The following is a 71,002-nucleotide window of genomic DNA, read 5'->3' as shown; positions in this document are numbered from 1 at the left end:
GCCATAAGTAGTTCAGCTTCTTCCTTTATGGAAAAATGTGATCAAATTATTTCAATTTGGGGCTTTTTTTTTTGGTTGTTTGTTACCTGAAATAAACAGTAAAGGATTGTCCTATATGTGTTTATGCAAGCATGTCAAATCAAGCTGCAAGAGAGAAGCCGCTGCTGTGCTCCGTTCTCTGCTTTACCTTGCGACGTTTATTTCTAATCATTGCCTTGCTGCTTTTATACAGGATATAGATGAGCAGTGGGTACTAATATAATTAAACCTGATAAGAGGGTGTCCTGAATATCATGCATGTGCGTGCACAGCCTGCGTAATAGGGCTAGTACATGTCACACATCAACTTTCTATGATTTTTACATTACCTTTATTACACTGGCTGACACACATGTTCTCTGCTTTTATGACAGTACCTTTTCATTAATACTGTACCTAAAATATTATTTTAAGTGGGGTGAAGTCAGGTTAAAAAAATAAAAGTTCCTCTGATCTCTGCAAACCTCAGATTTTATTTCCTGTGTGTGCAGACTCTTAAGTCTTGGAAGCAGACAACAGTATGTGATGGTTTTTAGCAGATAGTCTCGTACAGCAGATTCCCATATTCAGATGAACAGGCAGGTGTGTGTAGCTTGCATTGCAATTGTATGCAGCCATCAGAAAACTGTGGCTTGGTTTGGTTTGGACTGTGAAGAGAGTGAACTGGGTGCCTCAACCCAGCACGGCCTCATGCACGGTCTCCTTTTCAAACCCTGGACAATAACCTATTCCTCATAATCAAAGTTCAGTGAAGGGAAATGGCTTCCAGGAGAGCTCAGTAGCCTGGCCAGCCCCAGAGCAATTGCACTACGTGACAGAAGGCAAAGCAGGAGCTATCAGAATAATTGCCTCTGGAAATGACCACGAGGGAGGGCCTGATCCAAAACCCCCACCGGTCAATAAGAGGCTACTGCTGACGTGGGCTCTCATCATCAGTTGTTGTATCGGAAAGATTTTTTTCTAGGACATTGGCTCTGATTTGAATGGTTTTTGCACAGAGCAACAAACACAGATACCCAGCCACCGGACAGCGCAGGGGCTGATTTAAGGCAGTGATGAGGCTGGCATGTGACTGATATATTCACCAGCACTTCACTAGGGCCTGAACCATCTCTCTGTGACCCCACAGGTCTCTCCATACTTACCTTAGTCATAGTAATATTCACACTATTGATACACAAAGAAGGCAGTAAGACAAAAAGATGTGGACATTTTCCCACATGGCCGTTCTGCTGCATCGCACAGCACTGTGTGTGAGTAGCACTGTACTCTATTGTGGTAAGGGGAAGATACAGTCTGTGTGCTGTCCTTGCAGGCAATACAAAGCCCACCGCATCGAGACCACCATCCCCACAGAGCAGATGCAGGGTTATGGATGCTGGGCCTGTTGGGTGTTCCCCATGACACCTCCTACCACTGCAGCACCCTAAACAGAGTGCAGCCCTGAGCCCCAAAATGCCCTCGGCACATGTCAGTCACATCCCCATTGTGTTCAGCCCATTACAGGTTTTACGTTTTCCAGCAAGGGCAATGTACAGCCTAGCTGAGGCCAATCAATACGCTCCAGGACCATTATCCTATAAAATGCCCACTTATTTAAAAAGGGGGTGGGGGGTACAGACCTTCAGATCTGATCCAGCTCTGTTAAAGTCAACAGCCAAACCTCCATTGATTTTCAGACGCAAAGAGTTGGCATGTGCTTTAAAATATTCACAACCCAGGAATAATAGCAACAAGCAGATACAGATGCGGTGTCTTCAATCTATATACTATGGTCTGCATGATACTTCTATCATTAAAAATAAACAATCAACTGTTTGGGAGAAAATAAGAGTGCATAAGCAGATGTGCACTGCAGAACTCCTCAAAGCATAGGCAGCGATTATAAGGGCAAGTCATAAAACCTGGTAGGTGTTTTATTTGCATGTTCTCACACTGGTTTCTGAACTACTTTTTCCTTCCCCCTAGCTAGCACTCTGCTCGTCCCTGCTGTTGTGCTCATTAGTTTGGTTAAGCTACGCTGCAGGATTCAGCTTGTTATTTTAAGTAAAATTATTGAATTAATCTGGGATTCCATAATTATTCCTTTTTGGGAGATAAACATATTTAATCTGAGTATAACAGTGTTTGTTCCTTAACCTGGAAGCCCTAGATTTTAAGCGGAGCCAACAGATGATTTTCAGAGAGGTATTAGCACAGCACTTCTATCTGCAGTGGTGTCTGTGTCATGCCCCTAATCCTGCACTGCCACTGTGCAGAAACAACAGGGAGTGCCGAACTTGTAAAGACCTTTAGGAATTAGGTAACTTCCTCCAGGGTACGAAGCTCTTCTGTCAAAGGTTCGTGGCATCTGTGGGGTTAGTGCTGATTTGTGAGGATTGCATTAACTGATTTTCACTGTCACGGTGCCACTGGTGAAAAGGGAGATGATAAAAGACTTTCCTGATGAAAAAGTGCAGCCATTTTCATTTCAAACAAGGAGCTGGAGTGGTTGTTTTAGCCTTATGTTCACTGAGACAGCATGGATGAAAAGGAAGCATAAGTATTCTGTTTTGTAGCTGTAGAGGTGATGGCTGGTAGCTCCTGGCAAGCCTGTCCTTGGATGCTGGATCCATGGGGATGGCTGCAGGGGGGCTTCCTCCCATGTGGGTCACATAGCTGGGCTGCTGGGCATTTCCTTGGGAGCTGCTCACATGCAGTGGCGATGGGGGCAGGCTCTAGACAGAGGAAAAAAAAATCACTCTTGTCCTCTGGAAAAGTTTCTGAAGATTTTTCTCAGTGTGGAGCCATGGGCGCTCAGCTGCTCACTCCCTGGAGCTGCACTCCGGGGCTGTCCTTACTCTGCAGCAGGGTTTGCGTGTTTTAACTCCATTCAGAAGCACATCTGCTCCCTTTTGTTATTTCTCCTGTAGATGCAGTGGTGCTACAGCTTCATGGAGCCCCACTATGCAGGAAACATTTTTGTCTTAACAGCCCGTGACCCAGGAGGTTTATATATATGAGAGGACACTAACCTTTGGTCTAAATATTTCATCCTTGTTCTCAGCTCAGAGAGGGATTTTTATTTTCCTCTAAACATCTGTGATATACTTCTTGGCCATTCCAGAGTCCTTCGCGTGTGGGGCTTGAAGGGACACTTCCTTCTCTGTCAGTAGTATTTCAGACACTTTTATACAAGAAGTAACATCAGATGACTATTCGCTTGTGTCTTGTCTAATTACATCAGTCCTTGAACGAAGTGCACAGCCAGCGGGGCCCATCCTGCCTCCTAGGTGAGTGCCTTACTCTCTCAGCGAGGTGGTCGGGTTCGTGACTGCTCCTGCTGCCTCCGGGGACCCTTCCAAATTGCATTTCTCAACGGGAGGGGTGAAGAGCGATTTCTCTCCTGGCCTCCCCACAAGCTTTTCCTATAGAAGAGGAATACAGTTCAGTAGCCATGACACCCCTGTACACAAGCTTCTCAGGCAGAAGAGAAACCCAGGTCTCCCTCTGCCTTAACCACAGGGTTTCCCTGGAAAAGAGGCATCACCTCTTCCCCCAGCTGTGAGAAAGGAAAGGAGATACCAGATAGCACAGGAGAGGCTGAGGGTTATGAAGGAAAGCACAGCAAATTGAAGAGCATCCTCTTCTTGGACCTCAAGAGGTGCCAACCTATTGAGCCTGGTCATACCAGAGGAGTTTCTGGCAGTATGCAGCTGTGGCCACTCAAACTTCAATTTTGAAAATGAAGCTTAAGCACCTCAGAAATCAAAATACAGCCAGATAGTAATTCTGAGGATGGTATTTCTGAAGGAATACAAATTTCACCTAAATCTCTTTTTGGATTAAACCTTCGACGGTTTCTGCAAGACATTACATAAAAATTCATTTTGTTGGATTTGACAGAATTTCCACATGATTTGAGAGTGCTGCTGTGCAGGAATGGACAGAAACACTTGCTTAAAGCTTAACCAAATGCACAGATGCTCCTTTGAGCTTGGGGGCCCAAAAATATATCTTGAAACTTTTCCTGGCCTGACTTGTGCAAGCTGGAACAGAATGAGGGTCATCTCTTAATCTGTACTTTATCCTACCCATTTCGCTTGTTGTTTTCCTTCTCTTTCAAAGTTGCATTGTAACCAATCGATTAGAACATTCCCAAGACATTAGTGTATCCTGAACAGGAAAGCCATGCCTACCCATTGCCAAAACAAAAGCAAGAGGACAGGGCACAACAGCAGCATGTAAGGGTCCTGGCCAATGGGCTGTCCCTCTGCCCACCACCACAGTCTCACCAAGAAAGAGAGGCACAGGCTGGAGCTGCAGGGTCCATCTCATGCCGCAGCCCAGGGTGGCAGGGCTGGCGGCTGCCAGGGCTGCCGATGGGTAGAATACTAATTTCATAAGGGATTTATTGGAAACAAGACTTCAGATTGAATTATGGTGTAATTATGAACTGTTTTTGTGTGTGCTACAAGACTGGGCAACTTGCCACTGGGCACAATCCACTGTGCATCTAGCAACCACAGGAGAACCTGACAGTGCTGCCAGCCCTCCCCTCTCCCTCAATTAAATACTCCTCCCGACTTCCAGTTACATGAATTAAACTGTTTTAGACTCATTTACAATATCATAAGAGAAGAGCGACAGGCTGAAACCGTCAAACACCCTCAGCTTTCAGCAGCCTTATTCCTGCAATGACCATATGCTTGTGCACAGTTGTCTTTCTCAGCTGATCTGATACAGAATTAATTGACACTCAGATTTTAGCTTTAACATACCAGCTGTCAGCTGTAAAACAACAATCAGGGCCACTCTTTAATCAGAAAATGTACTAGCTACCTTAAGGGTCTAATTTTTTTGACAGCTATGAGTGATTGCTTATGCTTATATGATCCAGGCATGATTTTAGATGAAGTTGAAACACTGCTAAATGTGCTGCTTAGAAAGGCACATCCCCCTCTTTTCCTTTTTGGCCGGATGATGTTTGGCAGTTGGCAGAGAGACAGACGTGGAGTGAAAAGATAAAGGATGAGTTGCTGTGATGGTGGTGCGAGGCAAAGGACTGGATTTTTAGCCAGGGAAATCCTGCCATGGTCCACACTGTTTCTGGCTCCTTCCAACAAGCACCCTGAGTCTATGAATATCTGGGAAACCTTGGACAGCTACTCAGCTGGTACGATAGAGCATGAATGATTTACCCCAGCTGGAAGAATGGGTTTGAATTTGGCAAATACATTTAACAAAGAGTGACTGCTCTTAAAAAGCAGTTGTGTCACAGGATGAACTAAGCTGCATGGGCATAAACTGGACAGGGAAGCCAGTTTTCACAGTACTTGGACATCTCACACGGGCAGCCAGCTTATATATTTGGGCACCTAAGTCTCACCACATTTGAAAATATGATATTTCTTCTGTTCTTTTGGTTTTGCTGATCTTTCATCCTTCTTAGAATTATATTTTTCCATGAGTTTTAATAAAATGAGTTAAATAATTAATGCCACAATCCAATAACTGATTATAGAATTTTTTTCAGAATTGCATGTAGCGCTGTTCACATACTAAATCTTTTTGATTAATGACTTTTAAAGAAGGCTTGTTACATCCATAATGTAAAAAAGTAGAGAGATGTAAGGCACTGAAGTAAAATTCTAAATACCTTTAACAAACAGTAATTTATTTTATTTGATAAGCTTGATTCCTCATGTGTGTGTAGGAAATACTAACACGGAAGAAATACGCAAAGGAAACTGCAGATAGAAGCCTCCTCTTCCATACCCCCCTGAAATCTAGTTTATGTCCATAGGTGAATTGCTGCTGTGAAGCCACTGCAATTTGACTTTGTACAAAAAGGGTCATTGAACAGAAGGTCAGGCAGCTGGCCATTTCCATTTCAAAGATGCTATCAAAAGGGCAAGAGGCAGTTCATCCAGCAGCCCTTTAGCAAACAAGATTTTCTCCTTTCTCATTTATGATATTTTTTATGCTAAAATAGTTTATAGGCTACTGAGAAAAGGGCCTTGATTCATTTCCTTCGGAAGGAAAGTGGACTAAGTGGAGCTTGGAAAGGACTTTGGTTCAAAAAACCAGAGGAGCTTTTGAGTAATGAGGAGCCATTTGGTGTCCACTTATCAAGAGCCTGGCAGTAAGGCAATAAATCATTATGGGGACTCTCCGCTTCAGCTGAAGACAATTGGAAAAGGTAGCTCTTTTATTACAAATTATGGCTTATCGCCTCCTTAATGGCAGGCTTCAGCTTTATGAATACTTGAGCTTATTAATCAAGATAAACCAAACAAGTTTGGAAAAGTTTGGGGCTCCTGCATGCCAACATGCCATCACGGAGGGAAGGCCACCGCCAGGTTCGCAGCGCTGCCTGACAGCTGGAGGCTGCCAGTTTCTGACAGCTCAAACGATACTGGTTCTTCTGGGGTTAGGGAATTGCCCCTCGCCAACAAGCAGCTAAAATTTTCCCATTACGGTGATTTAAAAATAGGCTGTTCCTCCTCCAGTACTTAGTGCATTTGTGCAGTGGGACAGACCCAGCCAGAGGTCCTCACCAGCATCTTGCCCAGGCTGGTGGCTCTTGTGAAAATGCCCCTGCTCAGTCGGTAGCTTAGTTGGTCATTTTAAGAAAAAGAAACGTATCTTGCTCTCAGGGAAAAAAAATGCTTAGAAAATGTAGGTCCCATATTTCACTCTACATACCATGCTGCTTGTTATCCCGGAGAGCTGTTACCCTGCCTCTTCACGGATTTTATTTCACAGATACAAGGAGGGAGGAGGCTATCTTAGCAGCGTGCTTTGGAGCTGAAACATCAGACTGCTCGTGTGTCCCTGGCTCCACCATGCAACCTTTGGGAGGAGCAAGATGCAAATACTAAAATTTCTGAAGGACAAATAAAACAACCTTTCTGTAGAAATCAGTGTGAGAATTTGGGGCTTCAGAAACCCATTTTTTATCAATGGATAGAATGGAGGATCATTTATGGGGCAAATTGTGAAAGTGAGTCCGCACTGCAAACAGACTCCTGGCCCATGTTTGGGCTTGTACATGCAAAACAACTGATAACAGCCCAAAGCTCTGGTGAATCTTTGGTCATCCTGCCAGCCATTGCTATGTCAGAGAGAACTGAGTGAGCTCACAGCTTCCCCACCAGCACAAATATTTTTGGAGCCATGTCAGTGTAAGTTCAAAATATATCATTGTAAAATGTTTATAAAACATTGAGTTGAAAATCTATTGATATATCTGTGCTGTACCAATACATCCTGATAATAAGAATGCTTCATCACAGCGGGTCAATATTTATTGGAGTAAATCAACCCCTTGCCAATGTGGAAGTGAAGGTGTCTGTTACCTGAAATTGGAAGAGTTGTATATTCAATTATAAAAACTAACAAGTGAAAGCTTTAGCTACCATACAACAACATCACTCCATTGACTTGATGGAGCTGCATCAGTTTGAATCAGTAAGTCCAGTCTTAAGAGCCTTACCAGAATATCTGGGGAGGACTCGAATGGCCTTTATGCAGCATAGGTACACAGGGTGGCACAGGCAAGTATGCAGTGGGCAGAGCAGTCTCCTGGCACATGGCAGAGGAGGTGTGACCCACCACCAGTCCATTGAGCTGCCCTTAACCATTTGGGAGCCCCTGCCCTCCGCCTGCCACCCACAGCAGTGCCCCCCAGCACCCTGGGGCACAGTGGTGTGGTTTGGCAAACCCTCCTGTAATGTGCAGGGAACTCCATGGCCAGGGGCAGCATGCGAGGGGAAGATCCTGGTCCTTTGAGCACACCTCTCCCAGTGCTCTGTGAGTGCTGCTGCCAGTGCATCCTGCTGCTGCTGGGGTCCAAAACACTGCGCACATCCAGCAATGAGGTGCATCCCTTGGTGGAGGGTGGCTGAGAGCAGGGATGTGGTAATGGAGGGCTGGCTATGGCTGCACAGAGAGAAATGAATAAATATTTTCTATTATCCCTCCATAGCTTTATCCCTGTTAACAATATTGATTGTGGAAAGTGAAGGTGAAGTATATGATTTTAAATACAGCTGTTGCGAGTCATAATTCAAATAAGAACATTTCAAACATGTCTGAAGCATGGCAGCAGCAATCAGCAGCATGGGGCCATGTGGAAATATGGCCACTAACAGTCGTCTGAAAAGCATAAGGCAAATTGCCAGCTAAATAAGAGCTGAAAGAACACCACAGCCCACTGTGTGTTCCAGAGTGGCCAGTGATGAGGTTTTCAGTATTTCCTTTGGAGAAGGAAAAGCATTTCCCAGCGGCTTGTTTCTCCCATGCCTCTGCCCCGCAAGCCTGGCTGCCACTGCCTCCCAAAGCTGCGGAGAACGGACGCAGTGCCGGAGGCAGCACTGCTTCCCCGGAGGTACCCTGCCCTGCGCCACTAATGACGCTGCCCCTCTCCTGGCAGCAGCAGCAGCTGATGCTGCTATTGTTTCTTCGACAATAATACAGATTTTAGACTTACTAGTCACGGAGACGTTTTTCTTCTTCTCTTCCTAGCGCAGAATAAGCTACTTTGACACCCCAGGGACAGGCTTAGGCACAGCTCTGCAGTAGGTTTGGTGCCATGGCAGTGAACCTGTGACCCGTAGCTCTGCTGTAGACATGCAAGTAAATTCACAGGGACCAAAGGTAGCTCTGGGGCTCTGCATTTTCTGCTCATTGTCTCTGCTTCAGCATCACAGCTACATGTTGTGCCTTCAGACTTAGCTCAGTTTCCACTTGCCAGGAATGAGGAAAAATGTCAAGATCTGCGGATGTAGCTAGACCTCAGAGTGCTGCTTCCCCCACCGGGGTGAAGAGCAGGGCTTCTCTGGGATTGTTCACAGCAATTATAAAATGAACCATAAGAAAATCTTCTGGAGTAACTCAGCAGCTCTGCATTTGCTTTGTAAGTGCTGGAAATTATGCTCAGGTGTTTCAGAGGGGCTTCCAGGCAGCCCTAAATTGTGACTTGGTATGCTGAGGGTCATGTTTGGTATTTAGGTAAACCACCAGCTCTACCAGATTTGAAGGTATTGAGAACGTCAGACTGTCACATTTAAGGCATAATTAATGTTTCGTCTTTAGAGTTCAACCATGGGTTTTATACCCGTCAAAGTCTATGGGAGTTTTGTTGACGGTGCCGTGCTTATGTAAAAATACTACTGAAGAGGGAATCATTTTGAGGTTTTGTATTTTAAAAGTGTAAAACACAAAGACCTTCCTTTATACAGAGCAATAACGTGTCAGAGATCCATGGGCTTATAACCAAGGATCTATACCAAAAACCTGTAAAGGGAAAAGCTAACAAGAAGTTGCGAGAAAAGGTCAATGAAGCTGTACAAAAGGGTAAATATTCTGATGGTTTCCTCTCAAATTCATTGATATTAGGTTCAGGAAGAATTCTCCAGGTATGTCTGGTGCTCAGTTTTCCAAGTAAATACTGGTTATGTCTGCTTTTAATCCAATGTAAGACAACTGGCTGAAGGTCTGAGCAGTTTGTGAAATTTCACCTGAAATTTTCCACCCCTTTCAGTGTGAATTCATCCAGGCTGCAAAGCTGGAACAATTGCTATTTCATTGTATAAAACAAGAACATTAAACTTGACAGCAATTCCAGGGCATAAAATTTCAGCAAAGCTGTGGAAGTGGTAGAGCAGCTATCTTTGACCTTTGGTCCATCATAAATGGCGAAAGAGATGTTTGTCTGAAAGGGAGAAAGTATCGTGCTTCTGGAGGCTGCTGCTGCTTTTACTGACACGGCCGTGCTCCTCCAGCACTGCCCTGTGGGGCTCACACATCCAACAAGGGAGTATAATGAGTGGTGTTAAGGGTGGAACGCACAATTTGAGGCAGAGATACCAAAATAGGTCTGCACCAAACCCTCTTGGGGGAGACAGGTGGGAAGGGCACTCTGATTAGGCATGGTAGGTATATAAGCTATACTGAGGAATCAGTACGAGATGCCAGAAAGCGGTCACCAAACAGGGCTGATGAGTGATTTGTGCTAAGCGAGCACTGGTACTGAGCCAAAGGTCTAAGTGCTACTTGAGTCCTACTACAAAGACATGGTTTTAGGAGCCCTGAAGTGCTGGGCACAGAAAGTGTTGAAGCAATACAAAGTACCAGAGACTTCTGATTGAGCTGGGGGTTGAGGCAGGTCCAGATTTCAGGGCAGGAGTAACAAAGGAATACCTAAATCTGTGATATCCTCTGCAATCCGTTCTTTCGCCCCTCAGAGCAGAATAAGCCACTGAATATGTTTTGCTTGTGCCCATCAAAACTTCACCACATTCCATCCTGGTCCTCTCCTTTTTTGTTCTCCAAAGGGCACTCATTTTCCTGTTTGACTCCGAAGCATGTAAGCAGTTTTTCTCACGGACTGTTCTCAGGAAAGTGATGAAGCTAGGTTCGCATTCACAGCTTTGGAGCATCCCCCTGGTAGAAATACCTTTTTCTCGTGTACTGCATGAGTGTCCCCTCAGTACACTGTGATCTCCAGTTGCTGTCAGAGGGATGGCAAACCTATCACTGATGTTCTATGGGTATGTGATATAAGGGGTTTTTTAAAACCCCACAGCTAGAGCCAGGCAGCCTAACTGGAAAAGACTAACTGCAACAGTTTTGTTGCCTTTGCAAGCAGAGAGTGAGGAGGGACATGGGTTATCTTATGGAACCTGTGGCCAAGACAGACAATATGAAGCTATAGCCTCAAAGAATCAGCAGGGTTTGATACTGGTAGAATCGCCTGACCTGCAGCCCACGATCATGAGAGGTGTGTGCTGACAGGGGGGATGCTGCAGGGCAGCCAGACACTTCCATGGTCTTTGAAGAAGTACTCAGCCATGGCCAAGCCTCCCGCCATGTTCCCTGCCCACACGCAACCGTGGTACTAAAAATGACAGTTCACAAGCCCAATGCCCGGGGAGGAGGTCCGTGACACCTTTGGGCTCAGAGCACCAACACACAGCAGCAACACCCAGGGAAACTGCTGCTCTGCAGGTCCTGGAGAGGCCATGATGCACCCATGCGATGGGAGCCCCTTGGCCAGCTCCACTGCTGCCTTGGGGGCTGAGAGCACCCTCCTCCTGCACCTCCCAGCCCCTCTCCTGGCTGGCTGCTGGCAGGATGCAGTGATGATTCCAGCTCTTCATCTGCTAAGCCTGCAAAGCAAAGATAATCTTCCCTCTTACACAGTGTTTGACCTGCCCAGTGCCCCAAGGGAATAAAGCAAAGGATGTGGGGCGGTGCGGGGCAGGGGGGGGATGGCTTTGTCACCTGAAGGGGGAAGGCAAGAGAACCTAGATAGCGGAGTTAAGGCTGATTTTTGCCACTAGGCCTGCTTCAGAGGAGCCATAACCTGGTACCTCTTGTTTCTGCAATTTGTGTGAGCACTGAAACTGGTGAATTTGAAACTGTCCTAATGACACATCAAATATTTCACATGGTGCTAATGACAGATGTAATATCACAGTTAAATAATTGGCACTTTTAAAAGCACTGTGTTATTTCAGCTATGTTCTTATGGTTCAGATATTCCTATGGAATAGTCATATTTTCTTCTGACACCTTTACAAGTTGGGTTCAAAATGTATCATTTCGAAATATGGTCAGATGCATTAAAATTATAATTAAAAAATTGCTTTTCACCCTGACATGAAAAATTTAAAGCTGGTACCAAGGAACAAAGTACTTTAACCTACTGGATAAAAGGAAAGCAATGTTTTATTTTAAAAGTGAATTATTTTTCAGGAGTTTATTTTATAATGGTATAATGACATTTGTGGACCCTAAACCAGAAATATTAGTCCTCACAGTTAATTAGCTCTTAAAGGGAATTTTGCACTCCCACATTATGAGTTATAATTGCCTGCTTCTGGGTTCACAGTGAGGACACCTGAGGGGAAGCAACACCCCCAAAACCTGTGTGAAGGTCTTAGCAACAGCACTGAGGGACCCACCCCATTCTGCTGCTGCCAGAGGCCACTATGTCCCTCGAACCACCACAAGCTGCAGCAGTTCCTGCTCCTGGTGCAGGATCCCTCCCTCTGATTTCATGGTTTCATGGTAACCCTTTCTGTAGAGGTACAGTCAGAATCGTATAAAATGTGCAAAGTCAGGGGTTTTTTATCACCAACTAAAAAAATAAGAAAGGGGATTTTGCTCTAAAATGGTTGAACAAAAAGGTTAATTTGAAGGAACTCAGTGTGCAAAATATGAGCTTCAGGAGTGGTTCTCCTACAAAGCCACGAAGTTACAGAAAGTGGGAGAGGATCAGGACTGACACAGTTCCAAAACCGTAACTATCAAACCTGTGTGAGCCAAACGGTCTTGAAGGGGAGAGATGGTCACAACTCAGGGCGTGCAGGAAGCCAGAAGAGGGTGCTACGATATCTAATTATCAGAGAACTTATTTAAATTACTATTTAAATACCTCTGTGAAGCCCTCCGTCTGTCGTGCACACAACCCAGCCCCAACTGGTCCCAACTGGACACCAGTCTAAATTCAGTTACCTCAGGGGTCAGTGTGACCGCAGTGGTGTGCACGTTACTGGGCTGATGTGGTTTGGGTTGGAGACTGTGTCCAAGGAGAAGAAAATGCCAGATACAGATACCATGCTGAGAGCTGCGCCCTGTGTGGAAAACACCTCCCTGGGCCCCATCACTTCCCTTGTCACCACTGCCTGCTTTACATGAGTTGTGCCCTTGACTGCACCCATGGTTTCATCACTTGGAGGCAAGGTTTAGGGGACTGTTGCTTTGTTGCTTGATTTTTCGCTGTCATGTAGTGTTATCTCCAGGTAGTCACCCCTCATACAAACAGTGCAGTTGCAGGGACGCTTTGGTGTACCGGCCATAGTCCAGATGATATCAGAGATGGCAGCTTTGCATCTCATCCATTTCACCTTTCCTAAGTTGAACTTTCACCTGCCCAAGAGTGACATAAAATATAAGATTTACATTGTTCATTACTTCAGAAAGTGCCAAATACAGGAGGGTGGGACAAGCCCCATTGCAGATAGTGAATTATCTTTCCCTAATGCCAACTAGGAGGGTGCAGGAAAGGACAAACAGCCCTGATCCCAATGGTAACATGACACAAAAGCGAAAGTCAGTATAAGTAGTTTCTGCAGGTGCAGGTTCCATATTTATTCTCCTTGGGACACCGCAGAAGTTCTATTGTATTGAGCATCTTGCGCTGGGCATCTTGACTCGACAGTCTATAAACAGGAATTCTGGAAATGAAAATAAGCACTGAATTAGCCCAGTTGCTACCGCTGTTAGTAAGTAGCTGTAAACTGCTAAGAGAGCAACTAGTGTTTTTAGAAGTGTGAGGAGAAGCTATGACTTCATGTCCTCAGGAGCTTTGCCACACAGGCAGATAAAGCAAGTCAGGCGCAAGATGTGCCCTGATACTGTCTGCATACCAGAAGCCCCTGTATAGTAATTACCAAGATGTCTAGAAGAGTCATAATTATTAAGAGCTGTCAGCATTTCCATTACAATCCCCTCTGTGCGTGGAGTGAGCCTCAGATGCCTCAAGGCGGTGGGCTGGAGGCTGTGTGCAGACTGCGGGTGTGTGTCTCTGAGCTGCGTCAAATCACTGCCCGGGGTTCTCCCTGGCCACCCCCGTGTTCCTAATGCACCTGCGCTGGGCAAGGAGGGAATTAGCTGTTCACGAATTGTGTTTTAATGATGTGTTCAGCTCTTGCAGACATTGAAACGAATCATAGCAAGGAAAGGCATTTCTAGAGGACAAAAGTATAATGTTTAGGATGTCAAGCTAAATCTCAGGTGCTGGGTCTGCAAGCTCAAACTGCTTCCTTCACACAAGCCAAGTGGCACTGTGCACAGCTTTCAAACTGAACAGAACTCAAAGCAACAATGGAAGTTGCTGGGAAATACTTTTAAAACTTTTCCTTCTTTTCCTACTTTTTGCAAGGTTTTCCAGTTTAGGATTTGTAAGAGCAAATGGTAAAAACAAAAAATGTGCACAATTTTCCCTGCTTTTTGTCAGAAAGTTTGGTTATTGGCCACATTAATACTTCACAGGAAAAAGATGTTGCCTGGTTCAGTCTCCTCCACCCTCTGACCTGGCACAAGATTCACAGTCTTCTTCCAAAGATAGAAATCATATATTATCATTTTTTGGAGATAATTCTAGTGGTGCAAAGGGTTATTGGAATGTGGGAGACTATGCAGTGTTTTCTTGCCAATATTATATAATAAGAAGAATGGAGATACAGGGTGAAAATAGAGTGGTCTTTTTTTGTAAGGCATCATGTTTCTATTTCTATTCTGTTATAGCTCACACTTGGACAAATATGATTTGATACATACTACCTTGTGAGGGTGGTATTTTAAGCCATATGTTAAAATAGACTTAAAAAATACCTGAGTTCTTGTTCTTGTTCTGCTTGTTGCTCCTGTAAATCTAAATACAGCTTTCTCTCCATAGTAATTTACACTGATAGAAAAGATAGTCAGTGAAAGAAAAAGGCTCAAGATATTCTAGGTAAATATGTGGCAAATAAGATGCTAGTGAAGCTAAGAAGTATGTTAAGTGCCATGGAGGTATAAACAGAAACTGCAGGCCCTTTTTCTTTCTGGTCTGTAGGGTAGACACAAGTGTGGCAAGGATCAATGGAGTCTCTCTTCAGCGTTGCTCAGAGCATTGCATCATCAGCTCTCACATGCACCCCAGCAGGGATGCGCTGTCATCTAAGGAGATCTGCTTTCATTATTTCACTAAGTCAAAAATTACCAGGAAAATCAGGAGCTGATAACCAAAAGGCATTAGTCTGAAACTACAAGAATGCTAACTGGTTTAGAGAAGAAACAGGTATTAGAAATCCCTTTCGGACTGCCCAGAGAAAAAAGATAGGGGCAGCTGTTTGTGGATGGAAATGCCATGTTATTTTCGGGGGGAGATTGTATATTTGTCACTGGTGAATGACTGCCTCAGCAGAGTGACTTCACTTGTGAGCACTATTTGCTGCATCAGGATCTGACCCACAGTGCTTGCTGAGGCTGTTCCTAGGCCAGGGCTGTGACACAAGGGCACAGCCACCCTGCTGTGTTTCCCGGGCTGAAACACCAGCCCAGGTTTGATAGCCCTGGGTGCATGCAAGCAGATGTGAGGGCTATCTGTGCTTGTTCAGTGCCTGCTCTCTGCAGGCACTGCATGGGGAATTGAGAGGCAAAGACATCTTGCAAGTGTCCATTTCAGCTCAGCCTAATTGGCTGTGGCCTTTCAGTCAGGCACTTCATGAAGACACTTAGGAGTGTGCCTGCTGCTCTTCTACATGGGCAAACTGGAGATGATTTGAGCCACAGGTTAAGAAGGGATGGGCCACCCCACTGCCATAATCTGCCCTCATCAATCACCGTGTTCAGCGTGAATGCAGAAAGGCTGAAGCGCAGCTAACAAGACTTCGTCAGTTAAAAGCTGGAGCTGAGGGTATCACATGTGTTAAAACACTCTATTTACTACACGTGAAGGTAAAGCAATCTATATCCCAATTGCTGGAGTCATTTGAGGCGCAGGGGCTGCTGACAAATGTGGATGGACAGATATGTAAAGATGATGCGTCATGAGCTTTGCTGATGAGTTTACAGCAGAAGCCTCTGAATTCACATCAAATGTGTCAAAGGGTGACAGAACTACATCACACAAACTCTGGCAGTTTAATTTGGTGTCAGCTATTAGTGTTGACTTTCAGCGCTATTGCTGCTCAGTGTTTCTGCCAGCAAGGTGACATAGCCTCACAGATTGCTAAATTTCTTTGTTGTAAGAAATAGGGTTTGCTCACTGCAGAGTAGTCCTCTAATAGAGGAAATCCAGAAGGTCAGAAAACTATTTTACCAGGCTGCAGTACTCTATTTTGTGACCTAGACTTTTCATCACATTATTTTTAGTTAAGTACTTGATTGTGTCACTACATGGAGAAAATGTCTGTGTCTTGGGTTTTTTAATTATCTTTAGTTGCTTGGAAAGGTCTTATTCATGTTATGGGCTCCGCTCAGCAATGCTGGAATTTACCAGATGCATTGGAGGATTGTGGAAGTGTGGAAGGCTTTGAGAACTGAATTTTCCATTCAAAGTGTTTTTCATGGCAAAGTGGTATTTTTAATATGTGTTGCTCATCGAACGCTTCCTTTGGAGATGGTCTGAGAGGCTGGCAGTAGACCCAGAACAGAAACATTACAGATTCCCCTTCTTCTATCCCTTCTTAGCTATTGTTGCTGAGCTTTGCAAAGGATTGAAAGAAATGAATAAAGTGGAGTATAGTGGGACAAGTGGGAAAATGAAAGCTGCACTACTTGAGGACAGAAAACATTTTAGGGGAAATACATCCAAACCCAAAACATTTCAAAACATGTAAAATGGTTTCCTTCATCAGCAGAATAGGATGGGCAGAAAGAACGGTTGTGTCTTCTAGAAAGACTTAAAATGGTTGGTATCCACTTGCAGTTCTTTAATACTGCCCAGTGTGAACACCCAAACGTGAAGGCAGAGGTACCCAGACCCCCTGCTCCAGGAGCCCCTGCCGGTCTCACAGTGAGGCGCGTTGCTGCAGTGCTCCCAAAGCTAGAGATGAGAAAATACAGCTCCCGTTGCAATGAGATTGTTTAATACATACTCTCTATCATTCACCAGCCAAAGTTTAAGCAGCACATAAGCCACTTTGACACAGCAATATATCATTCAAAAACAAAACCTGTGCACTCTGCACGGGGCATGGGCGGATGGATAGCTCATCAGAGGGAGAGAGAGTCTTTCATCAGCTGCCTTTCACCGGGTGATGACAATAATCATTTCAACACAGAGTACACAACCTAGAGTGATGAAGGCAGCAGAACACATCTGGCCTGATCTCTTTAATACCGAATATTTTAAAAACCTGAGAACATTTGTCGGGGTGGTTCAACACAGTGCCTGAGCCATAGGAGAAAAGGTTACATTTATTAAAAGAGGAGCCAAGAAAAAGGAAGACAAACTGCCTGTGACAGAAAAGCGTTGCTTGTGCTGCATCCAGCTCTGACCGTGCTAGTAACTTCATACTGGAGATGTCAGAAGGCCAAAACAATTTTACAGCTTTTAGCATCTGATCCAAACCTGACCAAAGTCAGTGAAGAGCTCACATGTATTTCAATAAGCTTTGGCTTGGTACAAAGTAGTTACATCAACCAAGTGCCGTTCTACACAGCAATATTCAGTCCTTTCATTGTGTTTGCCCTCAGGGCGCAGCAAAATGCTGTATAAAGATGGTCAGCAGCATTCCCACAGGTTACCAAGGAAGAAATGGATGCAGAGCAGTGAACTTGCTTGACCAAGGTCACCCAGGAGATTCAAGGAAAAGCCATGTCTGCAAACAGCAAAACTCTGAGACTTTAGGTAATGCTCAAGTGTGTTTGGGTTGGTTTCAGCCACAATGCAAGCTGCCAGGTCTGGAGGAGGATTTTGCCAAGTGCCATGTTATTTGCTTGTCACTCACAGGTCCAATACATGTGCAATTCCATATGAGAGCTGCACATGGATACCTCCCAACACAGCCTTGATGGACGTTTTTTGGTCTAGAGCTCAAGGACAGTTTGTTGCTTGTCCCCTCCTCTCAAACAGCACACATGAGAAGGAGGTAAAGACGTTGCCCAGCTTCCGTGGTAGCCAGTAAAGGATTTGGAGTATGGCAGGGTAGGCTGCATGATAGAACACGGGGGCATGAGCTTTCTCTGCTGCTCAGAGACTGACGTGCAGGAGAAAACAGCCTGTCACAAGCAAGAGGTAGCTTCTTAGTGTCTGAAGAGAACTCAGTGGATGTGCACACATGCAGCTCCCAGGACACACTTTCTCTTTCATGTGGAGTACAAATAATGTCCCAAAGAAATCTGTTTGCATTCAAGCTAAATGGCAATGGGTATAATTTAGGTTCTTGATGACCTTCTGGAAAATAGGAGAACCTCAGCAAGTCTGGAGATAAAGCACTAAAATAGAGGAAAACATTGTCTTTGAGTTTCTCCAAGAATTTCTTCTCAGCGTCATCTATATACAAACCTGTTCTCTGATCTGCCCTAGGAGTTTTTCATTTTCTGTATTTGACATAGAGCTTTTACTAAAAGTCCTCTGTTAAAAAGGCATAAAATCGCTGCTACAAATGGATTAAAAATGAATTAGTGTATTAACATGCTAGTCAGAAAAAAAGGAGATGGAGAAGGGCATAATAAACAAGACAATATGAGGAAACAAAGCTAATTGCCAGCCTGGGAGAGCCGTGCAGCACATTCCTAGTAAGCTGTCTGTCTTAAACCCTCTGGATCAAAAAGTGATTAATCCTACAGACAAATGTAGCCTTGATGGTAGAGATACACAAAATCCCCTAAACAGAGCGGTGCAGTGTTGTACTTGCCATTCTGAAGGCCTCAATTACAGGGTCTTTAACTCCAGCCTTTCCCATTATGTTCCCTGGCGTACCAGGGAGCCCCCTCCTCACAGCAGCTCAGTCTGAGCCTCTAAAAAGATGCTCTTGGCAGTGCCTGATGCTGCTCAGCCAAGCTTTATCCCTCCCTCAGCAGTCCCCTTCCCTGCTCCAGCACTGAATGAACCAGCCAGCCAGAACAGGGAGGAGCAGGCATCTCAGCATCCCCATCACCCCACATCTCCTGCAGGCCCACAAAGCACAGCAGCTCCAGGGCAGCCCTGGGCACCGCTGGCACCGCTGCCAGGAGGTGCACGGGCAGGGCAGCAGCAGGAGCGTAACAGCACACAGGCTGCTGCAGATGCGCCGGTTGTGCCTGTGCAGGAGCAGGGACACGGGCTGGGGGGCAGAGCCTCATCAGCCACCGAGAAAACCTAACAGAGAGTGACAGGGACAAGGGAAGCAAAACAGGGGAGTTTCTATGGTGCTGTTTCAACCTCTAATCACAGAATTTTTACCATGTTTCTTGCCGTAAGGGCCATGTGTCCGTGGGATGGGACCAGGCAACACGTGCTGGCATGTGGGGATTTTGTCCCCTGGAAGGGACACAGGCTGGCCTCAGTCAGAGGCTGTGAGAAGGAGTCCCCAGCACTGTCCCAGCTAGGGCACCGGAGCGGCGCTTTGGAAGCCTGAACTGAGCAGGACTTCCTTTGCTGTGCTAGATCCTTTTTAGAGTCTCATGTTACCTTGTGCTCAGCTCTAACCATGCTAAGCAAAACTGTTTTCTAGAACACTCGTCTGATCTCTGCCTTTAATTTGATTATGTCCAAGGCTGCCCCTATAAACATTCTGGTTTTGTTTGTGGGTTTGCACACTCCTTGTTTATATGAGCCAGCCAGCTGCCTTGGGCAGCCCTGCAGAGCCCACCCTGCCATTCTCTGGGGTAGCATCTGCCCTGAGCTGCTCCCTGCCTGCACGCAGGCTCCACCGCCACTCTCCTGGCCAATAGGCCTCTGCCTGGGAACACAGCCCAAAGGCAAATTACATCAGGTTAGACACAGCTCACTGAGAGCACTTCCTCTACAAAACGTGGTTTTGAAGTGGAAACTATTTTAGATGCTTTTTAACTTTTTTTGCATTTTTGTAAAAGAATACCAACCCCCTGAAAATGACACTTGAAGAATCAAAAGATCTCAGGTTAAACGCAGGTGAACAAAAAACCTTCTCAAATTATTTACTCATTTAAATGAATATCTACATTTAGGAAAAAAGGAGGTATTTCTGTAAAAGATCTTTTTTAAGAAGTAAAAGATATTTCTCTCTTTAAAATGTAGAGAGAACTTTTTGACTGTATCTGCTAGATTTTATAACTCAGCACCTAGTAATAAACCTTTTTAGTTTATTACACATTGCGCGTTAAGTGAGTCCTTTTAGACTCATCAGTACATCACTGGTACAATGCACTAAAAGGCTTTAGAAAATGCATCACACTAAAAGTATGGGTGCTAGAGAATGCTTTGGGCATTATGTGGCAGAGCACAGGACTGAAAGTCTTTGTCAAAGCCAGACATCCATTAAACAGGTCGTTGCCTTGCCAAATGCCAGCCTCTTGGCTCTGACTCTGCCATTCAGCACCAGGTGGATGCTGCAGTGGCAGCTGCTGAGGAAGGTGTTTGCTGGTGGCTCCAGCCACCGCTCACAGTCAGTCTCAGTGTTAAAGAAGGGCTCGAAACAGACTTGCTAATACAGTGAACAAAAACACAGGAATGTGAAGTCTAAGCAAGCACCTTCAATGACTGAAAAATTGGGATGCAAGTTACATGGCCATGCTTCTGCCATTCAGAAACAAGGAGGTTTATACATCTGAATTCAGGGGGCTTCAGCAAACAGATCCAAAGTGAGCCCCATATATTGGCTGCTGAGGCAGGAGATAATTGGAGTAAAACAAATACACAGTTCAAATCTTTCACTCCGTTTACCAACCAAAACCATAGTTCCTATGCTTATAAATAAGATCCTTGCTCTGTTCAGTGTGAGACCCTGAACTTTACTGCAGCACTGCGCTGTTTTACATCCCAAACACTGCTCATCTCCTGAACCAACCGGAAAAGACAGTGGTTCCCAGGGGAGGAGGGCAGGGAGTGAATACCTTCCTGACCCCTACAGTTGCTCATTTTATGCCGTGAAACATGAAATTTGATTACTCTTATCATTAGCTTAGCTCACATAGCTACAAATGTTATTAGTAGCCATAAAATTATCAAGGCGCTTTTAAAATCCATTTTTAAAGAGTGTGTGACATGTATTAGCAGATCTGAAATCCTGATTTCAAATACCCTCACTTGAACATCAGAAACAAAATGTCGAGCTAAGCAACAGTGACAGGGTTTGAGAAGCACTAATGAAGAGTGGTGCCATTGCCTAAGAGAAACATTACAGATTATTAACACATTAGCCCGCTAAGGCACTGTGCCAGCTGTAATAAGCAACCAATTTGGCATGCTAACTTAGATACACAGGACCATTCAGAAAATCTTCCTCCATATTTTAACTCCCCGGTGGACAAACACATGGTGCAACCTGTTCCCATCTCTCTAATGCCCAGAAAATCACTGCTTAGCTGTGCCGTAATTCCTGCGCACGGTTGGCACCTCACTGTTAATACTTTGACACCGATCTTTCCGACGCAAGGTCCAGTTCACAAATTGGCTACATATATTATCTGTGCATGGGAGTGTGGGAGGGATAAATCATATTCATTATTCACATTCATGAAATTCCAAACACATGGGAAGTACTGATGGTGTCCTTGGGGAACTAGAAACAGCTTGTCAGAGATATCCAAGTAAAAGGGGTGCAAAATCAATTATGAAAGGAGGTGTTTCCTGCTCTAACAAGCTAATTACTGTACATCAAGTCACAAAGGGAAAACTGATGCTTTTTATTTTTTTAATGGAGGTGCTGTCAGATTAAATCAACTTGGGAGGATGACTGAGTTTAATGTATTCCCTCAGCTGATGCTCTCTTTAACACATTTGCATATGCAAACATGTTAATATTCCATCAGAACCCATGAAATAGGAGGGATAGGGCAGAACCTAACAAAACGGTTATGTGACCCTGCTCCTGCAGCTTATTTACGTCATTTACATAGGCTGGTAACTCCAGCTCATTGAGAGTGATTGGCTTGGGAGTCATTCCTGTGAAAGCAGGAGCATCTCAACAGGGAAATGACACATCCCCACTGCTGGAAGGATCCATTTTAGGAGGCGAACTAAATGTATAAATTGCTAATGAACTATCCCTTCCTATCCAGCACAGCTAGCAAACTGCAGATGGTTGATTCCCCCTGGGATAAGAAATAGGTGAAGCGGGGTGGCTTCCAGGTTATCTGAGAGGAGCAAACAGCTATTTCATGCTGCCTTTTCTGCAGCAGGAATCAGAGAGGGGTATTTGCTGCCTGCCTCTCCCAGCCCCTCTGCCAGGCTGCACCCAGCAGGGCTCCCTGGCTTTCCTCGAGGCTCCTGCCCCACTGCTTGCCTATGATGAATATGATGGTTCTCTGCTTCCTTATATCCATTTCTCCAGCCTTCTCTGCCTTTCCTTACAGCCACACAAGCCTCCAGAAGCTAGCAGTCAGCAAAGGGTCCCTGTGCACACAAGCCATTGCATTGGGCAGTGATGCTCACCTGTGTTAGGGCTCAAAACACTGATGTTTCCATTTGCTGCTCTCTGAAAGACTAATTGTTTTCATGCAACCATCTGCACCAGAGACCGGGTTACACCCTGCCTACAACAATCTCGTGCATGAGCATATACCCAGAGAGCATGTACAGATGAAGGCTTGCTCCTCTCAGGCATCCAGCTGCTTCCCCAGCATGATACTTTCCACAGCATCAGGGCTGGATGGCAGCAAAGGGATGCATTGCCTGACGGGCCCAAGAGCCGTTGCCTGCAGGCGCCAGCCTGCTGCCAGCTATCACTGCCCTCAGCACAGTGCCAGGGGCTGCAGAGACTGCTGGATGGAGAGAAGGTTATGTCACCCCACATGCCTACAGGACAGAATCAAACCCTGTCTTGGGTCTTGCTAACTCCTCAGAGCAGGCTCAGCAGAAAGCACCTTCAGTGCTCTGGCTGGGCCCTCCTAAGCTGGTGGCCAAACCCCCACAGCCAAACCACTTCCAAGAGAAAAGCGCAGGCTGTGCCCTGTGCCTGCTGCAGCTCTGCTGACCGGCATTTGCAGGCTCCAGCTTGATGGCTGCACCCAGCTGTGTCAATCTGTTTCCACCTCTGAGCTGTCTATAGCTGAAAGACAGATGACCTGTTATATATTTTCTTACCTTTTAACTATTCCCACATGATCGGAGTGTTTCTGGGATATAGATAATGGGTCCACTCTTGAAGTCTTTATCAGGGCCAGGTTGTCGCTGGTCCCTGCAGCTCCAGGTGTACAGCGGAAGATTAGGAGGAACAATCAGATTTCCATTTGTTCAGAGCAAAGGCAGGAAAAATTTCTATACTTAGAGGTGGCAACAGGCTGCTTTCCATTGTATTCAGTGGGCAAAACCTTGTTCTAAAAGAGCTGGAGCATCTCCCACTGCATATTTGCCACCTGCAGAGCAAGCCAGGTGAGAAGACTGCATTTTCCTGAAGGTGTTTCAGCTTGGATGATATCACACTGCTCCTTTGAAAGAGGAATGTAATCATGCTCCTTATTCAAGCAAAACTCCCAGCATAGCTCCATGTAAGTACAAAGGGAGTGAGGATTCAAAAACTGACCCAGGATCAGCCAAACATCTGTTTATTTGCCTGTTGTCTTCTCTCCTATTGAGTAAGCACGGGCAACACTAGGGAAACCATGTCATTCATAAGGTGGATTGATGTTCTGGAAGTTGTTCAACTCCTTCTTGAGGAAAATGCACAACCTGTGTCTTACACTCAGATGGATTCACTCACTTGTGGAATTTATCCCTTGATACTATTGCCTGACACAGGCTTTCCTTCACACACACTTCTGCAGACAGCAATTTCCTATTATAGATGCTGCCTATCACCTCCATGTTCCTTTCTTCCCCTCACAAGGAATTCAGATGTAGGCACTTGAGAGCAAACTGGAATGGCCAAGGGTGTCTGGCCCCAGCTTGCCTGTGGTTCAGCACAGAGAAAGGCCTTGTGGAGAGGGCAGATTCCAGCCAGCACACTGTGACCCAGGCCAAAGGCTGCTGCACGACAGAGCCCTTTTCTCCAGGCTCCATTTGCGGAATGCTCCCTGGCAGCCCTGGGAATGATGTTATTGATGAGGGGCAGTCCCTGTAGGGAGTGAGGTGGCTGAAACCTCCAGAAATTCATCCCAGAACAGCATGCGGGCTTCCAGGCAAATGGGAGCGGATGTTGCTGTGTGCACTGTGCAGCAGTAAGCAGGAAAACAGAAAATAAAGGGAGTGTGAGCTGCTGAGTGCTTCAAACCTGCCTTGCCAGGGAATGCCCACTTGCTTCTCCGTGGCTGGAGCAGATGAGTTGGGCGTCTGGGAGTTCTCTGAAGAGCTTGCATTGACCCCACACACTAAGGTGCACTCTGCAGTGAAGTCTGTCTCCTCAATAAAGGAGAGAATGGAGAAGATGGAGACATCTGCTGGGAAGCTGTCAGGTTTATTAGACACATGCGGGTTTGGGGACGGCACAGGGAGAGGATCTCAAGGAATCTGAGCTCAAAGAAATGAAGGCAACTTCAAAAGACACAAGCAGACCAGCAGAATCGCTTAACAACAGTGTTTTTTTGCTAGCAATACAATTGAAAACACCTGAGAATCAAATAGGGATTCAACCTATCCCCCCGCCTAGAATTGCAGCTGCTATTGATACTGGGCGGTAGATCTTAGGAAAGCTCTGCACACTCCTGACACTGGCCATTTCAAGCGATCCCAGATGTGGAAGGATTTATGGGATCCCCACATTTTCAAATATGTGCATATATAAGACCGTGCTGATTCTAAAGCTGGAGGGAGATCCGCTCCGCTCTCCTCAGTGCCAGGGTGTCACAGCAGTGCCACTGGTGGGCAGGGGCAGGGTGGGAGCAGCCTGGGGACCCTGGAGCTGTGGCAGCTCATGGAGTGCCCAAGGTGCCCACAAATGTGGACTGGGAAGAGCACTCCTTTATAAATGGTCTGTTGCAATCCATGTGAAATGGCTTAACATCTATCAGGAAAACTGGTTCAAACCACAGCTGCAGTTAACAGTCCTCATGCAGGAGACATCTTTCTCATGACTTGAGCTACCTTCTCTCCATGGCACAGAGGAGGAGTGGACACCCCTCTGTCATGTGCTGGCAGAGCCCAAGTGCTGGGACAGTGCTGTAACCTGCCGGAGCTCCTACATGCCCCTCATCAGCATGGCAAGCTCTCTTTTCAGTTTCATCCCACAACTCTCATCCAGGGATTCTGCAGCAGAAATAGAGGGACCAAAGAATGGACACAATATCTGTGGCCTTTGCAAAGCAAAAAAGCAACCTGAGCCACCTTCCACCCAGGACAGGGCCCCTGATACCAGGGAAACAATTTGCCTTGACTCAAGTAGGGATGAGATCAGCCCCTTCATGCTGCCAGAATAAATGAGGGTGTTCACAGTGGTAAATACTAGAGAAGGCAACTTTTATTCTGTGGTAAAAGGCAGGAGTGTATCTCCTCACTGTGTACTCCAGTGAGCATCACTGCAAACTGCAGCATCACAAAAGGCAGGTCAATGCCATACAAATTCCTTGTTCTTTGCCTTTGACAAAAGAGTAGTCTTTAAAGTAAAGAAATTAAACCCAACCTTCTTGGAAAGCTGGGTGTGCAGCCATTTGGTAGGGCTTGGGTTTGGACAGTGAATAAAGCAAAACTATGGCTGCCAGCTTGTATTCACACACATTTCTGAATTGCATGTGATGTCTCAAAACTAATGATCGATATGTTGTCTGTCGTGGTAAACAGACATTTTTAAAAGATTCCTGCTTCATAGTCCACAGAACAATTTGATTTCCATGCCTATTAAATAATGATAGATTTTATGACAGCAAATGTAAGATCTATCATGCGACTGGGATTAACTTTTGCTGATAATCCAATATCTGACCCTATAGCAAAGTAACTGGTGTTTCATATCTCTGGTGCAGCACCCACGCCCCTTTTGCAGCATGAGCTCAGGGCAGGTTTCAGGCTGGATCCTCGCTTCTCCTGGGACCTTACCAGACTGCTGCCAGCTTGTCCCGGGCAAGGAAGAGTCAGTGAGCACAAAAGTACACCAACGTCCCCTGTGTTTCTAAACAATTGAGGGGTGAGAGTGGGAGGAAAGCCTCCCAGATTTGCAGGATCATTCCAAGATACCGTTTCCTGTTCTTGTGTGTATCTTGATGTAGGGATTGATGTCAGGTCCCTGTGTGTGCTCAGGTAAAGACAACCCACAGTTATTCCCATTCTCTAGACACAGCTAGCGCAGCATGAGCTGTGACAAGCCCTATCTGTGTGGTGGCACATGGTGCCCACCCAAGCCAGCTACCAAAACACCAGGGCACTCTTTCTTAGAGGAGAACTTCACTTTTTGCTAGCAGGTGAGAGCCAGTCAGGATAAGTAACAGGTACCATGAGTGTCTCATTAACAAATTAACAGAGCTCAAAACTAGAGGAGCAGCTTTCCAAGATCCACTGCTTCGGATAAGTGGCACAGATGCCACACGAATGCTTTAAATCTGCTGGACCAAGCCCCAGCTGAGCTATTGGAAGCCCCCAGGATCCTGTACCACTCTGAGTGACATTTTCTTTTGCTTCTACAGTCTCAAAGGTGAATAACTCGTAAAACTGTTACAGCCAAGGGTATCAAACGGCTGCTCAAGCCCTTCACAAAAAACGAAGCTCTGCAGTCACTAACAAATACTTGTCATGTGCTACCACATTGAAAGAGAAAACTGCTCCCTTTCAGCAGCAAACAGTAAGTATATCAAACAAGAAAATCTATCAAATGCTAATGTCATGAGGGGTATATAATCTGTTGTCAAAATGCAGGCCATCGGGTTCTCTTGCCAGGTACCATCCCACAAGAATAATAAATGTCTTTTTTTTGTTTTGTTTTGTTTTGTTTTTTATTTTTATTTTGCCGCATGCAAGACAGTGAAAACTCATTCTTCAAGGGCTTGATCCCAAGTCAGGAGTCTCTTCCTCTCTGAATATTGAAACCCACTGCAGGCAGAGCAGCCCCAGTGTTGGGTGATGTGGCCACAGGCCCTCTCTGAGGTGGGGCACAGTGTTAGCATCCTCCTAGCCAGAGCAGTGCTGCATCTCTGCCTTAGCTTAGCTTCTTAGCACACACAAATGGAGGCAGCCACCAGGGACGCCTCAGAAATGAGTCAGACATGACAAGACCCCCTCTTTTGGATCCACTCAGCTCCCCTGCGGGAGGAAGGGGCAGGGAGTAGGATGCTTAGATTGCCCCAGCCACTTCTGGGGCAAACATTTACTTTAGATTAAGTGGCATGTAAAGCAGAGAGAGGAGCGCTCTCTGGCTGGCTGCTAGGGTTGATAGTTAAATATTTATAATGTCCAAATTAGCATAGTGAAAGCTCAATTCATCAATTTGTTCTGGTCTGTTTGTAAGAAGAGGAGGGGGTGTCAGGCACCCGCAGGAGATGCAGCAGTGGGTGGGCAGGGCATGTGGGCTGCCTCCATCACTAGCCCACATCCCAGCTCCCTCTCGTGCTGTGACTTGTTGCCCTGGTCAGGACTTGCTACCCCTTGGTCAGGGTACGGGGAGAGGCCAGCTGTGGGGCAGGGCTGCGGGGATCCCTCCCCTCCCTCACGCCCACCTGCCCAGGGGGCAGCCCCAGGCTGCGGGGGATGCTGCGGGGAGCAGCCTGGCCAGGGCAGGGGCTGTGGAGGGTGTGGGCTGCCCTGGAAGGGTTAAGGCTTTTCAGGCCAAAATCCCCGAACAGAAGGCAGGGTCAGCCTCGGAGCTGAAATCTAAGTGCTAATGACTGATGCCCTTCACCCCTCTGCTGCCTCCAAAGGCGAGTGCCCTGGATGAGCCGGGGCCGGAGAGCATTTAACATTTGAACTTCTTCTCGTCGGCGAGGCAGCAGGCCGTTGTGTGCGGGGTCGCTGACCCCCAGCCCCGCTCCCCACAGCCCCTCAGCTGCCTCCCAGCCCTAATTGAATGACAGATGGTCAGCGGCAGGGAGAGGGCAGGAGCAGGGCCCCAGCCCCCGGCGCTCCTGCCCGCACACCCCCAGGCTGCCCGGCACTGCGCCCCGCAGCCGCAGGGGGCTGGGGCAGGGCTGGGGTTGGGTGCTGCACGGGGGGCACCCCGGGGCCAGCCCGACCCCAGCACCTCTCTAGTCCTTGTCCATCCCTCTGTCACACCACAAAACCTCACCGAATCCATGGATACCTGATGGGTACAGAGTGGCCAAGGCTTTCGCTGCTCCTGGCAGTGCCAGAGCCGGGGAAGGAGGAGAGCTGCGCTGAGCTTCTGGGCCTCCATAAAGACATGGGTCACCGCAGGGAGCCTGGGCAGGGGTGGTAGCGCTGTGGGCAGCCCCTTCCCCTGCTTGCACTCCAAGGGCTGCTCTCTCCCCCCGTGCCTCAAGCGGGGGCTCTAGCCACAGCCTGCCCTGGGTGGAGGATGCCACAGGTGACAAGAGGGGCCTTACTGCAACGGCAAAGGGGACTGAGGAAAGGGCTCTCCGTGGTGCCAGATCTTGCCCCTGCCTCCTGCCCACAGCCCCTCGGCTTCCATCAAGACAGAGCTGGGGGCCCGGGTGGACCCTTTGGGTGCAGGAGCTGTGCTGCCCGGCTGCCGAGCGCAGCCCCTTTGCCCCCACTGCAGCCCGCTGTCCCTTTAACAGAGAGCCGTGATTCCCACAATTACTGGGATTACAAGGAAAGGATTATCGATTTGCAGCCTGCACTGTGTGATCAGCGCCCGGGCGGCCCCCCCCCGGCCCACCTCTCCTACTGTAAGCACGAAACCATTTATAAATGTTTTATTTCACTGATCGCTTCACCCTTGCTGCATAATAATAACCCCAGCAGCATGGCGATATATTCTCTCTACTCCCCCTTTCCCCGTGCCCGCAGCCTGCAGAAGGCACCAACGTGATATGCAGCAGCCCCTGATTTGTGTGTATGTTTTAATTACCGCCGGAGAAACCTGTACACAAGCACAAAAAAGGGTGAGAGAAAGGGAGAGCAGGCCCAGACAGCGGAGGCAATGGCAGCCTAATGCACCGCTGGCTGACAGCGACTTCCGCTCAGGCACCTTCTCCAGATCGAACCCTTCGATTGTAACTGAAACAATTTGCATACTGATTCCTCTCATAGCCTCCCGATCCATAACCAGGCAGGCAGCTATTCAAATGCAAGTAGCATCCCTAAATGCAAGGCTAGGCTGACCAAAATGCGCTGTCCAACAAGCAGGAGGAGAAGAAAAAACCCCTTGATTATTATTTCTATTTTTGTTCCTTTTAACCTTTAAAAGATGTAGCTGGAAGCTGTTTGTTTATGGCTGGGGATGTAAGGGAGAGAATTGATCCTGGACTGGACTTAAAGATGGAGCAAAATGGGGCGCTGGAGAGATTTTTCGTTGAGCTTTTTTTCTCTTCCTTTTTTCCTATTTTTGTTTTTACCTAAGACACAAACTGAGGCTTTTTGGGGAAGAAAGAGGGTTTATCCCCTCTCCCACCCCCTTCCTCCACCAAAACCACCTCTGCTCCTGCAGACCCAGGGAATACACAAACTGCTGCCTCTGCCTCTGGTGCATGTTGGGCTGATGAAGAACGGGTAATTCTGGCTGTAAATTCTTGCGTTTAAGTTGGTGCAATAAAAGATCTCTCCCACACCTTGTGAGGGTTCGGTGCGTTATTTTTTAACGGGACTGGCGTGGCAGCCGCGGCGGTTGCATTTTTTTCTTCTTCTTTTTCTTCTTCTCGTTCTCACTTGAATTGATGCAGGTAGAAAATTTTTTTGTTTGCTATTTTGATTTTTCTCCTCCCAGGGGGCAAATCTAGAGGCGACCCCGCATCGGATGCCCGTCCCGGCGGCGTGCGGCGGACGGCGGGGTAAGCGTGCCCAGCGGGGCACGGGGCTGGCGGGGCGGGGCGGGGCGCAGCGGCCGCGGGCGCGCAGCAGCCGCGGGGGGCGGTGGAGCGGGCACCTCCGGGTGCCACGAGGCCCCCGCAGCCTGCCACGCACCCGCGGAGATGGTTGCGAGCAGGAGGGACTTGGGGGGGGTGGGGGAAGCCCCGTCCGGTGACCTCCGCGCCCACGGAGCCGCGGTCGCTGCTCGGTGCCGGGCCGGGCGCGGGGCCGGCACATTCGCCGTGCGCACCTCCAGCCCCGTGCCACCGTCCGCACCCGCTCCGCCGCCGCGCAGCCCTGCTCATGCTGCAGCCGCTGCCCGCCGGCGCGGCCGAGGCGAGAGCGGCCCCCGAGCTCCACCAGCCTCCATGTTTGGGGCTGCTCCTTGAGAATTTCACCGCCAACATCCCTAGAATCGATCCCGATAATTTTCTGCTAACAACGGCCCCGCTTTTGTTCCCGTTGGGGCGCGGAGCGGTGCTGCTGCCGTTGCGGACCGGGGATCGATTGCGGGCCGGTTTCTCCGCATGTTCGTGCGCGATGGAGACCAGGCGCACGGATGCCTGAGTGTGTGTCCGCCGTGTCGCTGTGCGCAGTAACAAATGACTGGGATACGTGGGTATTTTGTTATTTAGCCACGGCTAAGGGAAAGCTTTCAGGACGCTGTGGAGCTGCGAAGCTGGCTCCTCGCCTCTCTAAAATCCCCCTTTCCCCTGGGCCGCGACCCGTTCTTTGACCTTTAGAGACCCCCGAAGATAGCGGAGTTTTCCTTTCGAAGCAGCAATAAAGCGACCCGTGGAGGGGGGGCGGGGGCGGCCCTCACCTGAGTGCGGGGCTGCGGGAGCACCGGGCGGGCACAAGGCTGAGCCCCTGACACACGCGTTCAGTTTGGTTTCATTTGAGGACATTTGGTGGTTGTATATCTTTCTCTGGTTTGTTGCATCACCACAGCTCGTCCCTTAAAACAGTAATTCAAGATGTAAGTAAAAGTGTTTTCATTTTTATTGATCCTGCTAACATCTTTCATTACCCAACACGTAACCACAACAAATGATTGCTCATTTGATACGGAGAGTTTTATCGACGCTCTCCCCGGTCGGGGCGCGAATCCTAAATCCCGGCGGTGCTGGGAGCGGAGAGGCGCGGAGCTGCGCGGCTGCGCAGTGGGGCGGGCTCTGCCCGGGCCCCTCCGGCCCGGGGCCTCCGTGGGGCCGGGACCGCCTGCCCCAGCACTTCCCCCGCCGAAAACCGGGGAGGAACCCCCGGGGGTTGGGGTCAGCGCACACCCCGCTTTGTACCGGGCCCGACGGGATGCAGAGGGCCCGGCCTGGGGGTGCTCGCGGACTGAAGGCGCCAGCCCTATTCCGTCCTTGCCCGCAGATCCTGTTCCTGGCATCGAAACCCAACAAGTAGCGGGAGGAGAAACGGCCGCGCAGCCGGTCCCGCAACGGCCGCCCTGGGAGCGCAGCAGAGCCAAGCTCTCCTCTCTCCCCGCAAAGCCAGGCTGTGCTCTCGCCAGCTTTTTATTTCCCCCCTTCATTAAACACGCTACATAAATAAAGTGTTTTCTAAAGGGGCGTCTTGTTTAAAAACAAAACCAAATACAAACAGAAATCCACAAACCTGTGGGTTAATCGGGGATACCGGGCGATTGGAAACAGGAGGTCCCGTTTCATTTACACGCTTCCTTCAAGTTAACTAATGACGTGAAAGGTTTTTCAGCCATCAAACAAATGCTACTATTTTAACTCTCTTTGAGAATATTATTGTTTCTTGTAGTACTGGAAGGGAAGGCAAGTTTATGAGGGAGAGGCTCGAAGAATTGGTTTCGATGCAAGAGACCTACGGTGAAATTGAACTAGGTGGATTCTTTATTAAATGATTTTCGGTCTTCTGTTGTTTTATGAAAATAAAAGGCAGCACTTTGTCATTTTTAACAATGTAAGTAGCCAATAAATCTAATTTTCACATTGATTTCTGTAGGAATTAAGTGATCTGCTGTGAATTGTTTTTGGAGACAAGGGCGACTTTCTCCTGGCAGAAGCTGTTTTTAGAAATAATAATTCCAAAAATATTGTTAAGTATAGTGTTTAAAGGCAGCAGCTTTTTAAAGCATTTAAAAAAATTCTCTACGAGCTTGATGAGTCTCTGAGAAGAGATCTAGACAAAGAGTTTTATAAAACGCGTTACGACGGGCACAGCAGAGCGTTGTACGGGAAGTGTCTACTGCGAATGGACTGCGGAGGGAGCCGCTGACGGAGCCCTCGGCCGGAGAAGGGGAAAAGGGGAAAGAAAAAGGTGAGCGACTGTATTCGCTCGTGCATGTAACTAATAGAGACCTCAGTGCAGCGAGCAGCCCTGCCTGACCGGAGCGTGCTCCGGCACGAATTGATACCGCAGGGCACATCCCGCCTGCAGCCTGCCCCTCCCGGCTGAGCCTCGTACGGGGCCCGCGGGGCCCGGCCGCACCTTTCCTGAACGACAGAGCGCACGGCGAGCGCCGGCCGAGGCTCTGCTGGTCCCGCCGGCGATTCCGCGCTCGGCTGGCCCCGCACGGCTCGGCGCTGGGCTGGTCTCGGGGGCTCCACGCGTGTCCGTGGGGGTAGAGCAGCGGGACCCGCCCCGGCGGCTGGTCCTGCCCCACGGCACACGCTCCGCGGGCGGGAAGGCCCGGCCCGGCCTCCGTGTCCGGGGCATGCCGTGAGCGGCTGCTGCAGGCCTCGAGAGCTGCCCCCGTCACCCGTAACGGTGCCCGTGCCGGGACCCGCGGCGGGCCCCGGGAGCGGTCCCTGCGCCCCCCGCGGCGGGGCCCTGCGGGTTTCCCGGGGCATCCTCGCAGGACCCGAAGCACCGGGGCGCGGACCGCGTGGGTCACGCGTGAATCACACGCAGCCTGCGGGCCGGGGAGCAGCGCCGGTCCAGACCCGACCTGCATCCGGGCAGGCGGCGGCGCAGAGTTCAAACGCATCAAACTCTCAGAAGTCATTTACCCGGTTCCATAAATAACGTCCTCATTACCTCCAGCCACCGTAATTCATGCTCCCGTCCGCTTGATTGCGGGGTTTCAGCAGATAAAAAGTTTATAAGTTGGTCGGGTTCTTGTTTTCCTTTTTCCATCATTAACATCATTAATATAAGCTATCAATAACCCTGTCGTTTGGAGCATAGCTTCACAGTATTGATCTGCGCAGCTATTCATCTCTGCCATGGAAGACACGGAATAATTTTCGCATTACAGTAGCTTGGATTTGCTTTTAATTCATATTTAAAGCTGCAACTGGCTCTGTGGAGCTCTCTGCGAAAGACTAGAGGCGCCTAATTAATAATAAGTTAGAAACGAAGGAAGGCACCAGCGGATAAATAATTAATACAGACATCTCTGTCTCTTTGAATATTGCTACTTTAAAAATTTAGACTTACCAGGGCCATACTGTAAGTCTGCAAGTTGTATGGAGGAGGTGATTTAAGAAAGCTATTTTTTTTTCCTGAAATACAATGCTAAATTATTTACGGTGTTTTGCAATCTTCCCTAAGTTCCTTCATTAACAAGCGCTGCGGTTTGCTCCGGGGGGTGCGAGAGAGCGCGGCTGCAAGACGGACCGCGGCGGCTCGGCCGGCGGGCGTCCGAACGGGAAGCGGGGGGAGCCCCGGGCCCGAGGGCTGCAGGGGGAGCCGGGACCACCCCCACCTCCCCGGGCAGGCACCCGCCGTGCCTCCCGCAGCGCCGCAGGCTGCCCTGAAAGGCCGGTCCTGCCCCTCCGGCCCCGGCCGTGCGGCCCCTTTCTGTGCCTGCCCCCGACAGATGTGTGTGTTTTTGTCGCCAAGCAAGTTTCCAAGAAGCTCGACAGGGGAAAGTCTGGAAAAGTTAATCCCCCCCGGCAGCTGTTGGCTTCGGGAGCCTTCGAGCGTCACCTTTGACACGCTCCCCGTGCGTGGAGACCCGATGCCGCAAGCTGTCACCGCGCAGGAGGCGCGGAGAGCCGCGCAGGGCGGGGGCAGCGCAATTAAAACAAATAATGAGAATCGGGGGAGGAAAAGGGCAATAATAATACTAGTAACAATAATAGTAGAACCCAAGCGCCTGTCCGCTCCGCACCCTGATCGCTGTGTCCCTGGCTGGGCCGCCCCGTCCAGGCGGGCCCCGGTGCCCGGCGGTGTTCGCTGGCGTCAGGTGGGAGATTACGGCCGTTTCATGGGGTCATTATCTCGGATTTAAAAAGCACACACACGCAACGCAATTCAAACAAGCAAAGTTGCGTTTTAAGTCCGCTCCGAGTACCTGCTGATCAAATAAAGACTTAAGGGCGGTAACGATTATTCTGTTAAATATATGGTACTTGACTGCACAAGCAGTAATTGATTACTGCACCGAAATTATCTCTCTCCGGCGCTCCCCCCTCCACCGGCAGGGCTGGGGGCTCCGCGGAGGAACCGGACAGGTCCGCGTGAAGTGGAGCCCGCGCCGGACACCCCGACGGCTGGAGCCGGGGCGCTGGCCCGGTGTCGCCTCCCCAGTCCCGGGCCCCTGTAAGCCCACCGGGGGGACTCGGGGCTCCCTGCGGCCGAGACGGGCCAGGGCACCGTCAGGGAACGCGGCACCGTCGGGGCAGTGCCCAAGCGCTGCCCTGCGCGCCGCGGCTGTTGCGCACCAGGGCCGCTTCGTCGTGAGGATCCCCCCAAAGCGTAACGGGGAGAAACAGTTTCGAGAGCACAGAGGCGTGCGGGAGCGGAGAGGCGGGTGCGGGTCGGGGGTTAGGAGCCGGACCCCGGCAGAGGCCGGCGTCTCGGGACCAGCGAAACTGCGGATGGGTCTGAGCTCACTGCTTGGAGAAAAATTCGGTGCTGTAATTTCCTACAAACTCGAGGGAGTAACTTCCGAGCCCCGCGGAGGTGCTCGCTTTGGTAACCAATCGCTAAACGCGTGGAGATGAAACATCTAAAATTAAACTGTAAATTGTATACAGATACTGATGAAGAAGAAGCTGGCAACGTTTTGGTTAGATCCGTGACATCACCTCGCGCTGGCCTGGGAAACAATCACAGCCGTTCACTTCGGTCACGAAAAGCTCTCGATAATTTTGTTTTATTTTATCCTAAACATTTCCTGAGATCATTGATTAGGTTTCGGGTCTATTTTTTCTTCTCTCGCAGTTACACCTCTCCTCATCCGTCCCTCTCTGTAAGAAATGGAGAGTCTGTTAACGATAACATTACAGAAATTCAGAGAGCTGTGGAAGCGTTTAGGGATGGGGAGTACTGGAGAGACCGGAACTGAGCGGGATCTGTGTATGTGGGGTTTAGCGCAAAATAAAATACAGGGGAGCTTCGTGCACCCGGGGAGAGTGATCGGAGGTGAGTAACGGATGTCCCTCGGACCTGTGGGTCAACGGCGCTGAGTTCTTACAAAACCTCGTGTGTGTGTTAATTGTAGGAAATGAATAAACCCACTTTGGAAATTCTGAATTTATAGGGGAAAAAAAGCTCATGATACGGGCTTAGCGGGTACTTGCCGTGATTCTAAAAGTTTCCTGCGAGCCTGCCCGGCGTCTGGGGCTGGTTTTAGCTCACCGATCGCACACACACAGTCACAGACTGTGCAGATACGCACATGGCCGGTCCCGGGCAGCAGCCACCAAGCCAGGCACCCAGGGCACGGTGCCCTGAGCACCCTACGGGGAACCGCTACGTCCCATAGTGCCCGGGCGAGAGGGGGGGCTGCGGGTGCCCGGTGCGGGGATGCCGGTCCCCATGCCCGCACCCCGCGGGGTCACCTCGTTCCCCCAGGTGCTTGCTGGGGGCGGCCGGGGCTGGAGGGGGCCGCGCCTGGCTTCGGCTGCTTGGCTCCTGGCCGAGGCCCCTCCGAGCCTCTCGCTTCGGCCGCTGCCGCGGTGCTTCGGGCTCAAAGTGTGCAGCGAGGGGTCTCGGTGCCTGGCGGGGCGAGTGCGGGAGTGGGTGCCCACACCGGCTCGGAGCAGTGCGGCACCTTCGCCCCCCGGGGAAACCTCCAGGGGCCTTGACCATAGAGCTGGAGCAACAGCTCCAAGGGAAGTAACCCCAGGGCTCAATTTCGGCTCTCTCCCAGGGTGACTCCTGCCAGAGGACTGGCTCCAGTCCCTACTACTGTGGTCTGCAATCCCGTGGGGTCGGTGCCCCGCTGCAGCGGTCTCCTGGCTCTCACCAGAGAAGGGGCCTAGGCTCTTTTTGCAGGTGGCTTCCCCTCGTTACTGACCTCGGCTCACACCGGGCAGCGGCGGAGCGGGGCTGTGTGCTTTTACTCGGCATCCCGCCCGCGGGGCTTTGCCGGGGCAGGTGCTCCAGCCCTGTCCTGCACTCCACAGAAAAGACACCCGGTCCCCAGGGTGAGCCCCACCGCGGCGGGGACCTGCTCGCCATCCCGGGGCCTCTCCGGGGCGAGGGTCCCAGGCGGCTCCGCGGGTGCCCAGGAGCTCCCTCGGGCCCCGAAGGCGGAGCGGGGGGAGCGGCGGCGGCAGGGGCGGCCTTTGTGCACGGCCGGCCCGGTGCCTCCCGGCTGCGGCCCCGCGGATCTCCTGCGGCGTGCCCCGTCCCTCCCGCCGCTCGGCGCCGCGGACGCGCGGCACTCTGCCCGGCGTGGTTCGTTATTGTTAATGGGCGAACAATAGGCACATCTGCCCTTTCTTCCAGCATAAAGGCACCTTAGCTAACGAGGGGGGCTGGCGGGTGCGCTCGCTTTTTCTTTCTTTCTCCTCCTCCTCCTTTTCTTTCTTTTGGGGGAAAAAAATGAAAGAAAACCAGCGGCATGTCCGGCTGCCGGGCGCCTCGGGGCATATGCTCCCCTTGGGCCGCCGGGCACGGCCCCCGGGCCATCGAGGTCTCCGGCGGGGGCTGAAGGGGGAGGTCCCCGCATCGCATCGACTGGCTGGGCCCAGCGGGATCTCGGAGGAGGACATACGGGACAAGAGCTCTGGGGGGGGGGTAAGCGGGAGCCGAAGCGAGGGGAGAACCCAGCTGGAGCCGGGACGCAGCGCTGCGGGGCTCCCAGCACCCGTTCCCAGGACGGGTAACGGGAAGTCTCCCGGAAGGGCAGCGCAGAGGAGCGGTCCCGGGGCTGGCGTGCGTGCGGGAGCCAGCGGGACGCTGGAGGGGACACAGGCGGGGCGCGGGGCAGCGCAGCCCGCGGGCTCCCCGGGCAGGGTGTCTCACCCCCGGAAGCTCACTGTGAGGCGGGGAGGCTCCGCGCCCACGGAAAACGCGGAGTCACCGAAGGGGCGGAGCGGGGCCGGCAGCCCCGATACCCGGGAGCCGCCGGCCAGGGGGAGGCGGAGTGCGGGAGGGCTCGGCCCTTTGTGCCCGGGCCTGAGGCGGAGGGGCAGCGCCGGGGCCCGGGGCGGCGGCGCAGCACGGCACCGGCTCTGCACGCCGCCGCGCGGGGCTCGCCTCCTTAATAGGGGCGGTGACGTCACGAGGGGGGCGGGCCCGGGGCGGGCGGGGCGGGGCGGGGGCTCCGTGCGCATGCGCCGTTGTGGCGGCCGCGGCGCTGCAGCAGCCGAGCCGCTGCCCGGGCGGCGGAGCGCAGAGAGAGCCATGGCTCGGGAGGGCGAGCGGCGCGCCAGGCTCCCGCCGCGGCGGCGGGGCCCGGCCTGACCGAGCGGGGCCAGAGCACCGGCCCGGCGGCGTCACCCGGCGGCGGGGAAAGCAACGAGTAAGGACAGAGCCAGGGAAAGGGGGGAAAGGAAGATCCCGCAGCCCCGCGGCAGCAGCAGCACCGCCGCCAGCCCGCAGCGCCCGCCCGCCGCCGCCGGCCCGCGGCCGCCGCGAAGAGCCCCGGGACGCCCCGCTGCCCACCAGATAGATGTGCGGTCCGGCCGCCCGCCTGGCCGACGATGAACGCGCAGCTGGCGATGGAGAACATCGGCGACCTGCACGGGGTGAGCCATGAGCCGGTGCCCGCGGCTGCCGACCTGATGAGCGGCAGCCCCCACCACCGGAGCGCCGTGGCCCACCGCGGCAGCCACCTGCCCGCACACCCGCGCTCCATGGGCATGGCGTCCATCCTCGACGGCGGCGACTACCACCACCACCACCGGCCGCCCGACCACGCGCTGACGGGCCCCCTGCACCCCACCATGACCATGGCCTGCGAGACCCCCCCCGGCATGAGCATGAGCAGCACCTACACCACGCTCACCCCGCTGCAGCCTCTACCTCCCATCTCGACGGTCTCGGACAAGTTCCCTCACCACCACCACCACCATCACCATCACCACCACCCCCACCAGCGGATACCGGGCAACGTGAGCGGCAGCTTCACGCTCATGCGGGACGAGAGGGGTCTGGCATCTATGAACAATCTCTACACCCCTTACCATAAGGATGTTACCGGCATGGGGCAGAGCCTCTCTCCGTTGTCTGGATCGGGCCTGGGGAGCATCCACAACTCCCAGCAAGGGCTGCCCCACTACGCTCACCCCAGTGCCACCATGCCCGCCGAGAAAATGCTCACCCCAAACGGATTTGAAGCCCACCACCCTGCCATGTTGGCCAGGCATGGCGACCAACACCTCACCCCCACCTCCGCTGGCATGGTGCCTATCAACGGGATCCCACACCACCCCCATGCCCATTTGAATGCCCAGAGCCACGGGCAGATCCTGGGCTCTGCCAGGGAGCAAAACCCTTCTGTAACTGGTTCGCAGGTCAACAGTGGAAGTAATTCAGGGCAAATGGAAGAAATCAATACCAAAGAAGTAGCTCAGAGGATCACCACCGAGCTCAAGCGGTACAGCATCCCCCAGGCTATCTTCGCCCAGAGGGTGCTGTGCCGCTCTCAAGGGACCCTCTCAGACCTGCTGAGGAACCCAAAGCCCTGGAGCAAGCTCAAATCCGGCCGGGAGACCTTCCGCAGGATGTGGAAGTGGCTCCAGGAGCCGGAGTTTCAGCGAATGTCTGCTCTGCGGCTGGCAGGTGAGCCCGCTGCGGGGCGGGGGGTGCGCGGTGGCGACGGGGCTGGGGCCCCGGGCCTGGCCAGGCCGCCCCGGTTTCTGCCTGCCCCCGCGGAGAGGCCCCGGCCCCGCTCCTGCGCTCCGTTTCGCTCCGCGCGCCGGCACAGTCCGGCTCCCCCGCTCCGCGCTCCCGGCTGCCAGACAAAGCCGAGCCGGGGCCCGCGCTGCGCACTGCGGCGTCCCGGCTCGCCCCGTTAGCCCGGGCGGGGCGCACCCGCCAACCTCGCCGCCGCCAGCGGGACGGCGCCCAGCATGTCCGGTAACGGGGCGCGGCGACAGGCGCACGGCCCGCCGGCAGCGCTGCCCGCAGCGGGCAGGGCGAGGCGGAAATGCTCTGCTCGGCCGTTCTCTGGGCGATCGTGCCCTGCGCTGCCCGGTACGGCCCGCTGACGGGGGCGGGGGAAGCCCCGGTAACGCGCTGCCGAGAGGTGTCGATGCGTCCGCTTTGTGCCGGTGGCGGCGGCCCCGGGCTCCGGTGCAGCGCCCGGCGCGGTTCTGGCCGGCTCCAGCCCCGCGTCCCCCTTGAGCTGCGTTCGGTGTGCTGGGACGGGGTTCTCCCGCGAGCGATCCGTGCCCGGCGGGTGACTGCGGGCTGAGAGAGGCTCATGGCTTGAATCAGTTCATTTACTTAATCTGTCTTAATTGGTTGTGATTATCATTAGGCCGTGGAGGTTGAATTGCGCGTGGATGCGCCTGCTGAGACTCGCAGTCCGTGTCGTGTCTCCGAGCTGCTCCGGAGACACCCCCCCCACCCTCCCAGCGTTCGCGGCCTCGGTGCGCTCCCGACCCGCGGCTCCGTGTTGCCCTCCCGGAGCCGTCCTCCCGTCCCACTCGGTGCCTGCTCGCCGCCCCCTGCCCGCCTGCGCTCCCAGCGAGGAGCCCGAGTTTAATATGCCTTGAGTGAGGGTTTGTTAATTAAGTGATAGGTCTCCATTAATTTGTCCCTGGAGAACGCGAGGCAGTCGATCCGAGTTGGAGCCGGGGTCACTGATCCGTTTCACAGACAAAAATAAGGGAAGGGTTGAATCTTTCTCCTCGCAGAAGCACAAAGGCTGCTGCGCTTCCGACTGCTGTGACGGTGGGACTGGGAGTCTGCGGGGACCCGGCTGGGCCACATCGCGCTCCTTGCCCGCTTTCAGCTCCCTTCTCTTGTCTAAAGCCTGCAGTGGTATGGGGAAGGGCCCGGGACAGCGTCTCCCTCCCTCTGTGCCGGCCCTGCAGTGCACGCCAGTGGGAGGACGTTCCCTTTGGCTTCCACTCCTGCCGAGTCAGTTTCAAAGCTCTAAGCTCTCAGAAAATGCCATTTCCACCTTCCCTTCCTCGACAGCCATCCCACCAGGAGAAAACCCTCGTTTTGCTGGCGCTACCTGCGGGAGGACGATGGAGTCTGTGTTTGCAGTATCCCCGTAACGATCGCTAAGGCGAGTTTTCTTCGATTTGGAACATATTTTACTACAGCTCGGTCGACCTGAATCTCTGCTCATTTGCATAGATCGATACTGGAAGCAACCCCTCTCTCTGGAGTCTGCCGGCCTCCCCTCCCTGGCGCTGCTGGCAGAGGCTCCACGGCCAGGCCAGAGGGAGGCCTGGGCAGGAGGGAGGGGACAGTTCCCCACGCTCTGACCCGCTGCCGTGTCCGGAGGGGACCCATTGTTCTCTTCTGCCCCTGGGCCGCCCCTTCCTCCCGCCACCTGGGTGCTGTGCTCGCACAAACGGGTCCCGGTAATCCCGTTAGACAGACAAAGCCTCATCATTCTGCCTTCCCTTCCGCTGCCACCTCGCAGGAGCGGCCTGCCCGGGCCCCGCGTCCCCATTCCGCACCGGCCTCGTCAGGCGCTGCCCCACCCGCGCGCCGGCAGCCCCACAGCACGTGGTCATTTGCATAACGCGGCGTCCCAACCAATCGGGGCGGCCGCGGAGCGCCCGGCCCCACCCCGCGGAGGATGCGCGCCTCTCCGCGCTGCCGGCGCCGCGCTGCACATGCAGCAAGTATCGATCCCGGGTTGTACACGTTCTAAATGTGTGATGATCTTACTAAGTGGTAAAAATCTGCCCCAGCTGATATTGATGTATGAACATCAATTCAAAATACTATAAATTACTCCAGCCGACGCAAATTAAATTTCATGTCCAAATTATAACTCGCTCCCGGGCGCTCAGAGAATTATCAGGTAGATAAATAGCCAGAGCCGAGCCGTCGCTGCCTTCATTTCTTCCCTTCCTGATTTCCTGCAGGGAGCAGCCGGGAGGTGGTGAGGGGGATGGAGCCTTCTTATTTCAGGCCTCACGGTCTTGCACGGCACTTTATCTTGAGTATTTGCCCCTTCCAGCCATCCCTGGGGGATCCCTACCTCCCAGATTACAGAGGCTCCGACAAATAGTGGAAAAATTGGTAGTTACATGGAAGCAGGATTGAGGTCTTGACACTTCCTGGGCTGTCTCTTGAAATGTAAGCAGAACTGCTAATTGCAAAGCTGACCTCTTCCAGCCTCCATCTTATTCATCCCATCTTCCTTCCCCTCTCTCTTCTCTTGTCCTTTGTCCCACTCTCTCGCCCCCTCGATGGCTGAATTTTTATCTATTCGGCCATTTCTCCGTTAGATGGTCTTCCCTCCCTTCCCTCGCTGTCATGGACATTTGGCAGGGCAGTGAAGTGATACCGAAAGCGAAAATACAGTTCAAAGAGAATGCACGGCCCTTCTGCAGCCTAGTGGGATTTGAGGGGAATTTATTCCAGGTTATTTTCGAATAGGGAGGGAAATAGGAAGGGATAAAGAAGGCAGAACCCGACCCTTCTTGTTCAGGAAAACCCAATCTGCCCTGGGCCGCGGGCCCGCGGGAGGACCGCGGCAAATAAACGTTTTGGGAGCAGGCGAGGGCGTCCAAGGCAGCACAGAGGCCCCTCTGGATCTGCTGCAGGAGGGGCCACCTTGCCGATGCGCACCCTCCGCAGAGACTTCCCTCTCCAGTGTCCCAGGCACATCCGGGCGAGGGGCGCGGGGCCCATTCTGGCCCGCCGGAGCTGCTCGGTCTTTGCCTGCGCCCAGGCTGATATTTTCCGTAGTCGCAGCTCTTCTTCCCTCCTCGTTCCCTTTCCCCCTCCCAGTCTGAATCTCGGCGAAGCTGAAGCCTTGGGAAGCCGGCGAGAAATTCTCGCCAAATTAACTGTAAAGAAATCGATACCGTAATCAGAGCGTTTTCCACATTAAATATGAAATCTAATGAGCGCCGCTTGCCCCCCTCGCCACGCCGGCCGCCCGGCCTGCGCCGGGGAAGGTCGATGCCTCCCCGGCCCCGATTGCCTCATTAGGCCCTGATTAATATTTACCCGGCGGGGACTTTGCATAAATGCATTTGCATCAGGGAGGCGGAGGGCATCGACCGGGGGCTTGGCCGATGACAGCCTGAGAGCGGCGTGGGCCTGGGGCACAGACCCTGTCACTCTCTGCCCTGGCTGCCCGGACGCCGCGGGGACGGGCGCGGGCCTGGCTCCGCGCACCGTGGGTGGTGACAGCGGCCGATGCGCAGCTGCCGGCGCGGTGCTGGGCCCGGGACGCGGAACCTCGGCCCCGCGGGATCGGAGGATGGGAGCGCAGCCCGCCCCCGGGGCTGTCGTGCCCCGCCGCACCGGGCGGGCGCTGGGGCCGCGGTGTTTGCCGGCCGTGTCCTTGCGGAGGATTGATTTACAACCGCTCGCGCATAGCTGCGTTTGCCCTTCGTTAATGTTTGCCCGGCGGGAGGAGGAGAGGGGCCTGGCGGCGGCTGCCGCCCGCATTCCTCCGCGCCGGGCCGGGCCGGGCCGGGCCTGCCCCGCGGAGCCCCCGCCCGGTCGCTCGGCCCGGCCCGGCCCGTACTTGTTTGTTTTCTTGTCCGTTTGCTCCAAGTACCCGCCGCGTGGGGGGGCGGCGCCGGGGCCGTGCCCTGCTCCCACCCTGGCTCCCGTCTGTTCGAAGCAGCCTCACAGCGGGGCCGCTCCCCGCCGAGGGCACCGCTGCGGCCGCCCCGGGCGTCTGCCCGCCCTCACCGGCCAGGGCCACGCAGCCGCCAGCGGCCCTCGCACGTCGGCCCGCGCTTCCCGGGGGCTCTGCGCCATCTGCTGACCGTTGGCGGGCGGGAGCCCACCCCGCCGGGCCGGGCCCCCCACCCGCACGGGGCCGGGGGGCAACGGCTCTGGCGAGGGCTGCAGAGCGGGTGCGCCCTGCGGGGTGCCCTGTGCCGGAGCCCGGACTGCCTCCGCCCGCTGGTACCGCCCCGCGGCGAGCGTGGCTCGGGTTCAGCACCGTGGACAGCGGCTCCCGGGCAGTCCCGCCCCGGAGCAGGGGTTGGGCCGGGCCGGCGCGGCACCGGTTAAGAGGGACGGAGCCGGCGATGAGGGCTGCGCGCCCGCGGGGTGGGGAAGCCCCGTGTGTCATCAGCCCCCTGGCTCCGGGAGCGGAGCGGCTCCAGACCAGGCACTGAGCCCCGAGAGGAGCTGGTTTGTGGACGGGCAGGGGGGCGTGAGCAAAGGGAAAGGGAGCTCCCGCGACACCTGCAACTGGCTGCCGGAGTCGGGGTGGCTCAGCAGGAGGAGGTGAGGGACAGGGGAGAAGGAGAGCAGCGTGGCGGCCGCCGCAGATGCCACGGGTGGGAGCCCGGGCACTGCCGGCAATGCCCCCCGTCCCCTACACCGCCGGGAAGGAACGTGCTGGTTGGAGCGAGGCAAGATTCCCTGGAAATGCACAGGCCGGGCTCACATCGGTGCCCGTGTTTGCGTGTTCCGGCACTAAACTAAGGCTCGTGCTTTGCCTCGGGCATCCCGCTCCTGTCCTCAGTGTAGCAAAAGGATCCCCATAACGTCCGCACAAGGGACAAGTTCGTTTCGAGGGACACCTAAGGTGACTCTTAAGCACAGGAGTTATTGCTGAAGTGCTGGTGGCTTTAACCTGAAGACTGCAGGCATCGAGGAGGGATTTCCTGAGGACCGAGCAGAGACCTAGCATGGCATCACGTCGGGTTCTTCCATGATGCAATCGATAAATGTTGATTCGCGTTTCAAACATAAATCTATCTGGATTAACCATACACTGACAGAGAAGCGACCGATGCTTACCGACTTTCTTCGGAAATGCAGCTTGCTTGAGCCATTTTGCTTAAGAGGAAGTCAGGTTTATGATGCTGAAAGCGTAATTTATAGGAACAATTTATTAGCTCAACATTAGTTTTGATTTTTCCCGTTTTAGGGCAACAGGAAGTCTCAGCGGTAACGTTTTATGTGGATGGCAATTCAGACGTGGGTGTTGCCGTTCCGCGGGCGCACAACCAGCCCCGCAAGCTGCTGCGAGCTGGGGTGTGCAAGGACCTTCTGGGGCATCAGGAACGCTGCTACTCCGGGCAGCCGAAAGCGTCCTGTCGGCTGGCGCGGGGGGGCTTTTCCTTAGTTAATTCGGTGCAGCAGCTGCTGCCGTGAGCGCGCCCCAAGGCCCGCGTGTCTCTCAGGTGCAGCAGCGCCGCACGCGTTTGCTGCAGCCCGGGGTTGCGGGTAAGAAGATTTCCCCCCCCCGCTCCGCTACGGGCGACCCTCGCAGCTCCCTCCCCCGGCAGAGACCGGCTGCCGCGGTGCTGCCGTAACGCCCCCAAAGCGGGGATTTCCCTCGTGTCACAGCGGCCGCGTTTCTCGTCCGTTTGAGACTTATCTCGTTTATGAATACATTGTCGGAACTGGCTGAAGGCTTAAAGACTGGAGCAGGGGAAGAGGGAAGGGGCAGGTAGGCCCTTAGGGAAGGGGCGCGAGAAGCTGGCCGGGTTTTAAGTAAATTTGACGATCCCTAATATTCCAGCGAAGGTTTGGCAGCGCACCGCGTCGCTTCCACAGCTCAGAAACCCCGTTTTCGGCGGCTGGGGCAGCAGGGAGGGGCGGAATAACCCGGTCTAACGTCGAGCCCGCTACAGAAGCGCCTCGCTCCCCCCTCCCCGGGAGGATCCGCTCCTGCTGCGCTAATGGAAACAAGCGGCAGCGAGCAGGGGCCGGGCCGACGCGGCTCCGCAGCGGGATGCGTCCCGCACACGGCGCGGGCGGGGTCGGGCGGTGCGGAGCGGTGTGAAGCGGCAAGGAGCGCGCTGGGGAAAGGAGCGGACGGGTGCGGAGCGTGCGGCGCTGCCCGGCCGGGCGCGGTGAACGGCGGAGAAAAGCTGGCGGCGTTTCCGGGGGGAGAGGCCGGTGCTCCTGGCTGGGCGATGCTGCGCGGAGCAGCGCGGTGCGGAGCGGAGCGGTGCGGGCTCCCCCGCTGGGCAGCGAGGAGCAGCGCGGGTGCGGTGCGGGACCCCCGCTGGGCAGCGGCCGCGGCAGCGCGGGGAGCGGGCGCCACCCAGGGGCCGGGGGCTGCTTGCGCCGTGCGGTGGGGTCGAGGGGGGGGCGGCCGGGAAGGGGCTAACGCGATTAAAATATTGATGTAGTCGCAAAAATCGTTCATTAAGGCAATTTAATCTTTGCTATTAAATGTCCTTTCAATTCATTTGGGGTAATTAAGATGCAGTTTAAGTGATTAAATTCTAATTACTTATGCTGGACAAAGAAATATTTGTCACAGTAATATGGTTAACTAAAGACCCAGCTAAAGAAATTTAACGTTTACTTTAAATGATATCGCAGGAAAATCGGGTGCTTTCTTCTGATTGATCCACTTAACAACATATTCTGTAATGGTGATGTCAGCTCACTCCAGTGGTTACAGATCCATCAACACTGTAAGTTTGTGTAAACCCCAGAATCCCAAAGTGTTGAGTCAGCACTCCTTAGTCAGATTGACTTTATTATTCCAGGGCCAGCAAATTAAGGTCACTCGTTTTAATACAGTGCACGGAGTGAGATGTTTACAATCCAATCTCAGCTGGGATCTATCTGTTGGCAGGTTGATGTCACTCTGTGAGCATATAGGAATGTATTTTTTATCTCTTTTCATGTTATGAAACAACAAAAGAGGAGTATTGCCTGGGCTCAAAGGCAGAGCAATGAGATAGAGGTCAAATGACCTCTGAGTAGAGGTATGCACCAGCACTCTAAATAAATGTAAATACAAATCATTAGAGTGACAAGTGCAAAATGCTGAATGGTGCGAGGAGTAGTAATGGCAAGAAATAGTGTGGGTTCAGACATTTCAGAGTAGTGCTCTCTTCAGCTGAAAGGAGAAGGTTTTGGGGAGCAACCAATGAACCCACATAGGCTTTTATCACTGACACATGAATTGCCTTGTTCTATAGTGGGTTGGAGCTTTTGGGGATGCTCTCTGCAGCACCATTGCTGCCCACTGCCGGCTACAGCAGGAGCACATAGCCAAAGCTGTCCTGATGTGCAGAGTCTCTGTCTCAGGCAGCATCTCTCCGGAGGGATCCCATCCCCAAGGTGCCTGCAAAGGCCCCAGGGCAGTGACAAGGGGGCCACCAAATGGTGAGGTACCAGAGTGAATGGCACTCAGCAGCTGTGGTTATTCATCCAGGCCAAACAGATTTGCTTACTTTTTAGTTGGTGTGGTGAAGTCTGCCCTCAGGTAGCATGTGTCTTATAGGCGCCTTATCTTGTTCTCATATTGCCCCAAACGTGGAGTTTTTGATAATTAGGAAAGATCTGTCATTGTCTGTCTCTCTGCACGCTCCAGAGGTGTTATTTGCATGATAAGGATGGAGCTTATCATGCTTTATTATATATTATCATCACCATGAATTTACCGTAAACTTTTGGTGACTTGCTCCCAATGAGCTGTTGTAGGCAGTGTGATTAGGACTATCTCTGATGGCTGAAGTCCTTAAGTGGCTTCAACCTCCAATGGAAATCCTGCTGCTTTTTCTACCCAAAGGTAGAGCCTCCTTCAGAAGGAGGATATTCTCTACCTTCTACCAGTGAAGAGTTTTCACTCTCTGGAAGTGTTATTGGGCATCATGTGATGTTTCAGAACTAGAAGCAGATGCTTTAGGAAGATTCCCAGGGTCTCAGTGGGCACAGCTCAAACTGTAACTGGGGCAGGTCCTGGCCTTTGTAGACCTGACACCACAGAGATTAGAAAATACATACAAGGAGAGGATTCTAAAAGGGCTTTTTTATGTCTCTAAGACATATCCTGTACACATGAGGTTGGGATAAATGAAAGACTTTGCAAGAGGAGGGGGAAAACATGATAATCACAAGACTTCTGAGAACTCTTTCCAGGCAGTCTGAAATACATCTCCTTGTCTCTCCTATGACCCCTGCAGAAATGCAGGGCTTCTGGTGCACTTCTTCGAGCTGGGCTGCATCATTTCTTGGGGTTTTCCCACTAATGGGAGGGGTGACTGCTCCGAACCCACAGTAATGAAGCTTGTAAACTCCCATTGCTTTGGGGGAATCTTGCACTGAAGTCCGAGAAAGCACAAAAGAATTCTTTTATTTCTCCTACCTGTCTGAAGCAAATATAATGCTCATGAATAGTAAGGGTGAGGCAGTCCCCAGAACTAAACCAGTCCAGTGAGGGTACTGGTGAAGGTCTCAGAGCTCAGTGCTGACTTTACCTTCTGGTGTGAAGCAACCAGAAAGTGCCTCCTGAGGCAAGGCAGAGCCAGCCCACAGTCATGAGAGCTCCCCAGTCATCTTTACTCCCCAGAAAGCTACAAATGAGTTCCTACAGACTCCTTCTGTCCATAGTGTCCAGCTCAATCTTCCAGCCACAGCACTAATTGGTGTCAAATGATGTGTCAGATGTAATGGAATTAGTGTGTGTGGTGTGAACCTGCTCACAGGGAGCTGAACCAAGACCACTGCCTCTTTCTTACAGGGCACTCAATGGCCATCAAGCAATAATGGCTTGTGGTCAGCAATGACCTGGGCCAGAGCTGGAAATGTGACCTATCACTTCAGGGTGAAAGGCCCTGTATCCCATCACTGGTGGATATGGTCTCCTCTCCATGCCAGCCAGGCTCTGAATTCAGCATAACTGGGGACATTACTCTGTGTGTGTGTCTCCCCATTGCTGGTCTGCACCTGCTCTGGATACAAACAGGGAGGAAAAAGGGCTCCCTGTAAGCAGAGACACATTGTGTGCCTTGGCTCCCACCTCCATGGGGTGAGAAAGCTCATGCCAAGGCAGTGATGGGACCATTAAGAGGAGCTGTAATGCTGTGCTGTTGTGGTGCATTGGGGTGGGCGTGCTCCCTTCTTCCTGCCCTGTGTGTCTCCTCCCTTTCCAACCACTTTGTACAGTTAAAAAAACAATTGTGGCCATTGCATGTGCCTGTCCTGGAGCAATGGGAACTGCTGCTGGCAGCTGGTGAGCAGTGTGACCTGTTGGTGTGCATGGAATGGCATGGCTTTCTCAGCGTCAGGTCTGAACCCCCCTAAATCCACCTTCTTCCTCAGCATCTGCTGCCTTTCCACACTGTGTCTGAGAGCACACACTCAGTGATGGTGATGTGGTTGGCCGCCAGCAGGGCAATGCCTCTGGCAGTGAGAGTGGTCCTCTGCCTCCACAGCTAGCCACAGGGCTTGGGCTGGAGTTTGCCCAAGTCGGGTTTTCCATTGTCATTGCCCCTACACCAGTGCCAATTTTAACAAAAGCAGCCAGCAGAACTTGTGGTGATATTTTATTCTCCATCCCTGGCAGTGTTCAAGGCCGTGTTGGAGCAGCCTGGTCTAGTGGAGGGTGTCCCTGCCTGTGGCATAGGGGCTGGAAGGAGATGAGCTTCAAGGTCCCCTCCAACCCAAACCATTCTGTAATTCTATGATTCTACGGTTTACTATGTGCCCAAAACAAACCAGAGGGTTTATTGAGAGTATTAGTGGTTTCGTTCTGTGCCTTTGGTTCTTAGAAAGGAAAATCTGTGTTTGGCAGATACAGATAGGCACAGTGTATGCACCAGGTGCTTCTGAAAATTGATTTATGGTAATCAGGGTTTTTTCCTTAGATTTAAAAGAGAAATCCACTCTCTAGGGATGAAAGACTAGATCAAGCGTCAGGGTTAACACCTGAGCTTACTGTAATCTTGACTTTCAGACTGACAGAACAGTGTAGTTCACATCACAGGTGGGCAAAACATCCTCTTTGCTATCTCAACCTGATGATGCAATTAGTGCGTTTTCAGAGGGGACACGATCCTGCCACACGTGCAGCAGAGCAGGACTGATCCCGCTGTGCTGCACAGAGCCAGACCAGCTGAGTGCTGCAGGAGAGCAGTGATAGATGGTGGAGCTGCAGCAGTGAGACCCGGTTCGGTACCACGCATAGGCAACCAGGCCTCAGTGAGATGTACAGACCTCACAAGGTTGGCAAGTTAACTCAACCAAATCCCTTGGGCTACTTGGAAGGAACAAAGGGAGACAAAAATAGATTGATGGACTGCATCAGGAGAATTGCAAGTGTCAAAAATATCTGTTGCTCAGGGCAGAGGAAGATGGAAGTGACTGGAAGAGGCCAGAGTTCAGCAGTGGATTTATAAGGCTCCTTCTGGCACTGATAATATTACATTGTCATATCTGCACATGTATTGCCAGAGCCACAGTGACTTTCTTTATCCTCTGCTTTGCTTTTTTCTTAACTAGACCTTGTTAAGGCTTTTTCAGAAGGCATCACAAGGAGCATCGCTAGGTGGGGCAGCCCAGAGACAAAGAGCACGGCTGTCTGCCATGGGGAGCCAGGGCAGCACGAGAGTGGGTGTGCAGGGGAGAGGCGCATGCCTCTGGGGAGCACAGCACCCCACAAAGCACCTGAATTCAGCGTCTGTGCTGTGGGACAGGGTCTGCTCACAGTGCTCATGGATATGGGCACATCAGTGCGAATTACTTTTATTATCTTCTACTAAAATCCGGATGAAGATATGTAATAAGTTTTGAAGACAGGCTCTGGTGTTTTTACGCAAGAAAAGGGTTTTGATCAGTATTTCTGGAGCCTCTGACCGCAGTGAACACCTTTGCTGGTGCTGGAGGAGGACCTGGCCCAGGCAGGCATAGCTGCTTTGTCTGAGCTGGCTTAGGCTGCTGTCACTGGGCTGGATGGCCCCTATTTGTCAGCCCTTGCCATGTGAGCTGGCTGGTCTCTGTGCCTGCTCTGGGTAGACTCTCACGTTGGAGCAGATTTTATCCCGTGGTGTACATTTGTTCTCTGGCAAGCTGGAAGCTACAATTTATTATTAAAATTGATTGGCTCCAGTGCAGGGAAAACGATCGTAAGGAAACCCTATTACGGTTTTTCATTATCACCATTATTTATTTTTAAGTGCTATTAATATTTCTGAGCCTGGACAGGGCAGAAGATGAGAGGTGGTACCCCCCCTTGCTGCTCACAACCTGAGGCCTTGCAGCACTGTCTGCAAGTGCACTTTCAACTATTAAATGTATTGGAAAATCTTTGCCCTCAATCTACCTCTGGTGAATGCTAAGAGGGGTACAGCTCAGAAGACAACAACTTTAGCTTTGAATGGAAATGATGCAGGTTTGGAAGCCATGCCCCACCGTCCCACGGTGGAGAAAGGCTCTGTGGTGTGCTGCTCAGCCCAGGCTGGCTTGGCTGGGCTGCTCTGGGCAATGCCTGCCTCAATTCCACCTCCTGGGGCTGTGCTGTGTCCAGTGAGAACTGAACTTGTGTGTGTGGGTCTTCGTGTCTTAGATAAGGCCCCAGTTGCAACCAAGTCAATCTCTCTCTCCCTCTGAACCAGTACATTATCAGCCCCTAATTCAAACTAGAAGAGAGAAGAGCTCCAACTTGGATGTGAGGATAAGAACCATCTTATTTCACAGGCAAAACTAGAGCGTATCTTCCCTTGCTCCCACTAGGTGTGGACCAAGCCTTAGGAAACCAGCAATCCTGCATGATAATTTGTTAAAAAATGAAGCCCACAGTGGTTTGCAGGAGCAAGGGATGGCCCCCAGCTTCTCCAGAGAGCACCATGGGAACCGCAGTGCTTGCTTCCCAGTGGTTTTGGCTGAAGTTGAGTCTTATTTGCAAAACGCTACAGTTGGCCCGTTTGTGTCATAGACGGGAGAGGACTTATTTTTTTCTCTCCAGTAATGAGCGCCTTTTTCTTACCTCTGTGATGTTACGAGCAGTGATTATAAGGTCTCTGATGCAACAAGAGAAGCTGTAACTCTTGGGGGTAAGGAAATAATTATTCAGGAATATAACGTTTCAGGAGGTGAGCGCAAGTTCAGGAAGACAATGTGTTCAGCAAGTTAGTTTCACAGCGGACTGTTGTCTTCTTCTTATCCTCCGTGATTTTGGAGAGCTCAGGTACTAATTTGTGATGGAAACCCCCGAGGTTTACACTGCTAATTGAACTAGCTTTGTATCTGCTGCCGTGACTGTCACTTACGATGTGACTATTCCTGCTGAAGCATCGCGCAGAGCCCACTCAGATTGTGCTATTTGTGTAGTTATGTGTATTTTGTGACAAACTCTGGACAGAGTATCTGGGTGAAAGCTGGAATTTGTGTAGTCTTTGAAACAGGAAAGTGCAAAGCAGCATAAACAGAAATCATTAGGCACAGCAAACCTTGCCTGAGCTTGGTTTTTCTCCTTTCCTGCACGAGCCCGTCAGCAGGGCAAAGTCAGAGCTGAAGGCTGAGGCTGTTACAGAGCTGAGCTTCGGCATGTGCTTTCATGGGAACTTGTGATTTTCAAATGGGTAGATGTGTAAAAAAGACTGAGATGCTGTTGATATGTTCTTTGCTCCTCGTTCCTAATATATGTCAGTAAATAACAGACTATTCTCGCAAAAGTATTTTTAATCCTTGAGTTATCAATGTTAACATTCACTTGGGGATGCAGAATTATTTCAGCAGGCACTGATCCCCACAGTGAATTCAGCAGCTTGACTTCAGTGGGGGCTCACTTCCATGAGGAAAGCTGGGTCTCAGCCCAGAAGCTCCACAGAGTTTTAGAGGTCAGGATGTAACTTCAAAGCACTCTTCAAAGGGTTTCATATAAAAATAACTGTAGAAGGTATGAGTTTGGTATCCCAGTCCATTTGATTGATGTGTCATTGCTTATGAAAGAATGTGTGGCTGGAATACATATTGTTAGTGAGTTCTTCAAAAGCTTCTCCTCAGAGGGGCTGAGACGCCGGTGTCTTGGTTGCTGCCCGCTGGGCCGGCAGAAGGCGCCTTTGCATCTCCTGAATCTTGCTGTCTGATCTGTGCAGTTGCTATTTCTCTAAGTACTAAAGGTGGATAACTATTTTTGTACTTCCCTCAAGCAATTAAAGCCTCATGCCAAGGCTGGCTCTTGGTTGCAATAAAAGATGTAGGAAGGACCTTTGTAAAGTAATTTGCTGTTTTCATTCCAATAACTGTGGAATAGGTGCACAAAATTCTTCTTCATGTAATGAGCACTGGTCTCCACAGAATTCAGGGCTAGGCAGGCACAGAGACAAAACATCCTTATTACCTTCAGAAATACATCTCTAAATCAGCATTAAAGGTCATTGTTAGAGAAAAAGAGGGGAAACAAACTTCAGACTCTTTTGAAAGTGAGACAGAGCAATCTGCCCTCCCAAGGAAACCTTTATCCTAGCAAAATGCTAACAAGATGAACTGGCAGGCAGTCAAAGGCTGGTGGGGGGGAATCCAGGAGTCACTCTGTCATCCTGTTGGGTCCTACCTGGCAGGGGATCTGCAAGGCAGATTCAAATTGTGAGTGCCCTTTAGCAATGTAGAGCAAAATAGTGTTCTGAATGGGAAAGAAAGGATGATAGATGAAATAAGGTGAAATTCTGTATGGAACATTTACTATACCATTTTTCTTCATGTTGAAACATGTTTATTTTGTTCAGAATACATAATCATCTGGTATGTAAGACTGTAGTAGCATCCTGGTTTCTCCCAGTTCCTTATTTCTTAGCCAATGAAAAGCTACAAAAACGAATTGACAACAAATAATGAAGGTTGGCGAGGTTGGCGAGGTTGATTTTAGAGCTCAGTGTATTTCCACTCCACCTCATAGAGATATTACATAGTTAAAGTCCCAGCAGTAACGACTGTTACTAAAATGTAATAGCATTTGCTGAGTTTCATCAGACAACAACAAAGGTATTTTCTAACTTCTATTGCTTATCTCTTTTTGTAGTTTATAGTAAGTTAAAAAGTGTCACAAATCATGTCCAAATTTGGAAGCTGACATGAGCAGTCCTTTATCCTGTTTGTCCTGTTCTGTGTGCCAGTGCACTCCTCTGCCAGCCCTCTCTAACCGTCCTCACCTTTCTTGCAGCATGCAAGAGGAAAGAACAAGAACACGGGAAGGATAGAGGGAATACACCCAAAAAGCCTCGGTTGGTCTTCACGGATGTTCAGCGTCGAACTCTACATGCAATATTCAAGGAAAATAAGCGTCCGTCCAAAGAATTACAAATCACCATTTCCCAGCAGCTTGGGTTGGAGCTGAGCACCGTCAGCAACTTTTTCATGAATGCACGGAGGAGGAGTCTGGATAAGTGGCAAGACGAGGGCAGCTCCAATTCAGGCAACTCATCTTCTTCATCAAGCACTTGTACCAAAGCATGAAGGAATAACCACGAACTAAACCTCGGTGGAAAAGCTTTAAAAATTAATAAATAAATAAATAAAGACAGACCAGGACCTCAAGATAGCAGGTTTATACTTAGAACTATTTGAAATAAATGTTATTTATAAGTCCAAAGAAACCAAAGACTTATTTCACCTGCATTATGACTTTGTTCTAAGACACACACTTTAGTAGGACGACGACTTGCAAAGAACAGAGAGGAAGAAGAAAGTGAAATGGAGGGAACGAAATGGAATGCAAAGAGAAGAAAAGCAGACCACTGGTTTTACACCTTTGCCCATTATCATCTTCACCGTACTTGGCTGTTTAGTGGTTTGGAGCATAGTGATTTCTTGTCATTGAACGGACATCTCTTCAGATATGGCTCTTCATTTCCACAGCAATTGCCATGAAGGTGTATAGTGTACACACCGGTGGCTAGGGACTTAGTCAGGGCTGGTCTTCAGAGAGGGTTGTGCCATGGCACAACCGACAAAGCGTGGAGTCGTCTGAATTCATTTGAACGGTAGTGTGATTTTTGCTGTTTCATGGTTTGAACTTAAGTGGTGCAATGCCCGGAAGCAAGTTCAAACTAGGCAAAGAAATTTTGAATGGTACCTAAACCAGTGCATTCTCTTTGTTTGTTAAGGAATGTTCAGATTTAAAAAAGGAAAACTATTCCATCCATTAGAAAAAAAAAAATCGACTAGCTACCAAAGAACACATTTAATAATTATATTGCAGGTATTTTATTGCAATGATTTTACTATTCCAAAGCTATTTTTACACAAAATACTATGTAGAGTTATAGGTATAAACTAATCTAACTGTATAACACATAAAACTTGTAATCAAGACTGTTATTTGCAATTAGTAAAACCACTAATTCCGTGATTGGCAAGAAAGAATGTCATCTGAGGAGATCGCAGCCCCTTTTGGAGCACGTGTACTGATAATGGGATGATGCTTCCATTGAAGTCAGTGAGCCCTTCTGCCGCTGACTGCACTGGGAGCAAAAGAAGGGCCGCTATTGCCACGTGTAAGGCAGCGTGGCAGCTATCGTGCCTGCATCCCCTTATTACACTCTCCCAGGCTGACATTGCTGGAAGCCCATTGAACAGTGCTCTTTGCAAACCGTGCATTGTATATAAATGCAGCTCAGCTCTGCCATCTAGCCTGCAAACAGGAGACCTGAGGCACTTTGTATGCAAAAACGAAACGAATTACAAAATGTAAAACCACAGGGCTCAGCATCTGATCAATACTCGTTGACATTAGTGAGCTTTTTTTACCTATTGACTTTACTAGGCAAAGGAACAGCAGTAGCTTTGAAGGCTCGTGGTCTTTTCTTATTGAAAAAGGTGGTACAACATCAGTTAATGCTGGCGAGAAGAGCTCCAACAGGAGCTCCAGTAGTGGTTTCGGAAGGCCGAATCGTGGTGCCTCTGAAGTCAATAGCAAAATTCCCATGACACCGAGATGCAGCCTGGTGTTTTGTGGCTTCCTATCTCTGTGTAGCAGGCTGAGCTTTTGTCCTGTGCATTCTTTCTTGCTCATCTATTAATCAGGATAATGCATGAAATAGTTTAACGTTTGTAGCTGAAAAGCTTTAAATGCTCTGTTGCTAACAGACCCGTAGAAGAGAAATCATCCCATTCCTACTCTGATGAAATCAAAAAGAAGAGCGTGCAACATCTGCATATTAAATTCTAGTGTAAGGGGAAAATAGACTTTAAAAACCATACATGTGCCTGTTAGATTTCTAACCGGTGTTTCAAATTACAGAGGTAAATCTGCTAGGTATATTAAATTCCAGAGTATCCAAATATGCACATTTAAGCCCAAAGCAAGGATTAGAAATAGGTATTCTTACTTACACCCTTAAAAAAAATAAAAAAAAAAATAAAAAAAAAAAAAAAAGAGAGAGAGAAAGGAAAATTCAAGGTAAACTAGAACCCAGCCACCACCAACAAAATCAGATACTGGGTTTTGGGATGAAGCCCACTCAAAATAATAGCGACACCAAAGTTAAGCAATTCTGTAGCACCAGTTATTTCCCAGAGAGGACAGGGTCTAGTCAAGGTTCAGGGTATACAGTTAATTTCCAGTAAGTGCTTAGAATACAGCTGAAATATCTCTATATTAAAATAAAGTGAAATAAACCCAAGCTTTTTGGCACTGAATATTTCTCCCCATTTCCGTACGTTAAACCCACTTTCAGACTGACAAAACAATTGCCTGTGAAAACGTAATCTAATCTGTGAGGTTTTTGAGTCTCTAGCTTACCTTAAATTTTAGCAGCTTTCTTTTAAAGTGTTCCATCCACACAGAGACATAATTGACATGGAAACATTGATAAGCTGACATACAAAGTATCTTATGGATGCAGTCTCACTAGTGTAAGGTTAATAAAGGACAGTGATAACAAACTTTTTAGGTTTCTTTCCAGCAAAACACTGCTTTGTAACGTACCTATAGTTTAGAAAAGAAAGCCTTATTTATTTAAAACTTGAGAATTTAAAAATGCAGGGAAATTCAAAGTACATTGCCGCATTTTTTAGTATTTCCATTGTATTGTCTTTAGAGACTACTTGCTGAAACCAAAGAGAACTTTCATACCAGCATTAAATTTGCACCCAATATGCAATTTCAGGATCTCTGATATACACACATGCAAGTCCCTCAATAGGTCTGTGTATATATACAAGCACACACATTTTTATGGGGTGCTGTATGTATACGTGTGCACACATGTATCCACACACACAAAACCCGATGCACAAGTTATAGATTTTAAGTGGTTTGGGTTTTTTTACATGTCTGTTTAAGTATATAGAAATGTTTTGGTTTTTTATAAGCCATTAGGAACAAAACCACTCTTCCCATGAGCAATATGCGCCTCATACTCTGAACAGGCAAAGAACACACTTTAATTCTTTTCAAAACATGAAGCAAATAACTATGGAACTGCTCATTCTACCTGTAAAGCTGTTTTACCTCTGAGCAGACTGCCTGGCCGCACCGACTGAAGCATGGACAGGTTACCTGGTGCTCCCTGGCTTGGACCATTGCCATTCCTCAGCAGGGCATCCTTAACAGGGAGCTGCTTTCTGATGCTGTGCTTAACGTTACACAGGAAAGCCTATCTCTGTCTTATCAGTGTTAAGTCTTTTGGTTCACTTCATTGCTGATAAAATAGTTTCAAATTCAACAAAGGGACCTAAAAATCTGCCAGGAAAGGTTAGGAGAGGGAGCAGAACCTGAAACCATTCGGGAGCATCAGGAGATGGGGCTTCAGTCAAAGGTGACTCCATGGGCAAGAGGGCATTAGGAAGGTGCATTCGGCTCGTGCCTGCATCCAAACCTGACCACAGTAACCCACAAGGGGAGGCTGGCCGAGAGGCGAACTGTCCACATCCATCCCCATTGTAAATGGCATTATTAGCTTTCCAGGAAAAAAAAAATAACCAAAAAAAATAACCCCCCTTCAGAGCGACCCATTCCGCCGTGATACCCGCACTGCTTTCAGGGGCATCAGCCTCCTCTCCTTACTCAGGTAAAGCAATCCCAACAAGAGCCAGCCAGGAACAGGGCTTTTGCTTGCGAATTTGCTCCTGCTCCCACCGATGCCAGAAGCAAATTCCCAAGCAGCCGAAGTGGCTGGGGGTGCCCCGTCACGGGACCAGGCCCAGGACTGCCGCGGGCACTGCTCTTCTCCTGAGAGGAATTTCAGGATAAGGCCGTGGTGGTGGCGGGCTCTGCCTGGAGGGAACACTGCTGAGCTTATACCAAAGAGTCTTAGGACACCTCTCCTCACCTGAGTTGTAAACAAGACATTTTTACCCCGAGAAACGGTCCTTCTTTCTACTACTCTTCCTCCTATCCTCCTCCTCTTCCTCCTCCTTTGTACATAAGGATGATAACTATGCATTTAGCAAACAAAGAGAAAGCACTTACCCTTTTCTATCTTGCTGCGTTTGGGTGCATTCAAAGGCCCAGGGGCTAATTTTGAGACTTTGCTTAGCCTCCTGGTTTATTATTGTGGTGTGGTTAGCTTTACAATACATTTGGTAACTATTTGCTAAAGACAAAGAAGCAAAAGGTAAGGAATAGCTACTTCCACGTGTTAAAAAAAAAAAAAAAAAAAAGAAAAAAAAAAGAAAAAAAAAGTGTGTAAAGATCTACTATTTATAGTGTGAACCAAAGACGCTACCTCACTCGATTTCCATTGGTGATTTTAATCACATTGATGATACCAAAGAATACCAAAGATTTTTCATGCACGGCCTCAGTCTGGAAAGGGAACTCATCCTCCTTCTTACCCCCGACCCCCCTCCTCACCTTCACTCAGTGCGTAACCTTGTCTTCATTCTTAATGGTAATGCTAATAACCTTACGAATGCTTCTCTTGCTACAACTGCTACTACTGATGATGATAAGGATAATAATAATAATAATAAAGCTCTAGGCAAACATGTTGCAAACTTTGTAAACTCATAGGACGAGTGCCTTGCTTGAACCAAAGTGTTAAACCGCTGTTGACCTCTTTATCTCTCACCTTATACTCTTTGAATACCTCAGCCTCTTAGAAAGGCCACTAATGAAAAAAGGAATAATTCTTCACCGTGGTGCTTTTTGCCGTGCAACCATGCAATGAAACTTTCTTTGATACCAAAGGAAAATGTTTTTTTCCACTTTCTTGCTGACAAACCAAAGGTTCCCTCTTCTTTCCCCCAAAGCAGCTTGAGTCCCTCAGCCCAGACAGGCCGTGCATCGCTTTTACCAATTCCTCCAAATACCTCATAGTAATAAATCTTTAGGGTTATGTTGTATAGAGAGTCTATGTGATAAGGCAGAACTTACTAGTTTGATAATTGTTAAGGTTACTTAAAAAAAGCTTTATAATTCTTATTTATTTTGTAGGGGTTGTTTTGTTTGTATGTTCCTTTTATATCGTTTGGTTTGGGTTTCTTCTTTTTTCCTCTTTTTTTGGCAGAACTTCTCTGTTATACTCAAGGAAGATCTTATTCCTGGGAATGTTTCAAAGTGGGTAAAGATTGCTGTTTGCAATGAATGCAAGAAAGGGAAACGTGGCTTCGATTTCTTTTGTTTCAACTAGGATGCTTTGTGTTTGCTAGTCGATGTTCTTTTCACAGGGTAAAAAAAAGATATTCTCTGCTGTGATAAATGGTTCCTATTTTTTCTCTATAATGTGCTGTGACTTTAATTTAATTACATTTTGTATACGCTTATTTAATCACTGCTTTAATTTATGACTATGTAGTTTAAAAAAAAAGAAAAAAATTGTATATAGTAGATTCAAAAATGGCCAAAGCTTTATGTTACAATCTTTTCATTATTGATGCCGAGATGAACTGAAGGAGAGTGCTTCTCTTGACTGCAGGGTGTATCTTCAGCCTCGTCTTGGCATGCACTTCCACCCGTGTTACAAACACTGCCAGGTTATCCCCCCGGGCCTCCTTTCTCCCCAACTTGTACATGCCAAAATGAGTGTTTCAAGGTAGTACTTTTGTCACTTAGAAAGCAGAAAGGCATTATTAGTGTGTTTTTCCTTTAATTTATTTGTCTTTTTCTAGAGAGGTTGCTTTGTGGGTGAGACCCACACATCCAAAGAATTTAAAAGTCGTTTAATGTTTAAAAGCACTGGCATTTGTGAGAGACTTTGCTGAGTTTTTGTTTTCCTTCGCCATTCGCACGGGTAGCGCAAGTAGCGGGCGTACGCCTTGGGAGAAAAGCTGACTTGAATTTGGAAGCCTTGCTCACGGAAAGGCCTTCGCCAGCCCCCCCAGCACCCAGGGCTCTCCTCCCTGGGATGCACGGGGGATGTCCAAGGGGCATCAGGCATCGGGACTGTGCCAGCCACCCTGGCTCAGAGAGTGCTTGAGGGCTTGGGCCACTGCTGTGTCCCAGCTCTCCAGCCAGGGCCCAGGCAGGGATGGGTCTGGTCCATGGATGCTGCCGAGTCCCCTGAGAGCTGTGGCTGCATCCAGGCTCAGGGACCACGGGAGACCCCCGGTGAGCAGGGAGGGACCTGTGCAGCATCCCTCTGAGGGGACCGGCACAGCATCCCTCTGAGGGGACCAGTGCTGGTCTGCCCTGGGCGTCCACAGCTCAAGGGAGGAAAAAGCAGTTTTGAGTTGAAAAGCGAAAACAAAAGGAGTAATGACAATGATTATTCTGCAAAGCTGATGATGGCATCATGGCACAGAAATAGGATGCCACTCACCTGTATTTTATTTGCGTAAAGAATAGGTTCTGTTTCAACTAAATGTTGTGTACTGACATGGTTTGTGATGGCTGTAAATATTTCCTTTCCCCACATGGTAGCTGAGCTCCAGGTGTACCTTGGTTTCCTTTGGGGAGATAGCAGAGGGGTTGAGGGAGGGAAGGACAAGGGCAGGATTTGAGCTTTTGGTCAGAAGTTACACTTTCTAGATACATTTTTGTACTTCAATTATTGAAATGGGGCAATAAAGATGCTCTGAAACGCAGGATCATTAAATGGTCTGTTGGTAAGCATTGGCTAAATGTCTGGTTTTAATACCTAAATTAATGCCGTGCAATGAGTTACGCTTCACATAGAGGGGGGAGGCAAAGTATTAGTCTATGAATCCAGCATGAGCCGTCGAGCACTGGACAGAACCGTACTTAGGAAGACATGGTTTCTTTTCCTGTTTCAGTACTTTGATTTTTCACAGCCTGTTCTGCATTTATCTCATCCTCCCCATGGAACCGCATTAGTTTTGCAGTCTGACCCGAACAACAGTATTAAATGAAAATAAACGTTAAAGCATTGTCTTTTACTTGCTTTGGTAGTTGTCTTTGTAACCCCCTGCCCACAGTCCAGTCCCAGCTGAGCCGGAGCCTGGGTCCCCCTTGTTCCCCCCCCCGCCTCCCTGTTAGCTCCATCCGCTGCCGCGCAAAGAGGGCGCCAGAGACAATCACAGGTCCCAGATCCGTAGAGGTAGGAATTCTTCCAAGAGCAAGAGGGAGCTGTTCTTCCAGAGCAATGAAACAAAACCAAAAGAGAAAAAAAAAATAAAAAATAAAAAAAAAAAAGAAAAGAAAAGAAATAAAGAAACCAAGCGAAGATTTTGATACACGACAACGTTGCTGTCATTTTTAGTTTGCCCATTAGGAAGCAGTAGTAGTTTATGCGTTGCATCTGCATTTCAGACTAAGTGATTATTGTACCTGATTACGGTTGATTGCTGATATTTCCTCAATCTCTCTCTCTTAGTCAAGCGCTTCTTCTTCTGTATTTTTGTGTGTAGCGATGACAAGTGTAATGCGCTAGGCATTATTCTGGTTTGGTTATGAGTATCTCCTGTACTGCGTTAAGATTTCCTTCAGTTACTTTTTTTAAGCTTTGCTACTGTTCTCACTTTATGCCGTGCAATATCATCTGCTGTGTTTGCTAAGCAAAGAAAAAAAAAGAGAAAAAACAACAAAAAAAGGAAAAAAAAAGGAAAAAGATTTAAAAAAAAAGAAAAAAGCAAGTGATGATGTCATCATGCTTTTCAGTGTTACAATGTTTCAGCGTTACAATGTTTCAGCGTTTATGTAGTCACAAAAATGTAGTAAATAAAAGGTTGGATTTTCCAGCACTTTAAATTTAGACATTTCTTGCCTTCTTTTGTTTCTCCATGTACAGCTCTCCCGTGGGGGTCACGGGAGGGGGCACAAACCAGCACCCTGGCTTCATGGTGCTCTTGTCTTCTTCCCTGCTTCCATCCATGCTGAGTTCTGCAGCCCGCATCCCAGCTCCCACCACGCTCCAGGGCAGTGCGTGCCGCATGTGGAGAGGGGAGTGCGGTGGAAAAGGCTCACATCAGGTGCATTTCTCTAATTGAGGGAAAAAAAAACATTAAGAAAATAAGTGAAGCAAATAATGTCGGTTTCCTTCATACCGTCCTAGGGTATGGACGGCGCCAAACTAATTCACCGAGGTGTTTCCTTTTGTGTGATGGAGTCCACCTCAGGCCACTAGGATCAATATTTAATTGTTTAAAGGGATATTGTATTCCTTTCCTGTCACTGTTGTTAATGCCTCTGCGCTCTGTAATCCCACGGGGTCTTTTCCCGGGGATCTGATCAGAGAGATTACCCATCACTCGGGAGTGGTGGGAGGAGGGTCCCCAGCCGTGAAACATTCAGCAATGCATTGAACCGCTTTCTCTCTATCTCCTAATGAAGTGATGGAGCGTGTGCCACAAAATTTAACAGGGTTTTGTGGCAAATCAGGTTGCGCTGCTGAGAGGAGGATTAAACCTTCATCTTTGTCCCATAAATCATGGCATCAGCTACATTTATTCTGATGGATGGTCTGGACTCTACTGACAATATTTTATCTCTGGAAGTGCCTGCAGCTTCTGCCCTGACGTGCAATTTCTTTTTACTGCTAAGCTGAGGGAGGCACTGAGCGCATCTGTTCAGAGGGCTCCCCTTGGGCTTGATATCCCAAGACCACGCCAGAAACCAAAGCATCACCAGCAACCCACATCCAGGGCAAGAACAAAAGCAAAGAGGAGATGGGAAGCCAGGAATGTCCTTTGTCCACAGGAAGGCCTGTGGGATTTGCTCTCTGCAGCGTAGTTTGGGCCAAGCCTGGGAATACCTGGCACTCAGTCATGTCGGTAGCTCTGTGGGGTGGTGCTGGCCAGGGCCACAGCGCAAAGTGAGGGCTCCAGCATACCCTGCTGTGTGCAGCACCCTCACCCAGGAAAGAAAAACACTTCCAGGGACACAGTAAAGTGCTTTTTTCTGGACTAAATGATACGGAGATGCCACAGGGGTTGAAGTCCATTGGGCAGCTGTGGGGACCATTCTCCAGGCCTGGCTCAGCTGCAGCAGGTCCCTGGCCATGACCTCTCTCTTCTCCCATCCCATATTTCCCTCTCATTTGAGTGAGGAACAAAGCAGCAGTGGCTGGGTTATGCCTTCACCCACTTATGTGGCATAAGGCCCATCGTGGTGGCAGCACAGGTTGATGCATCAGCTGCAGCCCATTTGCAGGTGATCAACCCAGGCCAATAAAGCCCCAGGGATGGGCCATGGGTCCTCAGCAAGGGGGCCTGGCACGTTTGGAGGGAAATATGGGCTGCTTTGTGCTCAGAGTTAAGCTGTTCAGGGCTTTGTGTTTGGATGCGCAGGGTGGTGGCTCAGGTGCCCTGTGTGAATGGATCAGTGCTGCTGTCAACGTTATAAATTAACAGTAAGTGCTAAAAGCCTAAAGCAGGGGGAAGCCCAATGAGGCAGGCAGGGGGTGGAGGAAGGTGCTGCCTGCAGGAATGGGACCCATAGCATGGAACACCCCTGTGGGGAGGGAGTTCCTGGCAGGTACCAGGACTGGGGGTGGCTGTGCTGGGGCCCGAAGGCCAGGGATGTTCTGGGAGCAGCCTTGAGCAGTCTTCTCCCCACTGGGGCACCAGGGGCACTGGTGCGGGGAGAGGAGCTGCAGAGCATCCAGTGCCTGGGTGGGCAGCTGGGCGGCTGCTCTCCCTGGGTGACAGACACTGCGGGATGGAGACAGCAATACCGCACCCGTGTGTCTGGGAGCCGGGTACTGTTACTGGTGTAGAGGAAAAAGCCCTTTGTAAAAACCTGCCTGTTCGTCAAGCAAAACAATCTCCTGTGCAAGGGAGATGTCTGGCGTTTGATTCTCAGTTATGTTTTTGGTACTAATAATCACTTTAGGTTAAAGATGATCGCCAGGGAGAATTAATCCCTGTTATCGGCTTCATTAGGAAGAACTACTGCAATGCGAAATACAAATGTCTCATGTGAATGAACTCCACAGTGGCTACTGACACATAAACCACACAAAGCTCAGGATAGCAACTCAAAAGGGCTGGCAGCAGGAAGAGTACAGAGGTAGGCTGTTGCTGTGTGCTTTGCCCTGGGCACTCACTATTCTCCTTCTGGTCATACAGAAGGACCTTTAGTCTGACCGCTGGCGGCCACTCTTTTGTTCTGGTATCCTTATGAACAACGCTCAGCCCAAAGCTTAGCAGCTGTGTCCCCAGAGCAACACTGCTTAGCCAAGATCTGCCTGCACAGGTAGGCAGGGCTGCTTGAAAGAGCTGTTGTAATGTGCTTGAGAAGGTTAATGAGTCCTTCCCTGTAAGGGTGAAAAGGTTTTCGGGTGTTTGAAAGTAGAAGTAGGATCTAAGCTGGCAGTGAGTAGCCAAGCTACATCACTTTGTGACCATGGGCAAAGCTTCTACATCTGTGGTGTCTCTTGCAGGTTTGGGCTCCTGGCGCTCCTTTTGCCAACCTGTAGAACTGCACTTAAGCTTTTCTTTCGGTGGACAAGGATGGTGATTTGAACATGTGCCAGGCACAAAGCCCTGTGGCTCAGAGTAGTGTGACTCTCCCTGCTGTGCCTGGCACAAAGAGGTTGGGTAAAAGGTAGCAAAGCATCTTCCTAAGAGCTTCTCTCAGCAGAGGATGCTTCCCAAATTTGCCAACAATTGGTCCGTAAGGAGCAGGGACTGTGAGGCAAAAGGAAGGCCAATGGCAGGACTCTGTGTGAGCCCCCTGCCCTGCAGCGGTGACCCCTGCAAGGGGCTGTGGGCAGGCAGGGAGCAGCCGCCTCTCCCCTGGCAGCATGTGCTGCCTGGGGTGACTTGGCTACAGGAGCAACCGTGTTCATCGCAGATGTCCCCAGCGATGTGGGGACAAGGCCAGTGAATTACTCAAATTACTTGAATCTCCCCAGCGGTGCGCAGAGATTCAATCTTGGCATGGCATTAAATCAAGCCAGTGACATAGATCAAAGGATACTGCTTTAATCACCTCGTTAGGCCACAGACATCATTAGTTACTCATTATGATGTGTTGATACCAGCATTCTCCGTAACACAGTTATGTACACTCGCTATCAGACATTTTTCTCATCAAATGGGATGTCAATACCTTAACATCTTAATGAGTTACAGTCAATATCCATGGCAATAAAGCTTGTGTTTTCTCATGATTTCATCTACCCTTAGGGTTTTGATTAAAATGGCTGCTTTTTCCAGGTAATTGAGGAACTATGGAAATTCCACATAGGAACTAGCACATGCTGCTACACAGGCTCCAAAAATCTTAGATTGTTTCCAAGTGCTTTGGAGACTACAAGGTAGTTTGCTATTTTAATATAGATTTTTGGGTACTGTTGCTCAATTCTGCTTTCACAATCACTGGTAAAACAATATTAGCATCAAAGAAAGTAATTAAAATATCCAAGAGTGTATTGGAAAAATGTTACAAGCCAGTCATTGGTTTGCAAATGTCTAAGAATGTGAGCAAGTGCTGCTGCCAGGTGAGCACGGGTCCAGATGAAGGTTTTCTGATTTACTGCATTGGCAAAATATTAAATCATTTGCAGGAACATGAACGCAGCCAAAACAAGCTGCAGTATTATTTCAGGCTCAGGTTTGGCAAGTAGAAGTGTGCACAAGTCCCCAGTTTTCCAAGTTAGGGGTAAAGAAGCAACTATTTAGGCAAAGCAGACTTTTTGCCCAGTGAACTGTGAGGGACCTTGTTGGTGCAGTGGGAAGGAGAAGCCCTGAAGGTTCCTCAGCTCACTGACCACCTCATGGTTTTCCTCTGAGGAAAATGTTAACGCATCACCAACAGAAAGAAATCAAGTATTGGAAGGAAGAGGAAGCAGTAGCAGCCATCCACCGGAACCGACCTGTTGCCCCATGGCTGTCTCCTACCCAGATGGACAAAGTCAGATGCTAAATAAGACTGTCCCCACAAGTGGTTTTCACTTCATACAGGCTGTGAGTCAGTTCTGCCTGCCTGGTCCATACTGTTCCTTGGTCCCTATTGCACTCCTGCGTAGCTCTTGGTGAAGCAGTAAGGTTGGACTCTCATTCCCGTCCTTCCTTTCCCAGGCTGGCTGCAGCCACCCTCATTGCCGGCACTCCATGGACTATTTTCGCAGTCTTTCCCTTACTAAACTTGGGAGAAAACCATTTGATCTTTTTGAGTGCTGGTGTGACAGCTTTGCAGAGGGAGCTCTTGCTACATGCTTGACGTGCATCCACTCCAGCTCACCACTGCTACATACTAACGCCAATCCTTCTCCCAGATACCACCAAGTGAGCTCTGACATCTAATACATCACTAGTAGCAGTTCCTAAATCTTTTCTCCCTGATGGACTTCTTCCCATGTGTAATCAGAGATTTGCATATATGAAGATTTACAGATTATGGCATACTTACACATAAACATCCTACTGTGTGTAAGACCTTCCATTGCCACAACTGTTCTTCTAGCTCTGGGTTTTTAACACTGACAGCAGCTGCAGCTTTGCTGCTGCATTCTCTGGGCAAATCCATGGGGCTTACACCAAGTACCTTTTCTTTCCTCCAACTCTGATGTGTGCAGGGCCATTTCTGCTGTGTGATCTCTTCATGCTCTTCCATGTCCTCTGCAGCCAGGATGCCCTTGATGTTACCTTGCCTGCTCCTTTCAACCTTGCCTGCCTGGCCTGCAGGGACAGAGAAGGATGTGGGCTCAGCCCTGGGAAGCCATCCTGCCCCTAACAGGTAGGAGGGAGGTGTCTCTTTTGGTTATCAAAGACCTTTGGCTTGTCACAGGTTACCTGCTCCATCATCCTCCTCTTCAGCCTTCTGGAGACATTGTCCATGTGGATCTGGGGAGCTTTTCTGTGCCAGTTCAGTTCAGCTACCTCAGCAGCTCAGTGCACTCCTAAGTGCGCCAGAAAGAATGAACAGCAACAGCATCCCAGTGTGTCAGGGGAAAGACCAAGACCTTGAGACTGGAGGACAGTACTGCCAGAGTGCCGCATCTCCATTGCATCTCCCAGCCTTATTGCAGTGTATGGATCAAAATCTGCTGAGGGAAGCTCTCCAAATTATGTCATGTGAAGGGCTCATACCAAATGGGTGAGCATGAGCTTTAACCAGTGGCAAAACTGTCCACCTGTATTTCCAGTCCCCCTGGCTCTTCTCAATCCTCTGCTGTTCCCTCGTGTGGCAGCTGAGGTGAGCAGGGGCAGAGCTCTGCCTGCAGCCCAGAGCACTCCTCTCCTGCCTCGCTGCAACCCTTTAGCTTCAGCCCTCTGGGACAAGCCCTGGCTCCATGAAGATCCCCGTTTGTCTGCGTTTTGACCTCTGACTCTATAAAATGTGCAAGTATATTTCTAAAATAACAGTTGCTTTAGTAATTTCTTTTTAAACAAACATCCGTGATATTTGACACTTCTCCTTATGACAGACCCAGGGCTGCAGTTTGGGACTCCAAAGCCACATTCAAACTGCTTTTTATTTTGAAAGCCCTCTTTTATACAGGAAAAGCCAGTAGAGGTTTCCTGGATCTAATTTAAATCCTGGATTGGACATTTCTTTACTGTTTATGGTGGTGAAAGACTGTGTGGTTGCTGGATTCACCAGAATAAGAGAAAATTTGTCATATTCTTAGCAGTCACTGAAAATAGCAAATGAGCCGTTGTGATTCACACTGGAAAGCACCAGCCCTTTCCGCTGCTCAGCTTGGCAGCCTGAAAAGGGTGAGCCCCTGTCACAGCCCAGCCATGCTGGCAATGGGCAGACACCTTAGGGAGCACGTGGCTCAGGTGCTTTGGGCCTTCACACAGCCGTCTGTATCGCCCTCCCCAGCACACCCCTGATCCATGTAGTACATGAGGATATACAAAGTGAAAGTATCTGGATTTTTGCAGAAGAGCATGGCCCTGAGTAATGCACATGAAGGTTAGTGTCATGCTGAAAAGTATATGGAGTCGCCACCCCAAACCCATGGTTCATCTTCAGGGCATCACAACCCACAACCTAGGGGCCTCCTCAGAACCTCCTCTGAGAGCCAGGCTTGAACTGTTTGATGTACAAGTGGTTTCTGGTGATCTGTCCTCTTGTCCTTGGAGAATTACACGCTGCGGTAAGGGAGTGTGGAGTTACCAGCAGAACTGATTTCTCCTGTTATCCAACTTGTCTGGATCACTGAAGTCCCAGAGTGAATAAACAAGATAAGTAATCCTGGGAAATGCTCTGGATGAAAACCTAAAGGAAAAATGTGGTTTAAAGTGTTCCCTTACACAAGAAGGAAAAGCCTTCATCTTCCCTTTTTGTGCAGAACTGGCCCCTTCGGTCAGGTGGCTTTGCAAAGGTGCTGGGAGACTTTGCATATTTTTTTTGGACAGGAACATGCAGATGATGTGCAGGTAACAGTGGAGATAGAAACAGCAAAGGTGCCTGGGGAAGCACAAATATTCAGAGTAGTGAGGAGATGCGACATGCTTTCCAAACAGAAAAGGCTTTGTTTGGGGATGCAAGATGTGATGAGAGCCCAACACTGCCCCGGAGGGTGAAGCTGACCTCTGGCTTGGGAGCAGGGCCGTCTACCAGCCCTGCTTCCCAACCCGCCACCAGCTCCTCCCGGGAAGGCAAAGGGATGTGTGGAGGAGATGGCTGTGTGGGGCCAGGAGTGGAGCTAGGGCAGCATCTCCCTGTGAGTGGCTTAAATAGGCACTGAATCACAAGTGTAAGAGGCAAGGGATGGGCTGTAGCCACAGCCCCAGCTCTGCCAGAGAGCTTGGAAAAGGGGTTGGATGTGGATCAGATGTTTTATCAGGCTCCTCTTAGTATACCTGGTATGATCCAAACTCCTGATTCAGACATGGAACCTTTGCAATGAGTTTATATCCCTAACAATGAGCCTATATTCTATTTCTATTTAGAAGTCTCACAAAAATTAGCCTTTCCCCAAAGCCCCACCAGCTAGAAGCGCACAAGTGGAACTGTACTCTCACCTGGGAGGATGCTTCAATCTCTTGTGTTTATTGTGAAAAATCAGAAGAAACCTCATGATGGTAAGCACTGAAAACTTCAGAACCAGCAAGCACATAAAACATTCCAAATACTATCACCTATAGTTCTTTTTCATCGAAAATTAAAGCTGTGAGGTTTGAGGTTTTACTTCCTGGTGTTAATATTTGGAACTAATTCTAGTTTTCTCAAGCTGGTGGAGGTTTGCCTGCACCTCTGGAGGGGGAAATTAGTGGCAATGTTGACTGCCACTAATCAGGCTCAATTCCACCTAACTTCAGTGGGCTTTCTATCAGCTGGGTATTGGTGGCTCTTTCAGCTCCACTCACTTCTAAAGGAGGTCTACCTATGGCAATTAGCTCATGAAAAGTGTCATTCACAGCTGACAAATTATATGTTCCTTATCTTTTTAATTAGAGTATATACAGTGTTAGTAATGACATATTATGTACATATTAATTTAAAAGGGTTGCTTTAGTGTCAGGCTTGCTTATGTGGGGTCATCAGTATGAGGATATGTATTAAAAAAAGATTTAAAATCCCTGAAGAGTTATACAGCCCTGCTTTTTCATAGCACTACACATTAGAAGTGCTCTAAGTTGCTCCTCTCCTAAGCTTCACTTTTTTTCTTCTACATTGCATCTCACTTGACAAACACTAAATTGCAAGAACTCACATGTAATAAGGGACAGAGAAGCTTATTTGGCTGTTAATATGGCCATTGGTGTGATGAAAAATAGAATGTCAGCATCAGAAATGCTGAGGGAACCCTCAGCTTTCATCTAGGGATAGGCTCCCTCATCGTCATGCTCCTGAGCATGAGGCTTATCTCATGCTCAGGAACATGTGCTCCTGTAATCCTCTGCTGACATCACATTAGCATTCAGTCCCTTTTTCCTGAGCTTAGCGTTCATTTGGGAACCCGGATGTTTCTTTCACATTGTTTGTTGTAGCCTCACTGTGCCCTGCAAGAAAAATATTGTCTCTGATCCAGGCAGGCACTACTGGGGGAGTGCAGGTGCTTCATGAGGTGCATCACAGACAGGCGATGCTTTGAGGCTGGGGCAGCCCCATGTGTGCCAGCAGAATAAAGCCCCGGCTTGGGCAGATGTTTCTAGGTGTTTCTAGGAAAGCAATGTTATGCTGGAAGTCTACCCTTAGGAAAGAGGGAGCAAATAGGACACGTGATAGTTGGATCTAAGTTTACTGCCAGTTTTGTAAGGATTTCCAGCCCAGAAGTGCTGTGTGGTTAGGTCTGGAGCAGCTGCCATGAGCCCTCCAGCTCAGAGTACCAGCCCTAACTAAACCCCAAGATCCCATTTGAACTTTCAACAGACAAACTGGAGATGGAAAGGCACACCAGTGTGATGACAGGTAAGCTAGGCAGACCTGGGGAAAACAGGATTGAAGGAAAACACCAAAGAGCAGGTTTGAGACGTGATAGCTGCCTCTGAGCTGTGGTAGGATGTCGGGGCAGGGCTGTGATTAGATCTAAACAGAGCTGAGCTGTGTTCAGCGTCCTGCTGCACGGCGTTTTAACCAGAGACAGAAACCTGAATCATCAAAAATGTTCACCGACCAGAAATACCACTGTATGCTGACGTGTTGAAGCATCTCATATCAATGTGCTTAATCAAAACAGTGCAGCCTGGCACTCTGAACACCAAACTGTCCAACAGCAAACCACACTTCCCCATTGCAGCACACTGACAAGCAGCAGTCGCAAAGGTTTTGGTGTCCTGCATAACCCTGCAAACCAGGTTTCCTGCTGTCACATTACCTTCCACAACTCATCCAGGCTCAGGTGATAACACACCACAGAATCACAGAATCCCAAGGGTTGGAAGGGACCTAAAAAGATCATCTAGTCCAACCCCCCTGCAAGAGCAGGGTAACCTACAGTACATCACACAGGAACTTGTCCAGGCGGGCCTTGAATATCTCCAGTGTAGGAGACTCCACAACCCCCCTGGGCAACCTGTTCCAGTGCTCTGTCACTCTTACAGTAAAGAAGTTCTTCCTGATGTTAACGTGGAACTTCCTATGTTCCAGTTTACACCCATTGCCCCTTGTCCTATCACTGGATATCTTGAAGATGTGACCTTATTTTTAGGGAAAACAGCATGCGAAAACCAGTCTTTGCTGTTAAAGTGTGAGTGATGGGGAACCTGTGGTGTTTTCCCAGCTGCAGCCTAAACTGGCAGCGTGGCTACAGCATCTTAGGCACTATTCCAGCAAAACACTTGAGTATGTGCTTAATTAAATCATGTGAGAAGTTTAAAGAGCTTGAAAGCACGCAGCTAAATGCTTTGTTTGGGACTTCATATTAATGCCTCAGTTTCCCTTCTCCAACATAGAGAAAGAAATATTTGCTTCCCATACAGAGTGCTGACAAGCTTAATTCAATCTTACTTGTAAAGTGCCTTGTGGGCCTTAGATAAAAGGTGCTATAAAAATCAGAATATTGTTCTACACTCCCTGGCAAGACAGCACTTGGCTTTATATATTACCCTGCTGGTGATACATCTCCCTCTGGCTGACAGCAGAAGCAGTTAATATATATAAACCAAAAGAGGCTGTTTAGAAGGCTTGCGCTTCAAGTAATGTGCAAACACCTGATGACAAATCCAAATCTGGAAAGATGGAAAAGGCAGTGGGTTTAATGGGTTTTAATGCAAAAATGTGCATGCATTTGAATTCAGAGCAGCAAAGGGAAAAGGGCTGGTTTTCCAGTAATGTATTTTTTATTCCTCATTCTTTTTTAATATTTCTATTAATTTTTCAGTTTTTCTGGTCTTTTATAAGGTAGCAAACTGTACTGCAACACTTGTATTTCAGATTTTCCGGACTGGATTGAAAAGAACCTGGAAGTGACCTCAGAGGCAGCCGGAGTTGAGTGAAGTCAATGGAACTGCTGCCAAGGAGAGGGTTGCAAGTGGAGCCAGCAAGGAAGAGGTTGCAACAGGGTTGTTTTGGTTCAGTTTTGGGGGGGGGGGGTTTGGTTGGTGGGTTTTGTCGGGTGGGGGGGGTGGGTTTTCAGTTGTTTTCTTTGTTTTTTGAAAATCCAGAATATGATTTAAAACAACCCTCTAATTGTGATTCTGCATTTATCCGTGTTGAAAATACTGTTGAGGACAGAGTATCCCAAGCAACACACA

The 71,002-nt window shown here is 49.7% G+C and overlaps 1 protein-coding gene across 4 annotated transcripts; it reads left to right on the top strand.

Moving 5' to 3' along the window:
• The first annotated feature begins 37,058 nt into the window (after window positions 1-37,058).
• Window positions 37,059-60,660, top strand: ONECUT1 (one cut homeobox 1). 4 transcript variants are annotated; one of them, XM_065688493.1, is made up of 2 exons: window positions 37,059-38,491; window positions 52,728-60,660. In XM_065688493.1, the coding sequence occupies exons 1-2, from the start codon at window positions 37,411-37,413 to the stop codon at window positions 53,018-53,020; spliced, it is 1,374 nt and encodes a 457-aa protein (XP_065544565.1). In that variant the 5' UTR covers window positions 37,059-37,410; the 3' UTR covers window positions 53,021-60,660. The 4 variants fall into 4 exon arrangements, with proteins under 4 accessions (XP_065544565.1, XP_065544566.1, XP_065544567.1 ...); XM_065688494.1 differs by lacking the exon at window positions 52,728-60,660 and adding an exon at window positions 43,749-44,865; XM_065688495.1 differs by lacking the exon at window positions 52,728-60,660 and adding an exon at window positions 39,857-41,642.
• The last annotated feature ends 10,342 nt before the right edge of the window (window positions 60,661-71,002 follow it).

The sequence above is a fragment of the Lathamus discolor genome, chromosome 8 (genome assembly GCF_037157495.1).
Source record: "Lathamus discolor isolate bLatDis1 chromosome 8, bLatDis1.hap1, whole genome shotgun sequence".
Taxonomy (NCBI): domain Eukaryota; kingdom Metazoa; phylum Chordata; class Aves; order Psittaciformes; family Psittacidae; genus Lathamus; species Lathamus discolor.
This window is presented reverse-complemented; position numbering and strand designations above follow the sequence as displayed.

Bases quoted from the DNA above. Each gene is read 5' to 3' on its own strand.
- ONECUT1 (XM_065688493.1), top strand. From the start codon at position 37,411: ATGAACGCGCAGCTGGCGATGGAGAACATCGGCGACCTGCACGGGGTG. The intron at 38,492-52,727 runs GTGAGCCCGCTG...CCTTTCTTGCAG, and splicing joins GTCTGCTCTGCGGCTGGCAG to CATGCAAGAGGAAAGAACAA.